Below are 72,089 nucleotides of genomic sequence, written 5' to 3' on the forward strand. Positions count from 1 at the left end.
AGGGCCTATCTTTCCACCAGATCACCCGACAGGCCATCCAGGTCCATGGAGGCATGGAGATCGAGATGAGGATCAGGGATCCAAATCGGAGGAGCCAGAGGAGGGAGAGGGTCATGAGGAGGCAGGAGGTCCTGATCCGCTTATAGGAGATCAACCTAGTGCCGAGGAGGAGGAGGACGAGGATGACGAGGAGGAGGAGAGAGATGATGATGAGGAGAACGAGGATGCATATGAGGATAGAGATGATGAGGAGGAGTCAGATGCAGCTCCTCACCATTCAGGGGATGATACCATAGCCTTAGAACCTCCCGTTATTCCCCAAAAGGGGGAACACGAGGCACTACGGAGACCTGCACCTATCGCACACAGATCGCTCGAGCGTGGGGAGCCTAGTAGTTCCCAGCCACAGATGCTACGATATCATGATCCCTACTGGCGTGAGGGAGATCCAGGTATAGTAGGTTTATATTGATTGATTGATGTTTTGATGATATAAAACGGTACTAACACAAAATCTGTTCTACTGCTACAGCTAATGTGCAGGAGTGGCGCTCCTTGATCCAGCAAGTAGTGACAGATATCTCTACGACAGTGCAGATCCCTAGTTCCTCACAGGTTGCTTATAGACCTCAAGGGAACGCGGGTTGTCATGATGATTTGTTTTCCCCATTTCGAGTACAGGTAGAGATATGGAGGGAGAGAGAGTGGGCTCTATCAGAGGACCTTCAGCGAGCACAGTGTGATCTAGCAGCAGCTCAGGCCGAGGCTACCTCGTATCGCGCTATCCTTATGGATAGGGATCGTAGGAGTTCCTCTCGGAGCCATTCACGATCTATATCACGGTATACCCCCATGGGTCCACCTGCACGGCCGGATCAGGAGGGAGCATCTAGTCGTCACTCTCTGGCCACCAGCCCTAGGGATAGAAGATGATTTTATGATGTAGGGTAGGTCATATTTTGGGTGTATAGGGACCTACCTTTGTATATTGATCCACATATATATATATATATATATACATGCTTCTTTGTTTCAAACGTGTTATCTTTAATGCCTAAACAATGTGTATTGTGATTAAAGTTAATACATTTGGTAGATGTACATGTATGTTCTGAATTTAATTTCCATGTGATTGATTTCTCAATGCTCCATGATTAAATTGATACATGTGTGACTTAATTAAAATATTTGATCAAGTACTATATTGATGATAAGGAAGAAAGTATGTATTCAGCCTACGAATCATATAACCAATGTGATTTAATTTGAATTTAAACACGACATGACATGATTCAACTTAACACATAAAAACATTGTATAATATGTCAACATAATGAAAATGTAAATCTTTTGTAATTTACATAAATGAATTCAAGACAAACCATAAAGTAAAGACACATGCTTGTCAGGAACAAAGCAATATAGATTAAACAAAACATCATTTAATTCTATTTGCTCTAATCAAAGATATGTTAAGATATTATCCAATTTTGAAGAAGTGAGAAAGGAAATAGATAAATGATAAGGAATGAGGCATTAAGCATAGTATCTACGCAAGTGCATAGCGTTTATAGGGTCTTTAAGAGGCGTACCGTCTACATCCGCTATTTTGTAAGCACCTGATCCATAATCTTCAATAACGATATACGGTCCAAGCCAATTAGGACTGAATTTTCCCTTTTCTTTAGGTAAGGCATTCACATTGCACTGATTCTCATAGAGCACTAAGTCACCCACTGAGAAGGAATGTTGAATAACCTTATCATTATAGCTTCGTTGTAGAGTTTTGTGATACGCTTGAATATGCTCAAGAGCATTTATACGCTGTTCATCAAGCATCTCAAGCTATTGAAGTCTTTGTTCTCTATAGGAGTCATCATCTATTATACCTTTGAGAGAAACTCTAAGTGATGGAATCTCTAATTCTAAAGGCATAATAGCATCAGCACCATAAACAAGATTATAAGGAGTAGTTCCCGTGGCAATTCATACACTCGTTCGGTAGGCCCAAAGAGCATAGATTAGCTGAGTACTCCAATCCTTACCATGCTTATTCACGGTTTTGCGAAGAATTTGTTCGATTATTTTATTGGATGATTCGGCTTGACCATTTGATTGAGGATAGTATGGTGTAGAAAATCGATGTTTGATATGATATTTCTCGAGGAATTGCTTCATGTCTTTATTCTTAAATGATGTCCCATTATCAGAGATTATAGTGGAAGGTATCCCAAATCGAGAAATAATGTTTTCTAGAAGAAATCGACAAATCACTTTAGCTGTAGTGGAGCGAAGAGGAACAACTTCTACCCACTTTGTAAAGTAATCTGTTGCGGTTATAATGAAAACATGTCCTTGAGATGAAGGAGGAGAGATTTTACCGATGAGATCCAACCCCCATGCAGAGAAAGGCCAAGAAGCTACCTGAGAACGGAGTTCTTGGGCAGGAGCATGAATCAAATTATTGTGTTGTTGGCATTGGTGACATTTCTTAACAAATGAAAAAGAATCCTGCTGCATAGTTTGCCAATAATATCCCATATGAAGTAATCTTTGAACCAAGGATTTACCTCCAAAATGCCCCCCACAGGCACCTGAATGCGCCTCTTCAAGAGCAATAGGGATTTCTGATTTGTTAAGACAGCGAAGGAGAAGACCGTTATAACCCCTTCGGTAAAGAACATTAGAAAGAATGATATACCTAGCAGACAACTTGCGAACTCTAGCCCTGGTGTTCCTATTGGCAGAATCAGGAAAGGTACCATCAGTCAAGTATCTTACGATATGCGAGTACCATTCATCTGAGTCTATGAAGTCGCAACATGTCACCAAGCTGGAATCATCTACAATAGCTCGAGAAGTAAGGTTGTGAATAACAAATTTAAGATCAACCACAGGGTCCTCTAAAGATACAAGAGAAGCCACACATGCCATTGCGTCCGCATGTCGATTATCTTTTCGAGGAACAGGTTCTATGGTGTAAGAATCAAATTTTTGTAACAAAGAGATAGCAAGGTCTTTATATTGTGATAACTTGTCTTGTTTTGCTTGATACAGTCCTGTTACTTGTCTTATAATCAGTTGAGAATCTCCAAAAATATGTATGTGTTTTATATTCAGAGCTAAGGCTGCCTTTATTCCTGCTATAAGAGCCTCATACTCAGCAATGTTATTGGTACATAGGAAATTGAGATGATAAGATAAGGGAATAGACTTCTTTGTAGGAGACATCAGAACAACACCTGCCCTCGATCCCGTACGACACTTAGAGCCATCAAAATATAACTCCCAAGTTTCATCTTTCTCTATACAAAGAATGAAGTCGTCAGGAAAAGACTCAGGGTTAGGGAAGGAGAAAGGTGAAGGGGCCTCAACTAAGTGATCGGTCAACGCTTGCCCTTTAATTGCCCTTTGTGAAACAAATTTAAGGTCAAATTCAGTTAACATCATAACCCACTTAGCTAGGCGTCCTGATAAATCAGTTTTAGAGAAAAGATGTTTCAACGGATCAAACTTTACCATGACGTGGACTTCTGAGTTTAAGAGATAATGTCTCAATTTCTGAGTCGCAAACACCAAGACCAAGCATTGTCTTTCTATCGCAGAATATCGGGTCTCATAATCGAGTAAGGTATGACTTATATAATAAACCAGACACTCCTTACCATCTTTATCATGTTGTGCCAATAATGCTGCAAGAGCATGAGAGGACGTAGCCGTATAAAGAAGGAAGGGTTTAGAAGGTTTAGCCGGTCGAAGGATAGGAGGATTAGCCAAATACATTTTTAAATCTTCAAATGCTTGCTGACAATCCTCATTCCATTGAAAAGTGATATTCTTTTTGAGAAGTTGAGTGAAAGGAAAAATACGATCCGCAAGTTGAGATACAAACCTACGAATAGCTTGAATCTTTCCTTGTAAGCTTTTGAGTTGAGACACATTTCTAGGAGGTGGCATGTTGACAATAGCATCTATTTTCTTAGTATCCACCGCAATCCCACGATGCGAAACTATGAATCCTAATAGTTTTCCACTATCCACACCAAAAACACATTTTTAGGGATTCAAGCGCATGTGATATTTACAAATCCTTTCAAAGATTTGACGAAGGATCTTAATATGATCTATGCGAAGAATGGATTTGGCTAAAACATCATCAACATAGTCTTCTAAAATCTTATGCATGTAATCGTGAAAGATAAGGGTCATCGCTCGTTGATAAGTTGCACCAGCGTTTTTAAGTCCGAAAGGCATCATTATCCAACAAAACGTACCCCAAGGAGTGGTGAAAGCGGTTTTGAATTGATCTTGAGGGTTAATGAAAATTTGATTGTATCCTGAAAAACCATCCATGAAGGATAACAAGGCATGTCCTGCCGTAGAATCAACTATCATGTCAATGTTCGGAAGAGGGAAATAATCTTTTAAAGAAGCCTTATTTAAATCTCAGAAATCGGTACACATTCTTATTTTATTATCTGGTTTAGCCACATCGACAATATTTGAAATCCATGGGGAATAATCAATAGGGCGGATAAATCCAGCCTCCAATAATTTTTCAATCTCAGCCTTAACAAGCAGAGCCACCTTAGGATTCATTTTTTGAATCTTTTGTTTCACAGGCTTAGCATCAGGAACTAAGACAATGTTATGAGTAACAATATTAGGATCTATACCAGGCATGTCAGAGTATTTCCAAGCAAAGATCTCGGGGAATTCATGCAATAAATCTTCATATTGTTTTTGTTCCTCTTCATCCAAACATTTTCCAATTTTAATAACTTTTTCTTCATTGCAAGGATCCATCTTAACATTAGTGGTGTCACTTATGAGAAGATTACTTTGTTGAGGAGTATCCTTTAACTGAGGGAATTCTTTCACAATCTCATCATTATCAATCTCTTTTCCAAAATAGGCTTCAGTGTTCAAACAATAAGGGAGTCCCCTATTGTGATGATAATGAGGAAGAGTATCATATGCTCCTAAAAACTCAGCTAAAGCATCATCGGTAGGAAAAACATCCAAAGCACAAGCACACGAAGGATCCTCATCAATGTACTCAGGGTGTTGTATTGATAGAAATGTAGAAATAGTATTAACACTAATACATGGTCTCTTAGAAGCTTTAGTGCGCTTACAGGGATTATAGCCAAGTCCAAAGGCATGGTTGTGAAGATTATTCTCTAGAGGAACCTTTATTCCTTGTTCGTGAGCGCCACAACCATTTCCATGGTACCCATGCTTAGCAAAAATGCGAAAACCACGACCATAACGATCAGCCATTTCAGAAAGAGAAGGCGGTTTTTCATAAGACAAAGAATCAAACTCTTCAGAATTAGAGGTGCGGGGAGAAGAAGTTTGAGAAGTGGCCACAAAATTATTACTCATAGGTTCAGGTAATGTTGATTGATTTTTAGCTTCTTCCTTCTTTTCAGCTTTAAGCTCTCTAGAAGGAACCTTATATTCACCTACAAAGGTGGGATTAAAATCAAGGGATCCCCAATCGTCGTCTGCGAGAACCTTCTCAGGATCAAAATCCTTCTTATGTGTAGTTTCAAGTCGAGAAGAGTCTTCTTCAGGAGCTCCAGACTCATCCAAAGAATTTTGATCATCAGAGAGCAAGGAATCATCGATAGGTATCTTGTTTAAAGAGTCATCACTAGATGAGGACGGCTTAGAAGAACCCCCCTTGGAAGTAGATGTTTGCAAACAAGCTTGAAAATTAGTATCACCTATCAAGGTATATGTCTTATTGTTATAGGTAAACTTAACTTGTCTGTGCAATGTAGAGGGGACAGCTTGCATACTGTGAATCCAAGGTCTCCCTAATAACAAGTTGTATGTTAGATTTCCCGACATAACATGGATAGGAGTAGGCAAAGTAACAGGCCCCACTATGATGGGTAAGGTGATAGTACCTAATGAAGTTTTAGCCACATTATCAAAGCCTCGAATAGGACGAGAGTCTGGCTCAATTAGAGATGTATCCACATTCATCTTATGCAAAAGATTAATGCTACACACATTGAGACCAGAGCCATTATCTACTAGTGTTCGTCTTATAGCAGTGTCTTTCATGATAACCACAATCATCAAGGGATCATATTGATGTTGAATTTCACTAGTAGGCAATTCATCTTGGGTAAACACAATTTGGGCTTTAGGATTCATCACAGAGTTAACCTAAGATGCTATATTACTAGATGTATTCGGTGGAGGAACATTCAAATCTTTCAAGGCATCTTGTAACATTCCATGATGAGCGGAAGAAGTTTGAATCAAATCCCAAAGGGATATCTTAGCAGGGGTAACTTTAAGTTGTTCTATGAGATCATATTCCTTACTAAGAACTTGTGAAATACGTGGAGCTTGCGGAAGAATTGGTTGAGGATTCGGAAGAGAAGCTGGAATAACAGGAGGAGGACTAGGCTGCCTATTATTTCTGGTATGATAAGTATGGGCAACCGCATGATAACTCTCTCTAGTTATTTGCTTGGCATAACTATAAGGACTTATAGGTTTTCTTCCTTGCACAGTGATGATTGGTTTATTCGGAGTACGAAAGGAATCATGATCATACCCTCCTTGGACAGTAAGGAGAGGTGATTTAGGAACTTGAAAGGTGGGAGAAGGATAAGCACCTTGGACCTCAAAGAGAGGCTTTTTATGCTCATTCAAGTTTATCATGTTAACCAATTTAGAAGTCTTGTTCTTGTTTAGAGATTTTGATAAAGCCACAAAGTCATCAAGAGCATCATCCAACAAAGCATGATCATATCTATTAAAAGGTTTATCTTTTGATTCAAAAGGAGACATCTCCTCATAGAGGGGATTGTTGAAAACAACCATGTTACTAGATTTAGTAGAAGAGTTGATAGGAATGTACCCTTGAGAGGACTCATTCAACTTATCTTTCTCATCACAACGAAATGGCATAGTAACAAGGTTTATGAGTTTTTGGTAAAATGAAGGTTTGGCATCCTTAGGGTTCAAAAACTCATCTAAAGCTTCATCTAATTCATCTTGGCTATACTCATAATAATCATCATAAGCATGAACATTTTGCAAATAAAAGTCTGACATTTTGAAATAAAAGTTGCATGAAATTTAAACACACAATGCAAAGAAACACACTCTTTTTTTTTTTTTTCTTTTTAATGAAAATGAAATGAAAACACACTAAATCTAGATCTAGATCTAACAAATGCAATGCAAGAAGAAGCAATGATAGATTCACGTCGGGTTCACCAAAATGTGTGAGGGAAAAAGCGAGACTAGGTTATCATGTCCTAATCCTACCTCTTGTCACACATTACGGAATACGAAAGAGCCTAGAGGTATCACACAATTGGCTACTTCTTTTTGTGAAAGAGAGAGCCACGGGCTACCTATTAGGGTTTCTATTCCTTTGTTGTAATTGAAAGGTAAGATTATGCAAGTCCAATTCCTAACCCTAAAATGCAAGTATGAACTAATAACAAGATTGCAGAATTGAACTTAAACAATGGAAAGCTGTAAATACCAAGATAAAACAAGAATGCAAATGCGTACCCGGAGTCAAAATCTGAGTGGAAATGTTCGGGACGGGGGCGCAGGTGCCACTATCCTGATTCTGCACTTGAAACTGCACCTGAAACCGCTGTTTTGCACTCTGGAAAACTGTCTGAAATGCTGTCTGTCAGGAGGACCAGGGTGCCCAGCGCCTCTGTCCCAGGGACCAGGGTGCCCAGCACCCCTGTCCTGACAGGACCAGGGCGCCCCATGCCCCTGTCCTGGTATTCTGCTCTGCAATTTGGTGTGGGGTGCTGTCTCGACCTGCTTTTTTCAGATCTGCAACCTGCGGCGTCGTCCGAGTCTCGAAACCTGCACTTATATATGAAAAGGGTGTTTGGGCGGCTATATAGGGTTTTGCCTTAGTCAAACCCCCGCTTCGGTGATTTCCACCTCCACGAATAGCCAAGTTGTATTGTAAAAGTAATGTGTGTGCAGACCTTGTGTGTGTGCAAGATCTAAAATGCAAGTAAGCAAACTAGAGCAACCTAGAAAGTAAACCCTAATTGCTTGTTAATGATAATGTAAATGCTCTAAATCAAGATGCAAAGTGATCTAAAGCATGAATAAATGAGATATTGAAGCTTATGCAAAGACATGAAAATAACATGAAATCATACCCAACCCTCAAGGGAGGAGTACAAGCCAATCTTCAGTCGGTAATCTCCTATTGTTCTTCAATGTCTTCCAAGCCCTAAATGGATGAATGGAATTGATAAATGCTTGATAGAGGGATGTTGAATGTTGTTGAAGTCTTCAAAGATCTGCTCTTTCGCTGCATATGAGGTTCCTGAAAACAAAATTCGGATCCCTTCAAATGAAGAAAGAGAGCTCTTATGTATGAAACCCTAGGTCTTAATTCCAACTTTTGGCCGACCTAGAGATTGAATATCCCGCCAATTTCTGGGGGTTAAGCTTTATTTTATGATTGGATCGCGCTCCTAAAATTTCGGGAAAAATGTCCGGGACCGTGTGCACTCCGAGCGCCACGGTCCTGACAACTTTTCACCAAATTTTCAGGGCCGTCAGATATGATGATTTTAGAGAGAATCCCAAAGTTACAAGTGATTTTGAGATGTTTTGACCCCCGAAATCAAGCCCCCAAGCTCAGAATAGGGCCTAATTAGGGTTTTTGATTAAGTGATGTATTGGAGGAATAAAATGAAAGGGGCACACTTTAATGAAAGGGCCTCACTTTATGATGTGGAAAATGATGAAATAGAACCTTTAGACCTAATTAATTTGATTAATTAAGTGCTAAAGGGGAAATGTAATGCAAAATGCAACTGCGCCAAGGTGGGTGCTAAACTAGGTGTTAAATTGTACTGCTTTAGCAAGTGCGTACAATTTATGACGTTACACCTTGTAATCAATGTATTAAAAGAAAAAAAAAGTGTATTACTTCCTTTAGTTAGTTTGTTCAATAACATGTAAAAATAGTTAAAGATGTACTTCTGTTTTCAGTTGTATTTCTATGTTGAAGGAAAGAAATAAAATATTCAAAGATTTCTTTTATCAAAATAAAAGGAAGCATTCAAATACCATTTCCTATTTGCTATTGTAAAGTTTTGTTGTGGTTGTTGGATTATTTATTAATCTAAAAATAGTTGTAGATTATTCTTGCAAAAGTGAAAAGAAATGTATGAACCCTTATGTTTCTGTGTACAAAATGAGAGGGTAGTTCATTCATTAACTTTTGTTTTCATTACTTGTATTACTTAAAGGGAGATGGTATTTAGGTTGTTGTTTGTTTATTTTGTTCAATGGTTGTAGAAAGTCAAACAAACTTCATTCCATAAAGCAATTATTTAAACAAATAGAAATGTACGTGTGTATATGTATAAAAATAAATAAATATACATATAAGTGAAAATGAACCATCATATAAATCCTACTGGTTATTGAAATCCTATTAGAACTGCATATTTAAAACATGTTTTTGTACACACACACACAGACAGACACACACATGTGGTTGATAAGACTAATCCTGCTATAAATAAAATAACTTGGAAGAAAAAAAAAAGACATTATGTTTACACAATAAGTATATTTTCATAAAAATGCACACACACACACACACACACACACACACACACACACACACACACACATATATATTCATTATACATCTAATGGAATAAATGTGCTGATAAATAAACTTGTTCTAGAAAAACACAGTGAGCTTATCCTTGTATATATATATTATATGATAAAATAAATGTTTCTGATAAATAAAATAATCTAGAAAACACACAGTGAGTATATATATTTAAATAAACACACACACACAACACATAGATATATATATAATATTAAAAAAAATGTATAACAACATTTTTATTTATTTTTTGTTTAAATAAAACAATGGCAAAAAAATATACGACTACATGAGTTCAGAAGGGTAGCGAACTGTGGGGGTCGTGGCCACCTACAGCCATAGGGGTTTACCCCTGCGACTGTGGGGAGGCCACCCCACAATCATAGGACCGCGGCTTTGTGGCTATGGGGGGGGGGCATCCCCACAGCTGTAGGGGCAAGCCCTACGCTATGGATGGTGGCCGCCATGACGGTTCACCTCCCCACATACCTCCTTCCTTACTCTGCCACCCCTTCAAACACTCGCCCACCATTTCTTCAACACCGTATGTCGTGTAACATGGTCGCTGGTACCTGCAAGAAAAGGGGTTTGACTGCCATGGAGATCTGGAGACCCTGCACAAACAAAACTCCACCATGAGACATTTTCAAGGAGAAACCCTAAATCCTACTTAAGGTTTGGTAGTTATAAAAAGAAAATATAAGGTAAAAATAACCTATGAGGGTTAAGAAACCCTAAAAGGGGTTTATTTAAAAAATATTATAGATTAGGTCAACTATTTTTAAATAGGAGAGGAATAATTTTAAAAGAAAGGTTTGGGGGGGAAGGTCCCAAATTTAATATTAAGGGAGATTTGTTTGGCCACTTTAATATAAATGAAATAAGTTATTTAAGAAATAAATGGGCTTTAAAATCATGGATTTAAAATTAGTCCAATTAGGAAACTATTTTAATGATTTAATATTATAATCACGTTTGGAACCTATAATTACTGCTGCTCTGCTAAATGGACAAGGTTAGCAAATGACAAACAACACAAGACACAAGAAAATCGTTAGTGTTAATCAATCAAAAACTAATCTAAACAGGCATATCAAAAGAGACACTAAAAACATGCTAATATATCTAACTAATGAAATAAAGATAATGAGGCATCTCCAAATGCCTCTTAGCATGCTCTTAGTTCCTTCTCCCTTGTTCCTCTCCTCTCCAAGTTCCAAAATAGTGTAGCTCTCAGCAGCTTTTTGCACTATGGATGCTTATGGAGGATTGAGATTGAAGTATTTGCTCTAAATATGCATAAAAAGCTAATACTATACTATTGATATTAAAATGATTGATTTTATCCAAAATGACAAGATATTAGTTAATTATGCTAAAATGCTCTCTTAAAATGCCTATAGCTTCAATGCATACAAGTTTTCAGGATCTGGATTATGAAGAAATGGGCTCTATTTATAGGGAAAATGGAGCAATGGATTGTTGAGATTGAGTAATCTCAACAAGGGTTAGGATTGAATGATTTCAAATCCATCTGATGGCTTTTAACCCAATCCCAGGATGACAAGTGTCAATGTGAGATAGGTTGAGAGGAGAGGGAATAAGCATTAAATGCTTGATATGACCTTGGGAGTTAAAGTCAAAGTTAGTTGAATGAGTAAACTCTTTATTCAAAGAATAAAGCTTTTATCCAATGGATAAACTCTTGTGCAAATGTGAAAAGGATGAATATGGTCAAAACAATAAATGTTTGGGGAGACAAGTTTGAAATAACCATAAATGGTTATGTAAGAGCCATAAATGGTCATGTAAGAGCCATTAGTGGTCTTGGAAGACTTTGGGGGTTAATTTGTTGAACACACAAAGCATTAAATGCTTTTCAAAGACTTTTGAAGTCTTTGAGAAGTGACTCCATTTTGCTTAGGAATGTGACAATAATTAGGGGATGGATTAGGCTAATTAGGAAGGGTTTAGAAGAATCTAGAAGGGGATTAGATTTTGCAAGTGGATTTGGTGGGTGAGGGAAAATAGGATTTTTATTAAAATAAAATTAGTTTATTTCAATAAATGTGTGCAAGTTGCATTTGTAAGAAAATGCAAGTGGGGGGGGTAATGATTTAAATAAATATTTTTATTTAATTTATTTAAAAGAGGAATAGGGGATTTAATTAAATAAATAGATTTTATTTATTTAATTGATTGGAATTTGATTTAATGAATTAATTAAAATAAATTGAATAATTTATTTAATTAATAGAAGAATGTTTGGGGATAAATTAATTAAATATTAATTTAATTAACTGATGGCTAGTGGATTTTTAATCAAATAAATAGCGTTTATTTATTTAATTAAGCTGGACAAATTTGTGTGACTACAATTACAATTGTCCATTTAGTTAATATTAATATATTGGATTTGGATTAATGTTAATATAGGGGTTTATAGAATTGTTTAAATAAAATAAGGAAATTATAGTAACGCTAATATAGTTAGAATTGAAGGTTTCAATTGGGCGATTTAACTAATATTAGTTGTTTTGTCATTATTGGAATATTTTAATCAACTTTAATTAACAATGGGAATTATTAGTAAATTAAAAGAAATTGAAATATAATTTATTAAGAATTATATTTAAGATAAATTGAATGGTTTTCAACACTTGGATTAAGATTTAAATAATTTAATTATTAGATTGCTTATGGACTTGGGAGAAGTTCTAAAGTCCCCCTTTTGTTAAGAGATGAATAGATATTTTATCGCTCACATTAGAGACCCAATTAAGTTGACATTTAAGATATCTAATTAGTGGTTCACTAAGAGAACTAGCATATCTAACATTGTGTAAATCACGAGTAATTAAACGCTATTTAAAAAAATGTGTTGTTGTGTTTTTGCCCAAAAATTTGGGCACCACATAGGGCTCTTCCACTGTTGCCATTCATACCACCAGCCACGCCATGACCACGACCAGGAGCAGCAGTGACTACGGAGGGATCCTCCAGTAGGGTGCCTCTATAGGATCCAGACTGGCAGAGGCGCGATCTTGGTACGTACTTGTAGTTTTAGTTGATGTACTTTAGTCTTTTCCTTGTATATGCATAGATGCAGAGATTTTTTGGATATGATAGATACTGACATGACATGTTTTGTGGCTAAAAAGAGCATAGCTGAGTGGTTGATCTTCATCCGACGCTTGCAGAGGTCATCCCTGATGTGCAAACCCAGGGTCCTATGCTGGACAGCTACCGACCTATTTAGTCATCAGGGAGACGTGCAGTATTTTGAGCCTGTAGCATGACTATGGATAACATATGAGGAGGGTCGAGTGGAGATAGTGTAGGGAGCAACACAACTAGCCACTATGATGGGGTAGCAGGAGCAGGCCTTGCAGGAGGTCCGCATTGTTCTCGGAGAGAGAGACCAAGCAAGGATGCGAGCTGAGAGTACCGAGAGGGCATGTGACGCTCTGCAAAACCAGGTTAATGACCTCTGGTGACAGGTGGATGTTGCACAATAGGGTACCGCAGGTCACTTAGACCACCCCCCAAGTGTGCCAGCTGATGGTAGACCTTGAGGCATCGCACCAGCGAGAGATGGCAACACGAGAGGAGCTGATGACATAGCAGGAGACTACTGCCAACTTACGAGGAGAGTTGAGGGGACTGCGGTTGTGGAGTATCACTGTCATGAGGTCGCAGTCAACCTCAGTTAGACAACCGTCTCGTCGGGACTAGGATCCTCCAATGCCAGTGACCTCAAGGACTCGCCCACCAGGGCAGTCATGACACATTTTTTTTTCATTCCATGTACACCATTTTTTGGTATATATACACAGATGTATTCATGTATATTAGAGACACATATGACAACATCATGTGTTTTTGTAGTGATGCAATACATGTACATTGATATGATACATTGACACACATATATACATATATGATATTTGACATTGTGGTTCTATCTTGTGTTCTCATTGATGGATGTTTTTATTATTTTATATGCTGATATGATGTATGATTTAGAGTTAGATACTTATCATGATTTAATTTACATATGTTTGTATGCATGATTAAATCTTATGATGATCTATATATATGACACATGTACATGCACACACACATGTGGACGTAACAATGCATAGTCACTTAATAACACAAAGATGAATGTCATGTCAGTGAAGGATATGTGTTAGGACATGACCCCCCATATGCATCTAGGTGTCATGCACAAGACACATACTACACATCTTCTATGCATAGTATCTATGTAGGTGTGCGACATTGATCGACTCTTTAAGGGGAGTGCCATCTATGGAGGATAAACCATAGGCACCAAGACCATAAACATAGGTGACGATGTATGGACCTAACCAATTTGAGCTAAATTTCCCTCTTTGATCAAGCGATGCATTAACATTTATCTGGTTCTCATAAATAACTAGGTCACCTATCTTAAAGGTCTAAGGTAGCACACCTTGGTATATTATTTGGATAGAGACTTTTGATAAGCTTGAAGATATTGAAGGGCCTTTAAGCGACTCTCATCCAACAATTCAAGTTGATTTAAATGAAGAGTGTGATAGGAGTCATCATCAATAACCCCTTTCATGGAGACCCACAAAGAGGGAATCTCAAATTCAAGAGGCATAATAACATCGACACCATACATGAGGTTGTAGGGCGTCATTCCTATAGCCGTATGAACACTCGTGCGATAGGCCCATAACACGTATACTAACTACAAATGCCAATCTTTACCATGTTTAGTGACGGTCTTGCCTAAGATCTATTCAATGGTTTTGTTAGATGCTTCCTCTTGACTGTTAGATTATGGGTAGTAAGGTGTAGAAAAGCGGTGTTGAATATGAAATTTTTCAAGAAACTGCTTAACCTCCTTGTTCTTAAAAGGGTTACCATTATCATAAATAAGGGTAGCAAGCAAGCCAAATCGAGAAATGATGTTATTCATGATGAAGCCACAAATCATATCAGTGGTAGTCGATCTTACCGGCACTACCTCAAACCACTTTGTGAAGTAACTTGTAGTAGTAATAATGAAGATAATACCTTTAGATGAAGGGGGAGATATATTGCCAATGATGTCCAATCCCCAAGTCTGGAAAGGCCATGGAGAGACCTGGAGCTCTTGTGTAGGGGTTTGAATCAGGTTGTGATGTTGTTGACATTGAGGATACTTTTTAACAAAATCAAAATAATCTTGTTCCATCATTTTCCAATAGTATCCCATGTGGATCAGTTTGTGTACCAAAGACTTTCCTCAAAAATTCCCACCTCCATAGCTTGAATGGGCTTCCTGAAGGGCAAGGGAGATCTCAACTTTTGTTAGACATCACTAAAGAAGACCCTTGTATGATCTCCTATAAAGAACATTAGATAGGAGAATGTAACAGTTGGCCAGCTTCTGAATCCGCACGCACGAACTTTTGCTGGTGCCATCAGGAAAACTTACGGTTGTGAAATAATTGAAAATGTGTGTGAACCATTCTCCTGAATTGACATGGGCACACATAAGATCATCGAATTAAGTTTGATCAGATACGGTTGGAGAGCGGAGGACTTGTACCACAAAGCGGTATTTGTCTTGACCAAAATTGAGGCCTACAAGGGAAGCAACGCTTGCCATTTCTTCTGTATGATGATTTTCCCTTTGTGAGATGCTATCGATCATGTAAGTAGCAAATTTCTTCAGTATGGTCAATACCAAATCCTTATACTGAGATAAATTCAACTGCTTATCACTATAGGCACCCATCACTTGGTTTACAATAAATTCAGAATCTCTATGGATGTGGATGTTCTTTACTCCCATGGTAATCGTGACATGGATTCTTGCTATCAGGGCCTTATACTCGATGATGTTATTGGTATGATGGAATTATAAACGGAAAGAGAGAGGAACTTTCTTTCCTTCAGGTGAGGCGAGAGCCACACCTGTGCCTGAGTCAGTGTGACATATTGAACCATCTAAAAACATGTCCCATATGGAGTCCTGGTCAATGATCAGAATATCCTCATCGGGGAAGAGGTCTAAGGTGGGAAAATACTTGTCTAAGGGAGTGTCAACTAACTGATCAACAATGACCTACCCCTTGATTGACTTCTGAGTTATGAAGTGTTGGTCAAACTCAGAGAGCAACATCACCCACTTGACCATCCTTCCTGAGAGATCAAACTTTGCAAAGAGGTGCTTGAGGATATCATGTTTAGAAATGACCTATATTTTTGCATGGAGGATGTAGTGTCTCATCTTTTGAGTCATGAAGACAAGAGCTAAGCACTATTTTTTCATAGCATAATATTCGGTTTTGTATCCTATTAAAGTGCAACTGATGTAATAGACTACTCTTTCCCACCCTTCATCATCGCGTTGGTATTAACAATGCCTCTAAAGCATGAGATGAAGCTGAAACATACAGGAAGAAAGGTCTATCTGACATAGCTAGCATTAAGATAGGAGGATTAGCTAGGTAATCCTTGATGGAATCAAATGCCTTTTGACATTCTTTATTCCATTTGAAATGGGTATCTTTCTTCAGCAATCATGTAAAATGGAGGGTACAATTAGCCAATTGTGCCATGAACCGACAAATAACCTGGATCTTCCCTTGCAAGCTATGAAGCTGAGAGATATTCTTAGGTGGAGTCATGTTCACAATGGCATCAATCTTATCGGTGTCTATTTCGATTCCTCATCAAGAAACAATGAATCCTAGGAGCTTCCCGACATCAACATCGAAGACACACTTAAGAGGATTCAATCTCATTTTATACAACTGAATCCTTTCAAAGACCAGATGGATATTCTCAATATGCATTTCACACGCTAAGGATTTTACCAAGATATCATCGACATAATCTTCTAAGACCTTAGGGATGAAATCATGGAATATCAAGGTCATGGCTCATTGATAGGTTGGTCCTGCATTCTTCAACCCAAACAACATAGAAAAAGGTCCCCCAAGGGGTTGTGAAAGCGGTTTTATATTGATCTTATAGGTTAATACGGATCTGGTTTTAACCTGAGAAGCCATCCATGAATGAGAGTAAAGCATACCCCACGGTTGAATCCATGATCATATCGATATTTGGGAGAGGAAAGTCATCCTTGAGGGAGGCTTTGTTCACATCCTGAAAATCAATACAAATACGGATGTGACCATCGGGTTTGCTTATCGGGATAATTTTTGAGATCCAAGGTGAATAGTCAATGGGACAGACAAAGACAACTCTTAGGATTTTCTCTATCTTGACCTTGACTAATAAAGCCACCTTAGGATTCATCTTTCGAATCTTTTGCTTCAACGACTTAGCATTAGGAATAAGCACAATATTGTGTTACTACTTACTAAGATTGCCATTAGTCTTATGTTCAAAGTTATTCTATATATTCTAGTCGGTTACTTCTACCGAATCTTTCAATCGGTAAGCACAGAACAGTCGGTAAGCACAGTGCAGTCGGTTATAGAAGAAAGTAGTCTCAGAGCGTAGTATACACCGAACACTCTACTGAGTAACACTCTATGTCTACCAAGCAGCAAGAATGATATACCGAGTGAAAACACACCGAGTGAAACATGTTACCAGATTCACTGAACCTGGACATATATGGGAAACATGTTACAAAGATCGAGGAACAAGTAACCGTTATCACATTGGAAATTGCAATTAAAGATTGTGAATGATTTTGAGGTCATCTAACCAATGAAATATTTTGCATGGTTATTCATTCAAGAAATCATGTTTGTAAGATCGAAGCATGGACCAGATCACCGACATAAGAGATCTATTTATACAACATGAATTCAGGATTAGATATATGTGCAAGTATATATGTGCATGTGTGTGTGAAGCAAGATATATAAAAAAAGGAAAATCATGAGATATCACAGAGTGTTATGATTGTTACAGTTAACAGAGAAACACAGAGGTCACCGAGAAGGATTTTAGAGAACAGTTAAGGAACAGAGTAAACAAAAGGGTTTACCGAGTTAATATATTGATTACCGAGGTATGCTATAAGCAAGGTAATATCATTTTGAGCACATAGAATCTGCTATAACATTCCAGATGTAAAGTTGCAGATATTTGTAAAGATTTGATTGTAATATTTTGAGTTGTAAGAAAAACCTCTAACAAGGTAAAAGACTCTAACTAAGTCTATAAATTGTAAAGCCTCTAACCAGGTGTAACATTTAGAATAAGTGTTGTAAAATCCTTTAGCAAGGTAGATCTAACAGATCTTGATACTCATAATAGGGTAAGCTATTAGAAATAGCTAAACATGTAGCTCTAACCGAGAAACCTTTATTATTGCAGTAGTGAAGTTGTGGGTGTCAACCCCACCGCAGTTTTTCTCTCTAACCAAGAGTTTCTGTGAAACCAAAATATATGTGTTATGGAGTGAATCATGTATGATTGTTATTTATTTGTTTTAGCATTATATTATGTTACTACACTATTCAGTTTATGCTTAACAGTAAAGTTATTGTTGAAGAAAAGTTTTGAAGTACTGATTCACCCCTCCCCTCTCAGTACATTAGCTTTCCATATTGGGCCTAACAATTGGTATCAGAGCTTCAATCTTGGAAAAGGGTTTAACTGTCTAAAGAGAAAGATCTTATTAATGGAAGGCTATAAAAAATCTTGGAGAATTGTATATCTGCAAGAAGAGTTGGATCATGCTAATCAAGTGATTGCAGACATGCAAAGACAAATGCAAAAATCATTGAAAGTGAGAAGAAGATTATCTGATGATTTGCAGGACTCTCAAGAGTTAGTGGAACAAATTGAGACATCATCTGAGAATAGTATGTCTTAAGAGACTGAAGAAATGATTGAAGTGTTGAAAGAAAAGAACAAAGCACTGACTGATCAACTAAAAGCAATGAAAAGAGAACATGAGCATTTCAGCACACATATGACTGAAAATCTTGATGCATTGAGGACAACCCAGGATAAAGGAAGAGATCTAGAAAGAGAGAAACAACAACTTGAAGCATTAATATCTAAAAAGAATGATGAAATCATAAGATTGACTGGGATTCAACAAAATCTGTTAGATCAACTAGGATATGCACATCATGAAGCAAATCTGAAAGATGATGAGAATCAAGCATTGAAACTTGAAGTATCAAGGTTGATCGATGAACTTGAAATAGAGAAGAAATCCAAAGAAACACTGAAGAAGAGTTATGAAGCATCAAAGATGTTGGATGAGCAACTGAATACAAGAAGACCCAACAAAGATGCAGGACTTGGTTACAAAGGAAAAGACTCTACCGAGAAGGGAATTCATACTACCGAGAGAGGAGAATCATCAAAGCAAGCTGGAATCAAGAAGAACATCAAAAGAAAGAAGCCTATTTGCAACTACTATGGAAATCAAGGTCATACTGCCAACATGTGCCAAATAAGAAAAGGTAAGCAACCGAATGTCACTAAGTCCAATGATTATTGTTACAATTGCAATAAATATGGTCACACATTTAACCAATGTAGGACAAAGTCTACTAGCAATTATAAGAAGGCAAAATTCAAAAGGTTTTGTAAAAACTACAATACATATGGACACAGTATCAAGAAGTGTTGGTTTAAGCAAAAGAACTATATGTGGTCTACACACCGAGCAAATACTGGAAGCTACCGAACTCACAGAGAACTTAACCGACCATATGTTCAAGTACCATGGGATTACAATACAAGGATATGGTGTGAATGTTGTGGAAGATATGGACATATAAGTGCCAACTACTTTATAAGGTTTGGAATGAACAACCGAAGATCATGGAGAAATCTTGGTATGGCATGTTTTCATTGTCACAAAGTTGGACACTTGGTTGGAGATTGCAGAGATCAACCTAGAGGAGACATTGAAGAAATAAAAGGCAAATTACTGATGATTTGGAAAAAGAAGAAAATTGTGTCAAATGAAGAAAGAACCTTACCTACCGAGTTAGGTGTACCTATTCCAAATTAATCGGTAAAGGTATGAAGGGACTACACTCTCTCAAAGGTCAAATCTTAACAGTTCCTATTTTATTATGTACTTAAGTCAAAATGTGCATAGTTAAAGATGTATTAGTAAGTTTGAAATTCTATCAAAGTCTTTTGAAAGCACTATAAAGGAAACCTATCAAGTTGGTAACTACAAGAAGCCTATCTAGTCGGTAAATGAAGGAAATCTGGCTACTCAGTTAAAGCAAAAAAAAGAAGAGAGTAAATCGGTTTAGTGGAACCGAGTGCATTTAATGTTTTAACCTAACCTGCATGGAGCCCAATAAGGTATATTGTGTACTTCAAGCATTTACGCGGTCATTTTTCACTTACCAAGTTTTCAAGAGAGTAGAGAAAAGCGATTCCAAGGCGATCAAACCTCCTCCGAAGCGAAAGTCAAGGTATTTACATCAATCTCAATGCATTGTTAAGCCGGTTTATTGATCATATCTATTGAAGAATTCTGTTTCATATTTGTTAAGAGGAAAAGCATCTGTCGTTTGAAAGTTTTCAAACCCTAAGGATCTTTTGATAATTTCTATCTGAAATCTACAATGGCACCAAAGATCTAAGAACCCGTTGTTGTTAAGAATGTTGAAAAGCCCTCACTAAAATACTCTCTAACTCCCAAAGTAGCATCAGAACCGGAAGACAAAACTGCATTTTCACTCATCCCGAATAGAGTTTTACTAGTTGAGGATGTCAGATTCTTCACCAAATGTCGATTTGAAGAACTAGGTCATGTTGAAATCAAAGACACCTATGATGAATTGTTCACCGATGGGAAATTGGATAGCAAGTATGAGCACATTAAGATCAAGGGATTGACTGAAGCCCTAACCTATCCCCGTGTCTTCAAACCCCAGTGGGTCAAGTTTGTTCTGAGCAGAGTTCATGATGATTTCATGTGGTTAGAGGAGCAACCATTCAAAATCACCAAGGAAATCATTCATCTGATCACCGATTACCCTATTTATGATCATGCCCGAGCTCAGAAGATGATATCACAAAAGGAATTGATCACCTTAACTAGAGTAGAATCATATTGCAGAGGACTGAAACTAAATAATGTAATTGATGCAGAGCTAAATTTTTCTATTAGAGTGATAGGTTATTGTTTCTTCCAATCGGCAAGGGAAAACAGTGTACCCTGTGCAGCAGTCAACTTAGCATACAAAATTGTGAAAAAGGGAATGAAAATTGATCTTTGTGAAGTATTGCTGAAAAACCTGTTTGAGAATCTAAACACCATTAGGAAGCCGAAGAAGAACAACTCGGCCAATACACTAAAGTTTGGATCACTATTAATATGCATGTTTTTCTAGTTTGAAAAAATCTTTCCAACAGTCGGTAAAGTAGTTTGGGAGCTACACCGACCAGTCACCCATCAAATCAATGACTTTATCAAACGTCTAGGTGACAACTTCAATGATATTATGGATGATTATTTCAGCAAGTTTCAAGAGAAGATGCATAAAAGGTATAGAATTCCACCCCAGCTAGTGGAAAAATACAAAGGTGACATGTTTTGAAGTAGACACCAACTACTGCTATGTGAATGTTGTGTAACCAAGAACTCAATCTTTGCCACCTATGGGTTATGAGATTGACTTTGACATCACACAACAGTAGATAGATGCCTTTCTTACACTACCAAGGCATGCTACCGAGCTGAGGTATGGAACATATGAAGAAGTGAAAGAGAAAGTAAAGATGAACATTGTAGTACCAAAAGCTACAAGAAAAGCAACAAAGATGATCAAGACACTATCAGAGAAATTTGGAGAAGGTTCTTCCTCCACACCTGTCAAGGGAACACTAGTAATCACCAAGGAGGAATCAGAAGCCCAAGAGGCTGCTATTACACTAAGCACCGAGTTGCCTAAAGGGAAAGTTCTGAAGAGGAAGAAATAGGACACATCAAAGGCATCACCGAATCCCTCAGTAAAGCACCCAAACACAAGATCATCTGCAGTGTCACCAAGTAAAAAACCAAAGAGTGTTGTTGTTCCTAAGGTAACAAAGACCTATAAGAAATCTACTCGGAGACTCATTTTGACTAAAGAGTCTAGTGACACAGAGTCTGAAGATGCTAACAAATTTCAGATTGTTAAGAGTACAAAGGAAAATGTACATAGTGTTGCTAATTTTTGTACTAACTTGAAAAAATATGGTGGATTTGGAGGATTCAGATATGTTAAGTATGAAACCAGATCTGATGATGAGAAGAGACAAATAGAAGAAGCTGTCATCTACACACTTCTAAAATTCTGATTGGTCCCATTGGAAGTATCTAACTCTCTTCCAAAATAATTATACTTGCATATTGATAACAGGTGGAAATATGCAATGGACTTGGAGAAACAGATTAGAGAAAGAAGTATGGTACTTCTCTTTCCAGACATGTCGGTAGTTGAAATAAAAGAACATCTGACAACCTACAACACAAAGTTCCTCGTCAAACAAAGAGCCTTAAAACTGATGAATGGTCTATATATTGAAGTGGAAAATGAGACAAAAGAAAAGTGGTAGGAAATATTTCGTCTCAAGACTGCTGGTGAGCAAGGTGAAGTAGAAATAGTTGATGTCACCGAGAAAGATCCTAATGTCACCAAGCAAGACCCTGCTAACACCATACAAATTGATGAAGACATCATGGACACTGAGGTACCTAAACAGGAAATGATAGAAGGCAATGCCTATGCAAAACTAGTATCCAGTGAGTCAGTTTTGGAACAAGTTCAGCCTTATCCTCCGGTCACTCATTCTGCTGCAACCAAGGCCCCTCAAGATACTGAACAAGGTGCAGAGGTTCACAAGTCTACAGAAGGAGAAGCTACTCCTTAGGCCACCGGGGAACAGACCTCTCAGGATCCTCCCAACACTAAAAATGTTGCAACTAAGACCTCGAGCACTGAACCACCGAAGGAATCAGCAAAGGCTAAAGAAACCGACAAAAGTGTTGCCTCCACCGAGCAACCTACCGAGGATCCACAAGCCTCCCAAGCTATTGTATTGGTTCAACCGGCAAAATCTAAAGAAAAGAAGATGAAAAAGCATAGTTTCAAGGTAGATATATCGAAACCAATAGTGTTGCCCAATGTAGACATATCAAAATTAAAAGGGCAAGCACTCATTGAATTTGGTGAACTATGCAAAGCAAAGGCCGAACAGGAAAAACAAATGGCCATACAAAAGAAAAATAAAGTACTTCAGAAGGTAAAGACACTATTATCAGATATGCTACCCGCAGCTATAGTGTCAACATATGCCACCATCCATATTCAATTGGATGAACTCCTCAATCAGATAGAGACATCTGGAGTAGATGCATCTGAATATTTGAGCAAGTTAGAGGACAAAGAGCTCACTGCAAAAATGATTGAAGAGGTATAGAAAGCTATTGCTATTGGCAAAGTTATACTTATCAAATTTATTGCTGAGTTGTCCCCTCAACTCAAGCACATTATTTATTTATTTCAAAAACTCTGTACATTCTCTTTATTCATTAAGGATATCAAAAATAAAATAGAAGCAATTGAGAAAGAGATCACCGATCTCTCAAATAAGTTGACCACTGAGCCCAATTTTGTTCAGAATTTTTATACAAAGTTACAACAGCTCATGGCTCAATAGTTGGAACTCAGGAATGAAGAGCACACAATAAGGATGGACATTATGACTCTTCAAACCTTATTCATTCCACACTTGTCCTCCATTCAAGAACAGATCAACCGAGCCACTTACCTATCTACTACACAAGAGGGAAGCACATTAGATGGCTTAATTTCTCTATTGGCTGACATTCGAGCACAGGATTATTTAATAGACAGTGTCAAGGATGCACTCTTTGTCGCCCTCACCGAAGCAAGGAAAAAGTATAAATCCATTTTTGACCAGTTTCCTCCACCAAATGGTAACTAAATTTTGATGTTTGTCAAAAAGGGAGAGTATAGTATCAAAGTATACAGGGGGAGTTGGTGTAGGAGCACCTAGCTTCATTTTCATCTCAGGTTTGATTTTTGTTGTTTTAAGTTGGAAAGTGGTTTAGGATGTTTTTGAAGTTTTTCTAGTTTGTTTTGATGAGTTTTGAACTCATTATGGGGTTTTGGTTTCTTGTTTTCATCTTTTTGCTCAAAGTTGCCAGTTTGGTGTTGCCTGGCAAAATGATGGAAAAATGAGTTTTTTTTGTGGTTTTTGTTTTGAAAAGGTTTTAGACATGTTTTATGCTTGGGTTTAAGGTATGAGAAGTATTTTTAGGTGAGGGTTAGTTTTGGAGGTCAATCTTGCATTTTCTAGTCACCAAAAGTTGTCATTTAGGCATCAAAATGTCAAAATTAAGTGCCCTTGGACATGTACCTATCCATACAGGAGGCTAACCAACTTGAAGAGGTATTTAATCTCCTATTTTAACTATTGTAAGGGTTGATCATTCGAAGTTAAGAAGCATTTTGCAAACTTACACTAGTTTTTTGGGTTTTTCTCTAGTTTTTGGCTCCATGTGAATAGCAGTCCGTACACCAACTGTACTTGGCTGTACTATTATTGAATTTTCAGTTTCTAATATGTTTCCTTAAACTTTTCCCTTTGGTGGCATTTGATTTTATTAAAGTTTTGAGTTTGTGGCAAAATTAGTTTGATTTGACAGTTTCACTGCCTTGTCTAGGAATTGGCAAGGATGCTTGACCAACTTGGTTTCTTGGAGTCCTAAAATGCTCATGGCTTCCCAAGAACTAGTTTTTCAACTTGTAGACTATGTAAATACATGTTTTGTTTTCAAGAATGTAGGTGTAAGGAGTTTTTGTGGCCATTAAGCCCTAGGTAAGTGTGCCATTTGGCTAGGGTCTTGAAGGAATTTAATGCTTTGCTTTACTATAGAAAGTGCATTTAAAAGTTGAACAAACTTGCCTTGATGAATAATTTTGTATGCCAAGGCAAAGAGGCTTTCTAAGCCATGAGGAGATTGTTTGCAAGTTTACTTTGTGAAAATAATGTAAAAAATAGTGAGTCATTGTTTTAGAGTCAATTTTTTAGCATTAGCCTACTCTGCATCATGCATTGGAGCTTGTAAGGTTGTTATACCTCCTTCCAATTGCTTGTGAACAAGCACAAGGAGTGTTCTTGATGTTAACTAAGGGTTTGAAGTTTCCAAGATCAATCAATGATCTTTGAGGCAAGACTTGAAATGCAAACTTGCTGTCACAATCAATTAGGACTGAGTTTTTACTTTTTCCTTGAAGTTATACATGTATTCTTCTCCTTCCAAATGATAGGTATGAATGACAATAAGTCAACAAAGATTGAGCCTTGTTAAGGAGCACTAAACAGACTTTTTGTGAGGAGTTCTAATAGTGAAAGTGCATGTCACAGTGAACTACAAAAAAACAATGAAAGACAAAGGGCAGCAACAGTCAACTTGACAGTGAATTAATTCCATTTTGTAATTGCCTAATGCTTGTATGCAGGGCTAACATGAATCTTCTTTGCTTCTATATGGTAGACATGTTCACATGTTCAATGTAATTGGTTTTGTTTGCAAATGATGTGTTTGTAAGGGGCAATATTGGAAAAGTTGTAAAATGTTGCATTTTCCTTCTAAGCAACTTTTTGTAAAAACTTGTTTTTCAAACTTTGAAGTGTAAATCTTCTTATTTGTGGCCTAAATAGTCAGTAGTAGGGCGGCACTAAGGTCTCTTGTCAATATTGGAGGTTTATAGTTTGGATCTTGGTTTTTCACCATCAAAACCCTCCTTTTTCACCCATTTTTGGGACAGTCATGGAGAAGGCTTGAGAGACCTTGAAACTTTATGAATCTTCAAGTATTCCCAAAAGGGTATCCAAAAATGTAAATCTTCTATTCTGGAAGTCCACTGGTTGAACAAGGCGAGCATAAAACCCCTAATGGAGGGCTAATTGCCTAGTAGCCCATTTTAGGCCTAAAACCAAGTTTTTGTCAAATTGGGTAAGCAAGTGAAGGTTGCAAAGCATGAAATCCAACAAAACAAGTTGAAATAGGTCAATCTAGCATGAATTCAACCTATTTGGTGAGTTTGGCTTCATAGATGGTTTTGGAGCCCTTGGAAGGATGTCATCAAACTAGGGAGTTGGAGCTTTTGAGTAGCCAAGAAGAGTTTGACATAGGGAGGTGGAGCAAGGTGAGTTGTTAGACTACCTTTGATCTATTTGCACTCTGACCTTGGTGTTTACACCTTGAAAACAGTAAGGAACTTTTGCCAAGCAAACATACTAGTCACCTAACAACCACCCAGCACTTTCCTTCCCTATCAGGAGTGTAGTATACAGGGGGAGTATACCGAGCAGTGAACAGAGCAGTAAGCAAAGAACAAGAGTAGCACATAGAAAATTGATCATTGAGCATGCAAAATCAAAGTTATGTACAGTATATTGATAAGGGGAGTATATCTGAATATACTATTTCATTGACAAATGTATATATTGTCAGTTTAGTCAAATTTTGCAAGTATATAGATTTTTGAGTTATAACTTTGAAAGTAGTTTTTGTCAAACATCTCAACTAATGTCAAAAGGGGATATTGTTACTACTTACTAAGATTTCCATTAGTCTTATGTTCAAAGTTATTCTATATATTCTAGTCGGTTACTTCTACCTAATCTTTCAATCGGTAAGCACAGAATAGTCAGTAAGCACAGTGCAGTCGGTTATAGAAGAAAGTAGTCTTAGAGCGTAGTATACACCAAAAACTCTATCGAGTAACACTCTATGTCTACCGAGCAGCAAGAATGATATACTGAGTGAACACACACTGCGTGAAACGTGTTACCAGATTCACTGAACCTAGACATATATGGGAAACGTGTTACAAAGATCGAGGAACAAGTAATCGTTATCACATTAGAAATTGCACTTAAAGATTGTGAATGATTTTGAGGTCATCTAACCAATGAAATATTTTGCATGGTTATTCATTCGAGAAATCATGTTTGTAAGATCGAAGCATGGACCAGATCACCGACATAAGAGATCTATTTATACAACATGAATTCAGGATTAGATATATGTGCAAATATATATGTGCATGTGTGTGTGAAGCAAGATATATATAAAAAGGAAAATCATGAGATATCACAGAGTGTTATGATTGTTACAGTTAATAGAGAAACACAGAGGTCACCGAGAAGGATTTCAAAGAACAGTTAAGGAATAGAGTAAACAGAAGGGTTTACCAAGTTAATATATGAATTACCGAGGTATGCTATAAGCAAGGTAATATCATTTTGAGCACATAGAATCTGCTATAAAATTCTAGATGTAAAGTTGCAGATATTTGTAAAGATTTGATTGTAATATTTTGAGTTGTAAGAAAAACCTCTAAAAAGGTAAAAGACTCTAACTAAGTCTATAAATTGTAAGCCTCTAACCAGGTGCAGCATTTAGAATAAGTGTTGTAAAATCCTTTAGCAAGGTAGATCTAACAAATCTTGATACTCCTAACAGGGTAAGCTATCAGAAATAGCTAAACATGTAGTTCTAACCAAGTAACCTTTATTATTGCAGTAGTGAAGTTGTGGGTGTCATCCCCACCATAGTTTTTCTCTCTAACCAAGAGTTTCTACGTAACCAAAATATATGTGTTATGGAGTGAATCATGTATGATTGTTATTTATTTGTTTTAGCATTATATTATGTTAATGCACTATTTAGTTTATGCTTAGCAGTAAAGTTATTGTTGAAGAAAATTTTTGAAGTACTGATTCACCCCTCCCCTCTTAGTACATTAGCTTTCCATATTGGGCCTAACATATTGTGTACCACAATAGACTCATCAATGCCAGACATCTCCTTGTAAGACCAAGTGAATATGTCAGGGGATTTATGTAGAAAGTTGGAATATTCTTTGAATTCTTCAGAGGATAAGCATTTTCTTACTTTTATGACCTTGTTGGGAGTCTTATTACTCAAGATGATGTCAGTAGTTTCTCCACTAAGGAGCATACTATGGTCTTTTGGATGAGGAATAGACATTTATTCCCCATTGTGAGATAGAGGTGCCCCCTGTGGAACAAATTCCCCAAAGTATGCTTGAGCATTCAAGCAATATGAGAATCAACATTTATGATGGTAAGAAGGCAGCCCATTGTATGCACCCAAAAATTCCTTCAAATATTCTTCTGAAGGGAAAATATCCAAGGGAATCTCATTAGCTGATACACTAGCATCGATGAGTTCTAGATGAACAAGCTTTAAAGGAAGGGGATCGACCGAAATCATGTTTACAGTTAACCATGGTTTCTCCTTTCGACCCATATGATGGTATCCTAGTCTAGTGTTGTGGTGACGAGGTTTGGGCTCCAAAGGAATCTGAATACCTTGTTCATTAGGTCCACAACCCTTTCCATCATACCTAAGTTGAGATATAAGCTTTTATCCAAAACCATTGATGCTTTGTAATTATTTGAATGATGGTGGTTTCGTATAGAAAAGGTGATCGACATGCTAAGCATTACCTATCTTTATAGATGCGTAATAATCTTTTGTAGCTAAGGTGAATGAAATCTTAGGAAAGCTTAGATGAATGGGGTCTACTTTGTACTCGCCAACATGAGAGTTGGTAAAATAAAAAGAACCCCAATCATCACCTAAACATGCATTCACTTTTGATAGAGAAGGTGATTTAGCCAAGAAAGGTTTTTCAGGTGTAGACTCCAGTGTTTTCACCTTAGGAGTGTCTACCTTTGGGAATTTTCCTTTCGAAGAATCCTACTTCCTAGCTGATTTCTCCTTTTTTAAAAATTTCTTAGGGACTTCTTCCTTCTTGTGCTTTTCCTTTTTAGGGGATGAGACAGAAGAAAAAGTTACGATCAAAGAAGACAAGATGCGTACATAATTTTGAAATGAAGGTGTAACAAAAGCTTGACCGACTGTGGCTATTTGACATAACTACATAGCCTTAGGATCAGCCTTAACTGTGACAACCTGATTATTAGCCACAAACTTCATGGATCCATGAAGTGTAGATGAAACAACTCCCAAATAATGTAGCCATGGTCTGCCTAAAATAAGATTGTATGATAAACAACTTGACATAACTTGCACAAGGGTTGGAATAGTGACTAGTCCAGCTTTCAAGGATAGTATGACAGTCCCTACAGTGGTCTTACCACTATTATCAAAACCTCAGATGAACAAGGAGGCTATCAAATAATTTGAGTCCACCTTGATCTTTGGTAACAAGTCTAAGCCACAAACATTCAGTGCCAAATTTGTATCGATAAGCATTCGTCTAATACCAACGTCATTCACATGAACAATGATCATTAACAGATCTACTAAATTCCTCACTTCAAGGGGTGGGAGTTAATGCAGATAAAAGGAGGTAGGAGTTCATGTGGATAAAAAGTGATATTCGATAAATCTACACGAATATGATCCATCGGTGCATTCACATCAATCGGTCTCGCAGAGGAAGGTAGAAATTTTTTTTGCAAAGCTTCCTATAGTATGCCTTGATACATCAAGGTTGTTTGAAGCAAATCCCAAAGTGAAATATTAGCCGGAGTAACCTTAAGTTTCTTGATAAGATCATAATCAATTGGTTGTTTGTCTGCCAACAAAGGTGCCTTAGGAAGGATAGGTTGAGAAGGAGGTAAAGAAGTTCAGGGTGGTTCAGGAACTTGTTTGTTATTTTGAGTGTTACACATATGAGAAATAGTATTATAAGATGATTTTTTGGATTGCATGAATCTAGTATATAAATTAGAAGCTTCTCCCTTGAAAGGTTTTCCATTAATGGTCTTAACTTTCTTAGGAGAAGGACTTTCCATTGTCACATGGATGTAAGGTCTCTTAGGCCTTTGTGGGGCCATAGAGACAACAATGACATTCACAGACCCTTCATTTTTGCATGAGGATGTCGTGGAGGATGAATCACCCTTTATATCTCTTTTAGGAAAAGGTGCTTCAAGGAAGTCATCCAAGACTTCATCCAGCATATAAAAATCATCCTTCGAGAACACTTTATCAAAGGTGTCGAAGTCTAAGAGGAAAAGGTTTGACATTAAGCATTCACATCGGGTTCACCAAAATATAGGGGAGGCGATTTTCCCCCTCCAAGATGATGAATATTAGAAGGCAAACTAGTCCGCCACTACCTCTTCGAACATGCGCTGAGATGAGCTAGGGGATAATAAATAACTACATTAATTATGCTATAAAATATAAATAACCAAATTATGATGTAGAAGTAGTAAATACATAGAAACCAAATTTTTAGAACGATGCAATACTAAAAACAAGTTGCTCTTGGGTTTAGGATGCTAGCGCGATGTACTTTAGTCCGTATGTCTCACAGATAGGGAAAAGTCCAGAAAGAAGCCTGCAAGTGATTTCCTGCGCATGGAACCTGTACGTCACTTGCACACACTAAGACAGGGAAAACTGTTAGGGTTGTATAGGGGCCTACCTCAGTTAGACCCCCATTTAGGTGTTTCCACTGCCACAGACAACCAAATAGATAGATTGGAAACTTGGTAAATTGGAAAACTTGGAAATATGCAAATAGAAACTATGCTACACTTAATGGAAGCAAACCCCTATTGCATGCTTTAAATATTAGAAATATTGAACATGTAAGAGATAATGAATGCACCTAGATGATAGATACAATCAACAATGGAAATGAATCATTGCATGTAAGTAAAATAGATAAAAAAGAAGACAAGGCATGAATCCAAATCCGTCTTTGTTGAAGATATAAGCGTGACTAAGCCCGCGATAGTGTTTGTTGGTAGGAACCACCACAAGATGGTTATAGATTGATGTTAGTAGAGTGTATGTCCAAGAGCATGAAGAGAGCAGTGAGAGTGCAACCAAAGTCTAAGAGCCAAGAACCCAAATTGGGAACCCTTCAAAACGATCTAGGAAGGGTTCTTAAACTCAAAAGAGGCGTAGAGAGACATTACAGCGAAACGCGAGCCAAAGGACATGCGTCTGTTGGTATTTGCATGAATATTTCATTGATGAACTATTATATTGTCATTGATGTCAATTATAACTGGTAATGATGTTGTTTTGTAACTAGTAGGTGAGCTAGTGAAGGAAACTGGTATTACTTGAGAAGCAGTGAGATCAACCGGTAACCCTACCTATTGATATGCCAAACCCTAACTGATGGAGCTTGGTGAATCAGTTGTATTGGTTTTTGATCAAATGATGAATGATAATGATTATGCCACATATGCATGTTGTATGTGAAGAGTTTCAAATGGTTTTTGGCACGTAGAGATAATGGTTTTATCTTGGGAATGTGCGAGTACATTGCATGAAGTGGAAACCGCATGATGAGTTATAGGAATCGATGAAGCGATGATCAAGGAGCAGTCGAGGTTGTCTTGAACAATGTACAATGATTTCTATATAATCTAACAATCATACTTGAACCGATTTGTTTGTAATCTCTATGAGATCTTAGGTTTGTGATGTGTTATCGATCTGTTGTTTTGCTTATAAGGTCGATGAGTTGTTTTGTTGTAGTGTTGGTAATTTTGGTTAAGTGTAAGTGTGATTGGGTGCTGAACCAGAACGTGTGTCTGCAGTATGTGCGAAGGTAGATAGGAGTGATGGTATGATGAAAGAAAAAGTATCCGATCAACTACTGAGAGGGGGGGTGAATCAGTAGATAGAAAAAATTCACCAATCAATCTCTCAAAGTAAACTAAGAATAATAACTCTATCAAGATAAAAAATCATAAGATAAACTGGTTGTCTGTTACAACAAATTAATAGTAAACAACTTCTTCATATCTTAATGCTTCTATTTATCATGACTTATAAAAAATAGTTAATTAGTTAAGTAAATCAACCATGAAAATATAACCATAAAAACATTCACCACTTGACACAAATATTTTTGACGTGGAAACCCAAATAGGTAAAAACCATGGTGAGATGAGACTCACAAGATAACTATCTAAACTCTTCTGAAGTCGGCCCTGATAGGAGCCTAGCCTATTAAAGCTTTACAAAAAGTCCTATTAAGAACTGATCCTGTTAGGAATCGCCCAGTTAAGGGATTGACTACAAATTCCTTGTTAGAAGCAATACCCTATAAGGAGTAACCTCGGTAGAGGATTTTAAAATCCAATCTAATGGACCACCTTGTTAGAGGATTTGAATAGCACCAAGCTTGTTAGAGCTTACCCGATTAGGGGATTTCAATTTTGTTGTAATTGTTAGAAAACAACAAGAGTTTGCTAATTTGTCTGAATAGCACTACACTCTCTTGATCAGATCCATTTCATTCTCCTATCTGCCTTTACTTAAACTACAGATACATCATTTGGTTTGACAACCACACACTCAACTAAATTGTGTCTATCTCTTTGCCAACTCTCTTAAAACTAAACAACTTCATCAATGTTAAATAAAAATCAATCTGGTCAGTAACACAACAAAAACCTAACTCTCATCGAGATTACAAAAAAATTCAGTTCTTGTATGACTGTTGGATTGCATAGCAATCTCTGCACATCAATCAAGAAAACCTTGATTGCTCCTTGATCACCGCTTCATTGAACTTAGTAACTCATCACGTGATTTTTATTAGATGCAATACATTTTCTCATTCCCTAGACAAAAACTATTACAACAACTCACCAAAATCTATTGGAATTGCCTTCATACAATAATCATGCGTGTCATCATCATTACCGCTCATCATCAGATCATAAACCAATATAACCAATTCACCAAACTTAATCAGTTAGGGATTATCAAAAACAACAAGTAGGGTTTATTGGTTACAACAATAGATAAGGTTTACACTGGTTATCGATTCACTCCACAAATTCTTCCTACCGGTTACAGTGACAATATTATAACAATATCATTACCGGTTTAATTGACATCAATGACAACATAACATATCATTAATGCAATCTTCATGAAAATGCCAACAATCTCCCCTTTTGGTATTGGTGGCAATACAAATATCAATACCATTGATTGTTGCATGATTGTGAATGGGAATCCTGGTTTACATTACCAAGTATTCACCATGCTCACTATGTCTTCAGCTTTTCATTGGTTCTCCTTCCCATAATCACATAATTAATCTCCCCCTTTGACAACAATGCCAAATTGAAAGTAAAACATGTAATGTCAAATATCATTGTGCATCATCAACAATCTGCAACTTGATGCTCCCCCTGTAGAATACATCCACTTTTACACCAATCCTCCTGTAAAATTTTGCAAGTGGCTCTAGGACTGATGTAATCTACATCATACTTAACTGACTTGATGAAGAGGGACAACCCCTAACTGACTTCTAAGATACTCAAAAGTAGTCTTAGGCAGAGGTTTAGTAAAAATATCTGCAAGCTACTCCTAGGTAGAAACATGCTCCAAGATAACATCTTTACACTGAACTTTTTCCCTCAAGAAATGATACTTCAATTCAATATGCTTGGTTTGTGCGTGCAAAATAGGGTTCTTGGAAATATTTATGGCACTTGTATTATCATATAAAATATTTATAAGTTCTGAAATCTTCATCTTCAAACCTTCCAAAATGTGCCTCATCCATATAGCCTGCATGCAATTCATGTAAGCTGCAACATACTCAGCTTCAATAGTAGATTGTGAAGTACAACTTTGCTTCTTACTACGCCATGAAACAAGCCTTCCTCCAAGAAAAAATGCTCCACCGGTTGTTCTTTTTTGGTCGTCAAAATTTCCTGGCCAATCTACATCTGTGTACACCTTCAAGTCAAAATTTCCTCCATATGGATACCATAACCCATAATCAACAATACCTTTCAAGTATCTAAAAATTCTTTTGGTTGGTATCAGATGTGTTTCCTTAGGATTCTTCTAAAATATAGCAACTATGCCAACTGCATGAGCTATGTTCGGTCTGTTGTGAACAACATAGTGCAATTTTCCAATCATTGACCTATATTCCTTCTCATCGACAGATTTGGACTCATCTTCCTTAAACAACTTACAACCTATAACCATAGGTGTCCCAATTGGTTTACAGTCACTCATGCCAAATTTCTTCAAGACCTCTTTCACATACTTAGATTGTGTGATGAAAATACCATTCTTCATTTGTTGTATTTGCAAGATTTTTATTTCCCCTACTAAAGACATTTCAAACTCATTTTTCATTTCATCTGCAAAACTATTGCTCATGTCATCATTACCTCCAAATATGATATCATCAACAAATACTTTGTTGACTAGTATTTTATCTCCTTCAGATTTGAGATATATGTTACTATCATCACTGGTTCTTAGAAATCCTATCTTCATCAAATGTGTATGAAGCATTTCATACCATTCTCTAGGTGCCTACTTTAATCCATATAAATCTTTATGCAATCTGCATACCACGTCTTTCTTATCAGTCAAAGCATAACCATCTGGCTGCTCAATGTATACTTCTTCTTCAAGTATCTCATTCAAAAATGTTGACTTAACATCCATCTGGTATACCTTGAATTTCTTGTGTGGTGCAAATGCAAGTAAAGATCTGACACCTTCTAGTCTTTCCACTAGTGCAAAAGTCTCACCATAGTCTTCTCCTTCCTCTTGTGCATAACCTTTGCAAACCAACCTAGCTTTATTACGAACTACAACACCACCTTCATTCAACTTGTTCCTGAAAACCCACTTAGTTCCTATCACATATTTATTTATCGGTTGAGGTACCAGGGTCCATATGTTGTTCTTCTCAATTTGATCTAATTCCTCCTCCATAGCTTTAACCCAATGATAATCACCAAATGCTTCCTTAGCAGTTCTTGGTTCAATAGTGGAGATCATGCAAGAATTTTATCTAATTCTTCTTTTGGTTATTACTCCAACATCCTTATCCCCAATAATTTGTTTAGGATTGTGATTCAGTCTCACATATCTTGGAATAACATGATCATTATCTTCAGGTTCAACTTCTTAATTATCATCATCTTCTTCTGAATTTATCTATTCTGACTAGACTAGTACATCAATATTTGCTTTGCCAGTTTTAAATTTCACAGTTTCCGGTTCCAAAAACAAAATGCAAGGATCTTCATCCTTTTTATCTAAACTAGTTTCCTCTGAGACTTTAGGAAATTCATCCACTCGAACATTAGCACTCTCAACAATTCTCTGTGTCGAGTTGTTAAAACACTTGTAGGCCTTGCTCTTGGTGGAATAGCCAAGAAATATAACTTCATCACTTTTAGCCTCAAATTTGCTAACTCTCTTAATAAAACATTTGCTTTCGAATATTCTGAAATAACTAACATCAGGTGATCTACCATACCAATATTCATAAGGAGTCTTGTCCTTACCTCTCTGTACCAGAATCTGGTTCATAGTGTAGACAGATGTGCTAACAACTTCTCTCCAGAAAGTTTTCGCTACACCTCCTTGTATCAACATTGTCCTAGTAGCTTCAACAACTAACCGGTTGTTTCTCTCTATGATACCATTCTGTTGTGGTGTCCTTGGTGCAGGAAGTTGCTGCTTGATACCATTTCCTTCACAATACCTAGTGAATTCCTTAGAAGTAAATCCACCGCCCTAATATGTCCTCAGACACTTTATCTTCTTACCACTCTCTTTCTCAGCTAAGGCCCTGAATGCCTTGAACTTACCAAAAGATTTAGTCTTATCCTTCAAGAATGTGACCCACATCGTCCTTGAGAAATCATCAGTGAAGATCATGAAATATCTGTCACTTTGAATACTTTTTGTTCTTATTGGTCCACAAAGATCTATATGAACCAAATCTAACAAATGTTCCGTTGAAAAAGATTTTCTCTTGAAAGTTGAGGATGCCATCTTTCCCAACTGACATTCTTTGCACAGAGCATTAACTGGTTTGTCTAACTGAGGCACACATCTCACTGTCTTGGACTTACTCACTTTAACAATTTTATCAAAGTTTATATGACAAAATCTCCTATGCCAAAGCCAACTATCATCTATCTTTGCAATTAAACAATTTCTAACTTTAGGATTAAGATGAAACAAGTTACCTTTAGTTTTCTTCCCGGTTGTAATCAGTTCACCTTTATTGTCAAAGATATTGCATATACCATTTTTAAATTCCAATGGATATCCTCTGTCATTGAGCTGTGCCACACTCAAAAGATTGTGCTTTAGACCTTCAACCCAGTAGACATCATCTGCACTACTCTTTCCATTTAGAGAAATAGTTCCCTTACCTTTAACCATGTAGGGCGAGTCATTACCAAATCTTACAACTTCACCATCAAATTCCTTCAGAGAAATAAATTTGCTCTGATCACCGATCATGTGATGTGAACAACCACTATCAATGATCCAATCATCAGATTTATCCATCCTAGATACTAATGCCTTCTGGCCTGACATCTCTTCTTTAATGGCTACAAACACAATGTCTTCATTAGCATCACCACCAGATTCCTCATCAGTGATACCACCATCAACAGTAATAAGACAATCTCTTTTGCCTTTACCCTTGTACTTCTTGAATTTCTCTCGTTTGTGCACATTATCAACATTAGGACACTTAGTAGCAATGTGTCCAATCTTGTTGCATTCAAAACATTTAATTTACCTCTATATTTACATGTACCTCTAGGCAACCGATTGGCCAACAATGCTTCAAGCTCAACTAAACTATCTTCATCATCAACTTCTCTGTTGGATCTGGATTCATAACTATGATTGGCATCTCTACTTTTCCTCACAGATGGGTTAGAAATAGAAGCTCTAAATGTAGACATAGATTTCTGTACACTACCATCATAACCATTTAATTAAAAAGTAGTAAGCTTGCCAATGATGGAGTCAAGAGTTACCTTAGTTTTGTCAATAGACTTCAGCTCCTGAATAGCTACAACTCAGATAGCGTAGACCGGTAGCAGGGTTCTCGGTACCTTACTGATCACTTTAGAATCTTCCACTTTACCTCCTACACTCTTAATTTCACCGACTATCTCTTTTATTCTTTGACCATACTGCTAGATATTCTCACCTTCAGCCATCCGCATGTCATGAAACTTTCCTCTTAGACTCTCCTCTTTAGCAATCTTAACATGTTCATCACCGCTATAAATCTCTTCAAGTTTTTTCCATACCTCATATGCAGTTTCGAGACCATGAACATCTACATACTCTGCATCAAACAAAGAACTGATAATAGCCTCCAATGCTTGATGATTTTCTTGTTGCCCTTTCTTTTGATCATCAGCCAACATCTAAGTAGGTGTAACATACTTATTATCGACATGTTCCCAATACTGACTTCCTAGACTCTTGATATAAATTTTCATTTTGTCACTCCATATCCTATAGTTCTCTCTATTAAACTTTGGACCTTCCTTCTTCATCATGATCAACAGATCTTTACCTCAAGCTGTTAGGCTTAGACCTTAGAGGACGTGAATCGCTCTGATACCAATTTATGGTATGATGAAAGAATAAGTGTCTGGTCAACTACTAAGAGGGGAGGTGAATCAGTAGATAGAAAAACTTCACCAATCAATCTTTTAAAGTAAACTAAGAATAATAACTCCATCAAGATAAAAACTCATAAGATAAACCGGTTGTCGGTTACAACAAATTAACAGTAAATGACTTCTTCATATCTCAATGCTTCCAGTTATCATGACTTATAAAAAATAGTTAAGTAGTTAAGTAAATCAACCATGAAAACATAACCACAAAAACATTCACCACTTGACACAAATATTTTTGACGTGGAAACCCAAATAGGTAAAAACCACGATGAGATGAGACTCACAAGATAACTATCTGAAATCTTCTGAAGTTCACCCTCTTAGGAGCCAAGCTTGTTAAAGCTTTACAAAAAGTCTTGTTAGGAACTGATCCTGTTAGGAATAATCCAGTTAAGGGATTAACTACAAATGCCTTGTTAGAAGCAATACCTTGTAAGGAGTAACCTCGGTAGAGGATTTGAAAATCCAATCTAATGGACCACCTTGTTAGAGGATTTGAATAACACAAATCTTGTTAGAGCTTACCCAGTTAGGGGATTTCAATTCTACTGTAATTGTTAAAAAACAACAGGAGTTTATTGATCTATCTGAATAACACTACACTTGCTTGATCAGATCCATTTCATGCTCCTATCTTCCTTTACTCAAACTACAGATACATCATCTAGTTTGGCAACCACACACTTAATTGAACTGTGTCTATCTCTTTTCCAACTCTCTTAAAACTAAACAACTTCATCAACCTTAAATACAAATCAATTAGGTCGGTAACACAACAAAAACCTAACTCTCATCGAGATTACAAACAAATTTAGTTCAAGTATGACCATTGGATTGCATAGAAATCTCTACACATCAATCAAGAAAACCTTGATCGCTCCTTGATCACCACTTCATTGAACTTAGTAACTCATCACGTGATTTGCATTAGATGCAATACATTTTCTCATTCCCTAGACAAAAACTATTACAACAACTCGCCAAAATCTCTTGGAATTGTCTTCATACAATAATTATGCGTGTCATCATCATTACTGCTCATCATCAGATCATAAACCAATATAACCAATTCACCAAACTTAATCGATTAGGGTTTATCAAAAACAATAGGTAGGGTTTACTAGTTACAAGAATAGATAAGGTTTACACTAGTTACCGATTCACTCCACAAATTGTTCCTACCGGTTATAGTAACAATATTACAACAATATCATTACTGGTTTAATTGACATCAATGACAACATAACATATCATTAATGCAAATTTCATGCAAATGCCAACAAGGAGCATGAAAAGGATTTGATCAAGCAGAGTAGTGCTAGTCACTAGATCAACAAACCCCTATTGCTCTCTAACAATTACAACAGTCAAATCCCTTAATAGGGTAAGCTCTAACAGGCTTAGTGCTATCTAAATCCTCTAGCCAGGTGATCTATTAGCTTGGATTTCAAATCCACTATTGAGGTTACTCCTAACAGGGTATTGATTCTAATAGGGCATTATAGTCAATCCCTTAACCAGGTGGTCCCTAACAGGATTTGTTCTTAACAAGAATTTTTGTAAAAGCTTTAACAAGTTTGGCTCCTAACAGGGCGAACTTCAAAAGAGTTAAGAACACTTGTGGGTATTCATCCCCACCTTGGTTTTTCCCATTCGAGTTTCCATGTCAAAATCATTGTGTCAAGTGGTGAATGGTTTTTGTGGTTATGTTTGCTATGGTTAATTTTCTTAACTGTTAAATCCACTTAGATATGATAAGATGACCGACAGTAATCTGAAATGTGCTTTTACTTTTATCTATAAAGTATTTGGATGTTTTGGTTAAATGGTTTGGGAGTTTAAGAGTTTTAATACTGTTATTTTGATATGCCAGTCAAACCAGTATACTGTCAGTGATATTGAAGTTTGTAGTTCAGTGTTTGAACTAGTCAGCTCTGAGTTTGACTTGAGAGATTATTTTTGAGATTTGTGCAAGTTTAGTCATTTTTCCATCTACTGATTCACGCCCCCTCTTAGTAGTTGTCTGGATCCTTATTGATTCATCATACCATCAATTGATATCAGAGCATTTCAGGTCCTCTATCAATAGTCTAGGAAGTCAATACTGGGAATATTTTGTTACTCAATATGTTGCACCTAGTGGGACTATATCTGATGATCAAAAGAAAGAGCAACAAGAAAATAATCAAGCATTGGAGGCCATTATCAGTTCTTTGTCTGATTCAAAGTATGTTCATGTCCATGGTCTTGAGACTGCTTATGATGTGTGGAAGAAACTTGAGGAAATATATAGCAGTGATGAGCATGTAAAGATTGCCAAAGAAGAGAGTCTGAGAGGTAAATTTGATGACATGAGGATGGATGAAGGTGAGAATATTCAACAATATGGTTAGAGGATCAAGGAGATAGTTGGTGAGATCAAGAGTGCTAGTGGTAAAGTGGAGGATGCCACAGTGGTTAGTGTGTGTGTCAAAAAGTGGTCTGTAAGCTACAAGCACAACACTTCAATTAAGTCATTATATGCATGGTTAATAATCAATAATCAATAGGTAATAAACCATAACAAAGCGTCTAATTTCCTTATAAAAGATGCGAGTATAAGATTGCTCTCAGATTTTTTTAAGCAATACTAGTGACTAGACTACACCAAGACGAATAATTTAATCTATATGATATTAACTATATGGATGCAAGATGGATGAATAATTCAAGCAAATACTCAATTCAAGCAATAATGGATTCAAGCAATGATGAATGAGTAAAATGGATGCAAATAATCTAAAAAGCACAATAATCTTCAATGACTCCAGAGCAAAATTAGCATGATAATAATCTCCAAGCGTGTTCTCAAAAATCTCTAGGGTAAAATGGAATGTGAGCTGAAGACTGAATTTATAGAGAATTACCAAGAGAAAAGCTCAATTTAGGATTAATTAAAAATAATTGAGAAATCAGGTTAAGTTAACCTTGAGATAGATTCCAATTATAGTTTAATTGAAATGCATTCAAATTAGAAGTCCAAGTTGCATTGGAAATAATAATAAATTAATTCCATGCATTTGTGATAAAAATAGATAATTCTTTTATTTATTCAAGAAAAGAGTCTTTTCAATGCAACTGAACTTCTTTTTCTGAAAAGCTTTGAGTTCCAATTTTAGAGAATAATTCAATAATTCAATTTAATTGCTTTTATGATTTCAAGTTCTAAATTTAGAAAAAGAAATAATATCTCAAGTTTGATTTCTCTCTCAATTCAATTCTTTTTGTTTAATTTCAATTCAACTCTTGTTTTGTAATTAATTCCTCTTTTATAATAAATTAATTCCTTTTGCATGATTAAATGGCAATTTATTAATTAATTAAATATGCAAGGATATTTAATAAATTAAAATGGGATAATTGATCAAAAATGATATTCTTGGAAATGATTCAATTAATATTGAGTAATTGATTTGCCATGTGATATTTGATGATTAAAGAATTAATAATGTGCTCAAGATTGATTTAATTGTCTTTGGTTAGGACCTTGGTGATGTTGTCGAGATTAGGAGCCCATGGTTTAGATGACCATTTTTAGGGTATTACATTTGCCCCTCTTTAAATTAATGTGCGAGCAATGCATTGGTTCAAAGAATGTGTGATGCCTAGGAGATACCAGTTCTGAACTTGAATGATCACGAACTAGATGAAAGCAAGGTGTTTAGCTTGATTCAAAGCGACAAAGTTGGATGAAGTCTAATCAAAGTGATACCGTTCCCAAACTTGATTGAACTGAGGAACGATAGAAACAAAAGATACCAAACTTGAATTTGATTGATCAAGAAGTGGATCTTACTGATCTAGAACTTGATTGAACTTAGATGTAGTGAGTGATGATAAAAATCGATCTTGAACTTGATTGATCAAGACACGATGAGTGAAGATAAACTGTTCATCTTGATCAAGAAACAAATACTAAACACCTGCTTAGATTGAGTGTGATCAAAGATACTCTTTTAACTTTTGATTGAGTTTAAACGAATAATCAGTTTGATTTGAAGCGATGAAACTGATTAACGTTAAGAGATTGATTCAGATGAAGGACAAATATCAGCTTGATTTGAAGTGATGAAACTAATATGCCCCTAGCGATTGATTCGATTCAGATAATCGAGAGATCTCAACTTAATGTGAAGCGATGAAGCTGAGATGCCCCTTTAGCAATAAGAATTGATTTTCTTTAGTTAAAAAAGATTTTTCTAGACTTTTGATGAAGATTTGAAAAATTTCTCAACTTGTGAGATGTGAGGTCATAAGGTCGTGAGTATGCCCCCTCTAGAGCGAAATTAAAAGATAACGAGGGATTGGTGATTATAGGAAATTTTTGGTGATGATAAGTTATTTGAGCACAAATTGATTCTGAAGAATATTTGAAAAATTCGACGTTGATTGATAAGAAATTGAGCGCAATTGGAAGAAAAATGAACATTTGATGAAAAGAGCACTAAGTGGTCAAAATTGTGAAATTGACTAGCAAAATGATCTCGAATTTCGATTTCGATCTCGAAAATGGAATCAGAGTGGGCAAATTAGTTACAGGTACAATTTTCATGTCCATCGGAGCAAGTTGAAAAATTAGGTTTTTGGCTATATATGGGACAAAAGTGTCATTTTCAAATCATTTTAACCCTCCAAGTTTGAAAATTCAAAAAGCCTTCCACGAAGAAAAATGGTGGCCCCTACTCGTACGCATCGATTTGAGCACCAGAGATGTCATAATCGACCCTGAAACTATGAGCCAACGGTAAGTGATCGATCTTAAGCCTCTTTATGTTTTCAATTTTGAATTTTTTTTGGCTCATTTTTCAAGTTTTTTCGCATGTGTGGGGTCGGGTTTCACGTTTTATCATGCGAGACAGGATTCAGTCTCGTACGAGTAGCTGGTAAATTTTCTTTTGTCATTTAGGGTTATTAGAATTATCGTTCGGGATGCACCCTTGTATCGTACGACAGGTCTGTAAAAAGAACATTTTGTTGTGCGAAAGCCAATAATTTGTCATTTGGGGTTATTTTATCATACGACAACTATTCTTGACTCATACAAGATTCTGCTTCTCTGTGTTTTGTCATTCGAGAGACAATGAGAATTTTTGAAGATCTAAACATGAAATTTTGATTTTGCATTTGACTTAGTTGGATTTGCATGATATTTTACTTCTCTTGTAGGCTCATTTGGAATGTTTTCTAATGCTTCGTTGTTGGGTTTTTGCAGGTTCGATTACCTCCTGTACTATTTAGATGCATTTATCCTCCTAGTATGGTGTTAGTTTGACATTTATCTGAGGTTGAGTAGGCTCATATTGACTTGTGCGGCTTGACTCATCTATTGAGATTACCTGATATCCGTGTGAACCACAGAATGTTCACGGCATTGGTAGAGCGTTTCCATTCAAAGTATAACACGTTTCATTTTCCGGTGGGGGAGTTGACTATCACTCCCAAGGATGTATATAGGATCCTCTATATCCCTTTTGCTGGGGATAAGGTGGATTATGATTAAAGGCACCTTCCAGGATTACAGGCAGTGAGGCATGTCTTCAGTGATCCTAACATTTTGACTCGTTACATTAGTTGGGACATATTGATGAGCAAGTACAATGAGGAGTTTCCTCTGGCATGTGTTCTAGCAAGATTCATTGGTTGTTTTCTAATGCCAGATAGAGGGCAATAGGGTTTCCAGTGCGGATGGGGTCAGATGCTAGAGAGATTGATAGAGACCCCTTAGAGACTTGGTTGGGGTTCGTGTTTATTGGCCCACATGTATCGAGAGATGCATGAGCTTGTGTATAGAGATGGGCAGAGCATGGCCGCTGGTGTATATATTTTGCAGGTGTGGGCTTGGGAGTACCTTCCTATTTGTCGGCCCATAGTAGATGATAGTAGAGAGCCTGGGCAGCCAATTATATACAAGTATGCCAGATACATTACGTAGCCCCATCTGGGCAAGACAAATATTTGGAGACAGCAGCTAGATGACCTGATAGTCATTGTATGGAGACCGTACAGAGGTTTGGAGCCTTGAGATGACTAGCAGCTAGTCTGCAGGGACCTTTTTGTCACGCGTCCTCTTATTGGGAGATCGTAGACCATTGTGGAGCGGTTAGTTGTATCATGGGTGATGAGGTAGTATGGCCGACCTCAGGGGATCTCGCAGGAGTTTACAGCATGTGTGCATTACGCAGATGAGGAGAGATAGGGATGGTCTCCATGGTTGTCCTATGCTTTGGCGATGCAGGAGATGACTGGTTTACATTGCCTGAGGTGGGATTATATGGATGATGTGGCAGATGCGGGGGTATTGCCCCAGTATAGAGATTGGTTTCAGCAGCATCCATTCCCTCGATTCACAAATCTAGCAGAGTAAGCTCTTCATATTGAGGATGTTGAGGATGATACCCTCGCACCGGCATAGGGACAGGGAATGAGCCACAAGCAGGGACAGGCACAAAGAGTTGAGGCTCCATGGTGGAGTGGTGGTGATCCTGGTGCTAGCAGCAGCTGGGTGCCAGTTGATGTTGGATAGCAGAGGGGTGAGAGCGGATCCCTAGGGCATGTAGGAGTGATATTGGGTGGGACTAAGGAGGAGTGAATAGCTCCAAGATAGGTCTGGTAGTGGCGGGATGAGCAGGGTGGAGCTACAGGTGGAGATGGGGGTGGGGAGCATGTGAGAGAGCAGGGGACTGAAGTAGGGTGGTCGATGAGAGCACGTCTTGCAGAGCTATAGTCATAGTTGACAGTGGCTCAGACTCAGCTAGCGGAGCGAGACCGATAGCTTGCCAAGGTGAGGGACGAGCATGATTGCCAGATTGCATCATTGAGGGCAGAGTCTAGAGAAGAGATAGAGGCTTTACAACAGGAGGTCCTTCTCCAGAGTAGTAGGGTAGCCTACTATGTGGCAGAATATAGTGTTGCAGTTCCTATTGCATAGTAGGTGATACCCTACTCGCAATATATGGCATGATCAAAGGGAGCTCAGGCACCTCGTCAGGATCCCAGGCATCAGTCTCCTCTTCCTCCACCAGAAGATGAGGGAGAGGGTGCTAGCTAGATTATTTCTTTTTGTAGCTCAGATATTTTTTGTAGATACACCCATTTTTTTGTAGCCTATACGATTCTTACTCCGATGGGAGTTTGTATATGTCATTCGACATCATTTTGTACCTTTAGACTTGACATGATATATATACACGAGATCCGATTTGACTTCATCGTACTTGTGTTGATTCGCTTATGAGATGTCTTTTATATGCTTTATTCTATATGTATGCATTTCTTTTCAATATGAATGTATGTAATGCAAATGATTATGGGTGTCTATTTTTGTTTCTTTTCATATGCAAATGAATGAATGTGTAATCAGTAATGAGTAATGTAATGTTTTCATTTTCCTACGCAATAAGATGAATGCATATGAGTAAATAATGAAATGTATGAATCTACATTAAATGTTATGTATGCAGCTAAACATCTCAAAACACAAGTACTCAATCGAAGAAATGATGATGCTTTCAGCTCTCATTCAGAAGATAAAGAGATTATTATCATACCGAAATCACTCTAAAGTCACAAAAATGCAGAATGATATGCAAAATGATATACAAAATGATATGCAAAATGCATCCTAAACCTAGTCACTGGATTTAAAATACTTAAGATTCATCACTGAGCATAATGAACACAACAAGCAAGTTAGTGTTCCTTTCTTTCTCAAATGTGCAATATTTATTATCTTGTCCACAATGACCCTTTTTTTGTTCATATCCTTGGACAGATTTCGCAGGGACTCGAATTGCATCATAAAGAAATTCCCTCAAAACAGACAAAGAAATGATATGGACCTCCCTGCAGCATACAAATAAGCGGAGTCGAGGTATGTGAGGTGATTTCACCTTGTTGTGAAGGCTCTTATCATAGACACCCAGCTAATTTATATGTTTCTAGATCATTGGGATCATTCCTACAAGCAGAAAACAAAGAAAATATTATGCCCCCAATCCTTGCTCCTCTTAGTCACAATAGACTTCCTCGAGTTACTTAGAGGGATAATAATCAAAAACCAATATAAAAGACAACACACAAAGAAAATTTTCATTCATAGCGCAAACTGTTTAGTGATTGTTTTCCATTATGTTGTTTTGCTTGTTTACTCAATGATAAAAAACTCTTTGGTAGTTAGGAGACAGGTGACTGAATTAGAGTGGACGACTAGGTTTCACTGACGGAAAGATGACTTGGCTGACATTGCTTAGGATATGTAAATTGCTTTGTTGAGTAACCTAAGACTAGGATGCTGATCAGTTTCAAGTCATGAGGGTTCCAACAAACCAGGATGTCATGAAAGTGACTGAAAAATATGTACAAGTGAAAGTAAAAGATGCATGAAAGTAGGACATGCCAACGTTGCGTTGATAGATGGAGTGCTTGAGTACAAGAGGCGCTTGTTTGCCAGGTTTTCGCCTGCTTGGTAGAGATTCATTTTTTTTTACTAGCGTGCCTATTTACCAGGTTTTCACAAGGGCATTTTCTTTCTTTTTATTTTTTTTTCTTTTGATGATTTTTTTTTTTTTTGTATTTTTTGATTTTTTTGATTATTTTTAGGACTTTTTCTAGCTGTACAAGTTGGTGGCATAGAGAATACTAAGCGAAGAATTTCTTCAAGTGGATGGTGTTAATCGGTTCACAGAGTTGTTCTCCTTCTGAGTTTGAGAGTTGATAGGCACCAAAATCGAATACTACAGTAACAATGTAGGGACCTAGCCAATTGGGCTCAAACTTCCCTTTATTGTTGCGAAACTGTTGATTTTTTGGATTTTCTCTCAGATTTAGGTCACCAACCTGAAATTATCTTTGTCAAACTTTCTTATTATATCCTCTGGACATTCTCTTCTGATACACTCTGAGATGATCAAATGCCACTTGCCGATGCTCATCTAGCAATTTGAGTTCTTGCAATCTAGATATTCTATGATCTTCATCAGTAACAAGACCTTGCAAAGAAACTCTTAGAGATGGTATTTCTACTTCAATAGGTAATACTGCTTCGGACCCATACACCAAAGAGAAAAGTGTAGCCCCAATAAGTGTTCTGATATTTGTTCTATAAGCCCATAGTGCAGGATTGAGCTGCAAATGCCAATCCTTCCCAGACTTGTTCATTGTTCTGTGCAAGATAGTCAGTAGGTTTTTGTTAGACACCTCAGCTTGTCCATTACCTTGAGGGTAATATACCAATGACCAATGTTGCTTTATTTTGAATTTCTCACAAAGCTCGTCCAGATATTTATTCTTAAACTATCCTCCATTATCATTCACGAAGGACGAAGGTATCCCATACTTGCAGATGATATAGTTCATCATGAACAAGGTGACCTATTTACCGATTGCTTTAATGAGCGGAACTGCTTCTACCCACTTGGTGAAATACTCAATGGAAATTATGATGAATTTATGTCTGTTGGATGAAGCAGGATATATCTAACCAATGAGATCAAAAGCCCATTGCTGAAAAGGCCAGTGTGTTATAAATGGTATGAGGTCCCTTGCCGGGGCATGTATGAGATTTCCATGAAGCTAACATTTCTCACAAGTCTTAGAAAATTTTATGGCATCTTTTTCCATGTCTGGCCAGTAGTAGCCAACCTGTAATAGTTTTCAAGCTAAATTAAGACCATTTGAATGAGATCCACAAATACCTTCATGGACTTTCGATAATGCAGATTTAGATTCTTCAATTTCTAGACATCTAAGCAATGTACCGTCCAAACCTCATCTAAATAAATCATTAGCTATGATAACATACCACGAAGCATTTTGAGTGAGGTTTCTTTTCTCATTTTGGGTAATATTTCCTGGGATAATTTGGTTGCATAGATAGGAATAGATGTGGCTGTATCGGGATGAGTTGTGTCTAATAATAGAATAGACTATTTGGGTCTTAGGAGAATCATAAGCGGGGTAATATAACTCTTCCACCAGGAAATCAAAGCAAAAATTGGACTCATGTAACTCAGGTATAGATGCCAAGGTAGCCATAGCATCTGCTTCTCTGTTTGCAGATCTAGGAATCTATTGGAATGATACAAAAGAAAAATACTTCTTAAGATCATCAACCATCTTCTTGTAAGGCATCAATTTCTCATCTTGAGTCTGATATGTATCATTGATTTGATTAACCACCAGCTGAGAATCTCCATAGATATACAATTCTGCAACCTTCCATTCAATAGCTAGTTTTATCCCATTCACCAAAGCTTCATATTCTACAATAATGTTTGTGCAAGGGAATATAATCTTATAAGACTTTAAGATTGAATACATCTGAGGAGTAATGAATAATATGCCAGCACCTGAACCATTTTGATTAAAGGACCCATCAAATAACATTTTCCAAGGTTGTTGAGTAAGGTGCATTATAGATTCATCTGGAAACTCTATGTGTAGCGGTTGAGTGTCCTCAAGTTGATCAGCAATTACCTGTCCTTTTATGGATTTGCATTCCACATATTCAATGTCAAACTCTATAAGAATCATGACCCATTTCGCTAATATTCCTATAAGTGTTGCCTTATTGAGAAGATATTTGAGTGGATCAATTTTGGCCACTAGCTTGACTGAATGTGCTAGCATGTAGTGTCTCAGTTTTTGTGATGCAAAGACTAACGCCAAGCATGCTTTTTCTATTATAGTGTAGTTCATTTCATAAGACACCAATGTCCTGTTGATGTAATAAATTCCTTTTTGTTGACATCCTGTTGCGCCAGAAGTGCCCCCAGTGATGAATCAGTTGCTGATATATAAAAGATTAGTGGTTTACCCTGAATCGGTGGCATCAATATTAGTGGATTTGACAAGTACTATTTTATCTGTTGAAGATATTGTTCGCACTGCTGATCCCAGTTGTATATTACTCCTTTTCTCAATACCTTTTGTGAAAGGTTGATCTTTGTCTGCTAGCTGAGAAATGAATCATCTGATGGATTGGAGATGTCCCTGTAGACTTCTCATTTGACTGATGTTTTTCAGAGGTGGCATTTCCATTATAGCTTGAACCTTCTCAGGATCAACCTCGATTCCCTTCTTTGAAATGATGTAGCTAAGTAGTTTACTAGATGTCACTTCAAATGCACACTTCTTTGTATTTAATTGGAGTTTGAACTTTTCCATTTTGTCGAGTATAAGACCTAACTCTTGAATATGCGTTGATCTTTTCATAATCTTCACTAAGGTGTCATCAACATAATCTTCCATATTCTTATGCATCATGCCATGAAAAATGGTTGTAACTGCTCTTTGATAGGTTGCTCCTGCGTTCTTTAGCCCAAATGGCATGACGTTCCATCAAAAGGTTCCCCATGCATAGGTGAGAGTTATCTTTTCTTGATCTCCAGGAGCTATTTTGATTTGATTGTATCCAGAGAATCCGTCCATCAGTGAGTACATCTCATATTCGACAGTCATGTCGACTATCATATCAATATTTGGTAATGGAAAGTCATCCTTCGGACATGCTTTGTTAAGATCTCTGAAGTCAGTACAAACTCTGATAAACTTGTCTGCCTTTGACACAGGTACTATGTTTGAAATCCATTCGGTATAATCTATAGCTCTAATGAATCCAAATTTGAGCAATTTTTGTAGTTCAACCTTGACTAATAGTGCTACATGCGGGTGCATCTTACGGAGTTTTTTCTTAAACTGGTTTTACTCCCGGTGTAATTGAAAGATGGTGCATAATGAGATCAGGATCCAAGCCTAGCATATCAGAGTACATCCATGCAAAGTTTATTTTCTTTTCTAAGAATAACTGAGTGAACTCCTTCAATTCTTCTATTGATAGTGATAGAGCTACATGAATGATGTGTGGTGTCTCTTGACTCCCAGTGTTCACTGGCTGAGTTGGCTTGATCAATATGGAGGACCTTTCTTGGAAATGACTTGGAAGTATATCAAGTATCTCACCTTCAGACGCCTCAAAGAGGTTTTCACCTTTAGGTACGTCCTTTATTTTCTCTTTTTTAGATTCTGACACAGCCACAATGTGGTTTTCGCCATCAGATCTTTTATTTTTATTTTTCTTGTTTTTGTGACTAAGATACTTGATATCTGCTTCAGTCATGTTTTCACTCTGTTCACTGGTGGAAGAGTCTATAGGTTCGACTGCATTGAGATAATAGGCTAATGTATAGTCATTGGCAAAAGTAGGTATATTCATGGGCTGGTTTTGTAAAGTACAATCAATCAATTCAGGATGTACTAAGGATAAATCTTGGATAGGTTCAAGAGCATTCACGGTATTGTTATCACAGCAGCAGATAGAAAAGTTGAGTTCCAGAAGAATACCTTGCATAAGTGTCTTGAGACCAGGAAGAGTCAGATCATGATTATTAAAGTTCACATTAATATTTAATCGATCTAATCTGATAGACATACTTGTAACATTGTTCACTATGCTAGACTAGACGTCATATCGTGGTTTAACAGTGATAAGATCAATAGATAGATTTTCATTGTTTGTATCAGCTGATTCAGAATTTGAGGCTGAGTAGATATCGTCTTGAATAAGACTATCATCAGAGTCATCAGAGTCATCGGATGAAGTTTCTAGGTCTTCTTCAGGTGATTTAGTAAGCATATGTATGGTATCAATACCAACATCTTTAATGTTGCAAGTTCCTTCATGTTGTGGTTCATTTGTCACTTGTATCTGAGACACCTGTTGACATGATCTTGATGTTTATGTAATTTGTTGTCATCTACTCCATTCAGCTTCTTCTAGACTGATAACTGGTTCTTGTTCTGTAGCTTCCAACTCTTCTTGTGTAGTGCTATACCTGATTTGTTTTGTTTTAGGATAAGGGCACATAGATGAGAATCTTTCTAGTAATCTCCCTTCTTTCAGTCCTTGTTCATAATTTGCTTGTCTCTTTTGTCTAATTTCCTCTATTTCTTTCTCTAGTTTTATGCGCATCAGCTCTTGAGTATTATCTATGACACCGCTAGACTCTTCTAGAGTTTCTAAAGTGGATGTGCCTGAGAGGTGGTCAAGACCCCATTCATACTCATTTGAGTCAGTCTCTGAACCATCTACTTGTTGCCTGCCAGTATATGTGACTAGAACTTTTAGTGGTGCAAACAATTCTCTAATTCTTACTACTTCATCTCTTATATCCTCAGGGACTTCAACTTCCTGTATTATTGTAGCTGATACCATCGAAGCTTGAGCACTGACTGTTTCTTCTTTCTTGACTGCTAATTCCTCTTTCTCTTTTCTACACTCTTCTTTTGTTTGTTGAGTGTCTACTTCCTATAATGTTAAAGGCGATATTCTTTTTTGCCACTTAGACTTAGAAACATGTTTTTGATCTGATGTCTTTTTTGGATCGTAACCCAGTCCAACCTTATCATTTGTGGATTTGGTTTGTAGCTGAGTTAGTTCAATAATACCTTCCTTTTGTTTTCCCAAAGGACCAGTACCTGAGTACCCCATGCATTGGATCATTTTGTAGCTAGGACCATATTGGTTTGAGGAAATCTGACAATGTCGTACCTCCTCATTTTGACTATCTTCCTTAAAGAGCCAGTTAAGAACAACATCTTCTTCTATTTCATCCACCAAGGAGGTAGAAGACTGTACAAAGAGACCATCATATATGGTATTTGGAGCTAAAGTTTGTGTTCTCATAGCCTCTGATGGCTTACCCAACTGTTTTGGTGATGGAGGGAGAGAAACTAATGAAAGTACCGACTCTATCTTGTAGCCATCCATGCCGGTATTTGTAATCTTCAATCTCTTTTCTAAGTCTTTCATTAGTGCTTTTGGATCTACATTTGGAGAGGCTGCCCTATTATGAGGCACAAAAGTATCTGCACCTTTTTTTGATGCATTACAGGCGACATTTGTATCAGCAGGAATACTGACTTCAGCTTCGTTATAAGGAAACTTTTAGCATTGATGGTATGTTGATGGTACTGCCTTCATTTCATGAATCCACGACCTGCCCAGTAATATATTATATGACAATGGAATATCAAGAACTTGGAAAAGAACATCTCTCTCTATCGGTCCCACTCTGATTGGTAATGACGCCAGACCTTTAGAAGTCCTTTCTTCTTCATCATAGGCTTTTATTGTTATTTTCTTGCCAGTATCAATGACATTTTCAGAGAATCCTAGTTGTGTAAGCAGACTGTAAGTACAGATATTCAACCCCATGCCTCCATCTATCAAAACACGTTTGACTCTATGTTTGTGGATCATGGCTTCAATATGCAATGGCTGGTTATGTGGATGATTTAGTGAGTTGTCATCTTCTTCTGAGAAGGTCATATTGTGAGGTGAAGTCAGATGACCCACCATAGACTAAAACTGATCAATGTCTAAATATTTTGGAATATTGGTGGTGAGCAATGCTTTGTCTAGGATCTCTTTGTGAGCAGATGAGAGTTTTAGCAATTCAAAGATTGAGATTTGAGCATTTGTCCTTTTCAATTGTTCAACAACACTATATCTAGAAGATGATGATGAAGTTAACCTTTTAAATTTGTCCAAGGTTGATTCTTTTTGTTTGTTTGGCAAGGCTGGTGGGTTTGATGTTGCTTGAGTTGGGTCAGAAGAACTAGCTCCTTGGAGGGTGACTTTCTGCTGAGAACGGGTGAGAGCTCTTGCATATCGTGATTCATTTGGTTTATCTTGAACTATAATCACATTGCAATATTCTGAGTGGGAAGGCTCAATCATGTTGATAACGTTGTCCTAATTGGCATAAGTATAATTTACCTTGGCACCTCCTTTGGTCTTTGAAGAATCACCTTGTTCATAAACAGACAAAGGGTCTTTAAATGATTTATGGTCGGCATTGGTCAGGTGATTCCCAACAATGACTTTACCAGCATTTATGAGATCTTGAATCTCATGTTTTAGCTTCATACAATTGTTTATGTTATGACCTTTATTTTGATGGAAGTTACAATATTTATTTTCTCTCCACCATCTCGGTTTCACTTCTGGATCATATGGTCTGGAGTTATCTGGTAGTGTTATCAAGTTGTTTGCCAATAGAGTTTTGAAAGCAGATTCATATGATTCTTTGAGAGGAGTAAAATCATGCTTAGGTTTGGAAAGCCAAGGCTTTTCTTTGAACCATTCCTTTGTTTTCTTTGGTGGATTTTCTGCTGTAGCCTCAGCAGCTTTAAGTGCTTGTGTACCACTATCCAAGTTGAATATTGTGGATTTTGAGTTGGCTTTGACAGTGTCTACTACTCCATCATTAACAACATTCTTGTTATTGTCTTTGCCAAACTTCCAATACTTGTTCTTCTCTTTAGAGCTAGATCCTAGTTGTGTTTCTTTCCAAGGTGTGATATCCCCCTTCTTTATGAGCACTCCTTCCATTCAAATGGTATTATCTACCATTTTGTTAAATGATGGGTGTACTTGCATTTGTATTCTATATTTTAGTTTGGGGACCAAGTTATTGACAAATATATCCATTTTCTCAGAGTCTGGGATAGGTCGTGGATACCTAGAGAACATCTTTCTCCAGCGTTGGAGGAAAGTAAGAAGAGGTTCCCCTATTTTCTATTGAGTCTTACAAAGATCAATCATAGCACAGGATGTCAAATGTTGTACGAATATTATTGTAAGAATAGTTGGATTATTTCTTCAAACGTTTTTATTCCTTTGGGTAGACTTGAGAACCATTCCATTGCTTGACCCCCTAAACTTCTTGGGAAGAGGCACATGAGGTACGTTTGATTGTGCATGAACTCCATACAAGTAGCACAAATTTCCCTGACATGATCTTGAGGATCTGAGGTACCATCATATTTGTCAAATTTTGGGATCTCCACTCGCGAAGGAAATGGAGGCATGTATAAATTCTTGTCAAATGGAAAGGGACATATTATTTTTAGAGAATATTGTTTTGGGGACTTTTCCTTATTCTTCAATTCTGTGACTTCCATTCGTAAGGCTAGTAATTGTTTGTGTACCATGGAGTATAGGTGAGTCTTCCTTTTTATTAATGAGTGTCTAGACATCATATCCAGTAGGAAGTTTGGCATCTTGTTTTGCTAGTTATAAGTGTAGCTTAGGAAATCGGGAATCATCACAAGCAAATCAATATTAGTCATAGCTCAATCACAAAAGCTCAAATACAATGATCAATCCTAATTACATCCAATAGAGATATGAAAACAAGATATTCAAGATCGAAAACTTAAGCAAACCAAATGCAAACTTGAATGTCTCCTTCATGTGGCTCCATTGTCCTTCTTTCTTCTTCAAATAGCTTTGTTGTGGATCTCACCTACTAGTGCATACACATGAGATGAAAGCAAGTAGACAAGATAGTAGCGCAAGAATACTCGAAGCGTGATTGATTCGACAAAGTGATTATTAGATCAGGATTGAAGAAATTCATCCAATTTATAGACAAATTGGAGAGATGATCAAATTAGCATGAAGAGATTCAAATGGAAATTGCAAATCAAAAATGTCAATTATGACAAATTATGACAAATTTACACTTTCTATGCAAAATTGATTGATTGATAATTTATGACAAAATTATGACAAATTTCTATGTCAAAATTGATTGATTGTCAATTATGACAAATTATGACAAATTGAAATGTCATTCCCATGAAATTAGGAGAAAAATAGGAGGAAATTGAATTAGAAATTAGGAAAATTAGAAAATTGGAAAATAGGAATTAGGAAATTATAAAATGAGGAAATTAAGAATTTAGTGAATTAATTAATAATTTTTCATTTATTAATTAATTCACAAAGAGGAAATTTAGAAATTGATGAAAAATTAGGAAATTAGGAATGATGTGAAATTAGGTAAATTAATTAATAATTTGTCATTTATTAATTAATTCACAAAAAGAGGAATAATTAATTAGCCAATTAAATTAAACATTTAATTGTGACTCGAAGACTTAGGATAAATAAATACTTTATTTAACCTAGAGGGAGAAATGACAAACAGGGTTAAATGAATAAAATCATGAAACCCTAAAAGATGAATTAGAAATGCAAGGATGACAATTAGGTCTTGACAAAGGATAATTGATATCGATTCGATTTGATCATGATTCTGACTTGATAAATGATTTGATTGATGAATGCGCCAATTGATGAGGAATAATGACTAATTGATCCAGATTGACACAATTGAGAAAGATGACGATCGATGACAAACCGATCGCAAAATGACAAAATTGAGAAAGACGAACAACGATCGATGACAAATTGATTACCAGATGACAAGATTGAAAATGACAATGATCGATGACAAATCAATCGCAAGATGACAAGATCGATAGGAGGACAAAACCCTAATTAGGATTGATGATGTCCAAAATAATGACAAATGAATACGCACATTGATGCGACAAGATAAGACTGACCAAAATCATGACAAATATTGTTATCGACAAGACCAAATTCGAGAGCGAGATAAATGAAGAATGCAGAAGAAGGACTCGATGCTCGCAAATGACAAAGACCAAGTGCAAATCATAGGAGAAATGTTAATGCGATGCAAAAACCTAAAATAAGGCAATGTGCAAATGTTAAAGTATGATTCCGCAAGCGTTGACCATTTTTAGGTGTCTACACTAAGAAATAGTCTTCCTTCTCTCGAGTCATGATAGCTTTCATCATTTTTCTAAAGTCTTTGTCCTTTTGACAGTCAAGAATTTCTTTTTCTGAAGGTTCAATGTCTTCTTCAATCTCATTTGATGATGAGGAATCATTATCATTTCTGGGAATGTTATTATCGTCCTTGTTTCCATCATTGTATTCCATCTCATGCATAGTGGGAGATTCAGGCTCATCAAAAATTGGTCCGCATGATGACGGTGGTATGTCAGTGAGTGGATCCTTCACGTAGAATGGATTATCTTGATATTTGAAGGGTTGTTCTTTTCCTTTGGATTTTTTCTTACGAGAACTCCTGGTTTGAATAGGCATTTTTATGGATTAGTGTGACCTAAAGTTGTTTGTGATGCAGAGGTCAAGATCAATTTCAGAGCTCGTTGTTCTGTTTAGAGTATTGTTTGGGAAAAACAACTGAGATTTAGTCTGGTTTTAGGAATGATCTATCCTGTATAAGACATTTATCTAAGTTGATTCTAAGCGTAGTGTAAGATTCAGTCTGGTTTCAAGAACAATCTATCATGTATAAGATGTTATCTAAGTGACTAAAATTTGATAGGTAGTTGATTGAACTAGCTGAAAGATGATCAACCAAATCGTGCAACACAAATGGCAAAGGTACATTGTCTTGATCTGTTTATGCTCAGGAAAATTGATAACCAGTATTATGTTCGTTGTAAGCTATTTTTAGGCAAGTTTGACTGTTCCTGTTCTGACAAAACCAGAGACTCGTACGACGGGATTTTCTAAACCGGATGAGAATTTAGCAGCTACAGGATGACAAAAGTTTTGTTTCATACGAGTTGTTGTCTCTTATCGTATGACAAATGGGTATGTGTAGGATGACAAAAGACTTAGAGCAATTCTATTTCATACGCCATAGGATACAAAACCAGACGACAGATTAAAATGACTCATATGACACAGGATTAGATCTAGGATGACAAATCAGAAGACTCGTACGACACAAGATCAGATGTAGCATGATAAATTATCAGACTCGTACGACTATTCATAGGGTAGAGACTTAAAATTATGAGTTTTTTGGATTGCTAAGTATGATCACTGAGTATGACCAATTCTGAAATGGACTGATTTTTTACCAGGATAGACTAGTTTTGGACATAATTCCAACTTAGGCTGAACTAGTTTCTGACACGGACAGAGTTTTGACATAGGATGAACAAGTTTCTGACACAGACAGAGTTTTGACTTAAGATGGACAATTTTCTGAAGTGGACAGAGTTTCAACTTAGGATGGACTAGTTTCTGACATGGACAGAGTTTCGACTTAGGATGGACAAGTTTCTGACACAGACAGAGTTTTGACTTAGGATGGACTAGTTTCTAACACGGACAGAGTTTCAAATCACTGAGTTGTTTATTGTCCTCTCCAATTTTGGTATTTCAATTTTTGTTTCAGGGATGATAACATAGAAAACAAGTAGTATGTATAGTGACTCCAATCACAACATGTAAACCCTAAGGAATTTGGTGAGGAAAGAAAACCTTTGCTTGTAGACTCAGGTACAAACCCAATAGCTAATCAGAATACGACTGCTGAGTCTCACGCAATGAATTCTCAATGCCTTATTATTTGACTCCAAACGCTAATGGGGGCACGAAATGACAAGTATCTTGGGAGAGTTACTATCTCTCTTGCACAAAGATTATCCCCCTTTCGGAGATGAACCGGGTAGCTTCTAATTTTAATTGGAACTAGTCAGGGATCCGTTCGGCGCATTGAGGTATAAACTCAATTAAGAGGTTTCCCAGCCTTGAAAACCAAGGTTTAATATACCCGAAGGTATAAAGGAGAGCTATTCCTGAGCACTGTCGTTGACTTGATTTTCATCAAATCACGTTTATTTTATAGTGGGTTGGAGTACTTGGCATCTATTCGTTCCCACTTAGGTCATTCCCCTCACATCGGCCGTAATGGCTTTAAGAGTTTTTCAACCCCTCGGGAGGGCAGGCCTGCTAAAGATGTACAAATCTCAAACAAAGAAAAAGCCTCAAGGGTCTGGGTTTCTAATTGTCTAGAAAAAGACAAGAGCATACTCTCCTACCTCTCAAAATCTTCTAAAAACACAAAAGATAGATTCGCTCTTTAACTAGATAGCAAGTTAGGTTCCTAAAAAATGAATTTAAAGAATACACGATGTTTAGTCGATTCTCCTTAGGCAACCTTCAAAGACAATGAATCAGTAGTCATATTGTCTTTGTGTGACAAACATATTCTTTGACAAGCATTCTGTAAAAACTGATTAGGTTGTGAAAAATTCTGAGATAGACAAATAAATAGTTAGGGTCAGTCGTCATAATAATAAAAAAATCATGAAAATTTGCCTCTCTTTTTTTAAATTTTTTTTACCAGAAAATACAAAGTCATATGACTATATGAAAACTCGTACGATACAAGATCAAAACTTGTACGAGACAGGATTCCAGTTCGTACGACACCTACAATTTGTCGTTTCAACCTGTGGGAATTGTTGTACGAGATGTACAGACAAAAATCGAAAAATCTGAAATCTGGAAAATAACAAAAAAAAAAAAAAGAAGTCAGTCTTGGAGGCCGAAAAATGTAGTCTTCTCGCCCCACGGTGGGCGCCAAAGAGATGTTGTTAAAAAGTGTTCTGTAAGCTGCAAGCACGACACTTCAATTAAGTCATTATATGCATGGTTAATAATCAATAATCAATAAGTAATAAACCATAACAAAGCGACTAATTGCCTTCTAAAAGATGCAAGTATAAGATTGCTCTTGGATTTTTATAAGCAATACTAGTGACTAGACTACACCTAGACGAAGGATTTAATCTATATGATATTAACTATATGGATGCAAGATGGATGAATAATTCAAGCAAATAATCAATTCAAACAATAATGGATTCAAGCAATGATGAGCGAGTAAAATGGATGCAAATAATCTAAAAAAGCACCATAATCTTCAATGACTCCAGAGCGAAATTAGCATGATAATAATCTCCAAGCATGTTCTCAAAAATCTCTGGGGTAAAATGGAATGTGAGCTGAAGACTGAATTTATAGAGAATTACCAAGAGAAAAGCTCAATTTAGGATTAATTGAAAATAATTGAGAAATCAGGTTAAGTTAACCTTGAGATAGATTCCAATTATAGTTTAATTGAAATGCATTCAAATTAGAAGTCCAAGTTGCATTGGAAATAATAATAAATTAATTCCATGCATTTGTGATAAAAATAGATAATTCTTTTATTTATTCAAGAAAGAGTCTTTTCAATGCAACTGAACTTCTTTTTCTGAAAAGCTTTGAGTTCCAATTTTAGAGAATAATTCAATAATTCAATTTAATTGCTTTTATGATTTCAAGTTCTAAATTTAGAAAAAGAAATAATATCTCAAGTTTGATTTCTCTCTTAATTAAATTCTTTTTGTTTAATTTCAATTCAACTCTTGTTTTGTAATTAATTCCTCTTTTATAATAAATTAATTCCTTTTGCATGATTAAATGGCAATTTATTAATTAATTAAATATGCAAGGATATTTAACAAATTAAAACAAGATAATTGATCAAAAATGATATTCTTGGAAATGATTCAATTAATTAAATGAATATTTAATTAATATTGAGTAATTGATTTGCCATGTGATATTTGATGATTAAAGAATTAATAATGTGCTCAAGATTGATTTAATTGCCTTTGGTTAGCACCTTGGTGATGTTGTCGAGATTAGGGGTCCATGGTTTAGATGATCATTTTTTAGGGTATTATAGTTAGTAAGGTGTTGAGAACCCTTCTACCGATCTACGCTATTTGAGATGCAGCCATTTAGGAGCTAAAGTCTATTGATAAAACTAAGATAACTCTTGACTCCATCATTGGTAAAATTACTACATTTGAATTAAATGGTTATGATGGTAGTGCTCAGAAATCCGAATTTGCATTTAGAGCTTCAGTTTCTAACCCACCTATGAGGAAAAGCAGAGATGTTAGTCACAGTTATGAGTCTAGATCGAATAAAGAAGTTGATGATGAAGACAATCTGATTGAGCTTGAAGCATTGTTGTCCAAGTGGTTTCCCAGAGGTACTAGTAAGTACAGAGGTAAATTACCTTTGAAATATTTTGCATGTAACAAGATTGGACACATTGCAGCTAACTATCCTAATGGTGACAATGAGAATAAACGTGAGAAGTACAAGAAGTACAAGGGAAAAGGCAAATGCCAAAGGAGATGCTAATGAAGACATTGTCTTTGTTTCCATTAAAGAGGAGACATTTGATCAGATGGCATTAGTTTCTTGCATGGATAGTTCTAATGATTGGATCATAGATAGTGGTTGTTCATGCCATATGACCGATGATCAGAGTAAATTTCTTACTTTGAAGGAATTTGATGGAGGAGTTGTGAGATTTGGAAATGACTCACCCTACATGGTAAAAGGAAAGGGAACCATTTCTCTTAATGGAAAGAACAGTGGAAATGATGTCTATTGGGTTGAAGGATTAAAGCACAATCTTTTGAGTGTAGCTCAACTCAATGACAGAGGTTATCCATTGGGATTTAAGAATGGAATGTACAAAATCTATGGGAGAAAAGGTGAACTAATTGCAATCAGCAAGCAGACAAAAGGTAACCTGTTTCACCTAAATCCTAAAGTCAACAACTATTTAATTGCTAAAGTAGATGATAGTTGGCTTTGGTATCAAAGATTTGTCATATAAATTTTGATAACATTGTCAAAGTCAGTAAGTCCAAGTCGGTAAGAGGTTTTCCTCAATTAGACAAACCAGTGAATGCTCTGTGTAAGGAATGTCAGTTAGGAAAGATGACATCCTCAACTTTTAAGAGCAAATCTTTCTCAGCAGAACATTTGTTAGATTTGGTTCATACAAATCTTTGTGGACCAATAAGCACTAAAAGTATTCGAGGTGATAGATATTTTATGATCTTCATTTATGATTGCTCAAGAATGATGTGGGACACATTCTTGAAGGACAAAACAAAAGCTTTCAATAAGTTCAAGGCATTAAGGGCCTTAGCTGAAAAGGAAAGTGGTAAGAAGATAAAATATCTATGGATTGACCAAGGTGGTGAATTTACTTAAGAGGAATTCACTAGATATTGCGAAGACAATGGAATTAAGACGCAACTTTCTGCACCAAGGACACCATAGTAGAATGGTATTGTAGAGAGGAACAACCGGTCAATTGTTGAAGCTACTAGAACGGTGCTAATACAAGGAGGTGTAGCAAAAACTTTATGGAGCATAGTTGTCTACACTATGAACTGGATATTGGTAAAAAGAGGTAAGGATAAAACTCCTTATGAATACTGGTATGGTAGATCACCTAATGTCAATTATTTTAAGATTTTTGGCAATAAATGTTTTATCAAGAGAGGTGACTATGTTAGTAAGTTTGAGGCTAAGAGTAATGAAGGCATATTTCTTGGTTACTCCACCAAGAGTAAGGCCTACAAATGTTACAACAACCGGACACAAAGAATCATTGAGAGTGTTGATGTCCGAGTGGATGAATGTCCTAAAGTTTCAGGAGAAACCAGTAACGAAAAGAAGGAAGATGAACCTTACATTCTGATTTTGGAACCATAGCTGGTGAAGCCAGAAGCTAGTGAAGTGAATGTTGTAGTACTAGTTCAACTGGAACAGGTAGATTCTAAAGAAGATGAGGATAGTGAGGAAGAAGAACCTGAAGATAAAGATGCTAGAGTGTTAACTAGAAGAAGAATTAGAGAGAATTCTTTCATGATCTCCACTATTGAGCCTAGAATTGCTAAGGAAGCATTTGGAGATGAGCACTGGATCAAATCTACGGAAGAGGAGCTTGACTAGATTGAGAAGAACAATACATGGACCCTCGTACCCAGACCGGTGAATAAAAATGTGATAGGCACTAAATGGGTATTCAGGAATAAACTGAATGAAGATGGAGTAGTAGTCAGAAACAAAGCTAGATTGGTATGCAAAGGTTATGCATAGGAAGAAGTAGAAGACTATGGTGAGATATTTATACTAGTTGATAGATTGGAAGGTGTTAGGACTCTACTTGCATTTGCAGCATATAAGGGATTCAAATTATATCAGATGGATGTGAAGTCAGCATTTCTAAATGGAATACTTGAAGAGGAAGTATACATTGAGCAACCAGATGGTTATGCTTTGACTGATGCAAAGGATATGGTGTGTAAACTTCACAAGGCAATATATGGTTTGAAGCAAGCACCAAGAGCATGATATGAAAGGCTACATTCACACCTGATGAAGATAGGTTTTCAGAGAACTAGTGAAGACAACAATATATATCTCAAATTTGAAGGAGATAAGATAGTGGTTAGTGAAGTGTTTGTGGATGATATCATATTTGGAGGCAATGATGACATGAGTGATGACTTGTCAAATGAGATGAAAAGTGAATTTGAAATGTCTCTAGTAGGAGGGATAAAAAAATTCATAGGTTTGCAAATTCAGCAGATGAAGAGTGGTATTTTTATCACATAGTCTAAGTATGTGAAAGAGGTATTAAAGAGATTTGGAGTGAGTGACTGTAAACTAGTTGGGACACCAATGGTTATAGGTTGTAAACTGTTTAAGGAGGATGATGTCACATCTATTGATGAAAAGGAGTACAGATCAATGATAGGGAAATTTTATTATGTTGTTCACAACAAACCAGATATTTCTCATGCAGTTGGTTTAGTTGTTGTATTTCAGAAGAATCCAAAGGAGAGACACTTGATAGCAACTAAAAGGATATTCATATATTTGAAAGGTACTATTGACTATGGATTATGGTATCCATATACAAGTAACTTTGATTTTAAGGTTTATACAAATGTAGACTGGGTAGGTAATGTTGATGATAGGAAGAGCACAACTAGTGGTGCATTCTTTCTTGGAGGAAGAATTGTATCTTGGAGCAGCAAGAAGCAGAGTTGTATATCACAGTCCACTGTTGAAGCTGAATATGTTGCAGCGTATATGAGTTGTACCCAGGCAATCTGGATGAAATACATCCTGGAAAGATTCAAGCTGAAGATTACAGAACCAGTAAAGATTTTATGTGACAACACCAGTGCAATAAATATTTCAAAGAACCTGGTGTTCCATGCTAGAACCAAACATATTGAGCTGAAATATCATTTCTTGAGAGAGAAAGTGCAAAGTAAAGATGTGTTATTGGAGCATGTATCTACTAAGGAGTAGCTAGCAGACATCTTTACTAAACCTCTGCCTAAGAGTACTTTTGAGTATCTTAGAGGTTAGCTAGGGGTTGTGCCCCTACATGAGGTCAATTGAGAAGATGTGGAATACATCAGTCCCAAAGCTAATTGAAGAATCTTGTAGTAGGATTGGTGTAGAGTGGAGTAATTCCATAGGGGGAGCGTCAAGTTGCAAATTGTTGATGGAGAACAATGAAGTATGACACTACATGTTTTACTTTCACTTTGACATTGTTGTCAAGAAGAACTATATGAATATGGAGAGAAGAATTGTATGATTGATAGAGAATAGATCTATAGCCAGTTACAAGTTAAATACATGGAGAGAGAATCAGTTGAAGGAGAGTACATGGTAAAATGTAAACCAAGATTCCTATACACAATCATCACAATCAAGGGTATTGATATTTGTATTGCCATCAATGCCAAAGGGGGATATTGTTGGCATTTGCATGAAGATTGCTTTGATGAACTATTATGTTGTCATTGATGTCAAATATAACCAGTAATGATGTTGTTATGATGTTATTTTGTAACCGATAGGTGAGCTAGTGAAGGAAACAAGTATTACTTGAGAAGCAGTGAGATCAACCTTTAACCCTACCTGTTGATGTGCTAAACCCTAATCGATGGAGCTTGGTGAATCGGTTGTATTAGTTTTTGATCAAATGATGAATGGTAATGATGATTCCACATATGCATGTTGTATGCGAAGAGTTTCAAATGGTTTTTGGCATGTAGAGATAACAGTTTTTCCTTGGGAATGTGCGAGTACATTGCATGAAGTGGAAACTGCGTGATTCAGAAATCGATGAAGTGGTGATCAAGGAGTGATCGAGGTTGTCTTGAACAATGTGCAATGATTTCTATGTAATCCAAAGGTCATACTTGAACCGATTTGTTTGTAATCTCTATGAGATCTTAGGTTTGTGATGTGTTACTGACCTATTGTTTTGCTTATAAGGTTGATGAGTTATTTTGTTGTAGTGTTGGAAAATTTGATTAAGTGTAAGTGTGATTGGTTGCCAAACCAGAAGGTGTATCTGTAGTATGTGTGAAGGCAGATAGGAGCATGAAAAGGATCTGATCAAGAAGAGTAGTGCTATTCACCAGATCAGAAAATCCCTATTGTTCTCTAACAATTACAACAATCAAATCCCTTAACAGGGTAACCTCTAACAGGCTTAGTGCTATCTAAATCCTGTAACCAGGTGATCCATTAGCTTGGATTTCAAATCCTCTCCTGAGGTTACTCCTAACAGGGTATTGCTTCTAGGACATTATAGTCAATCCCTTAACCGGGTGGTCCCTAACAGGATCTGTTCTTAACAAGACTTTTTGTAAAAGCTTTAACAGGCTTGGCCCCTAATAGGGCAAACTTCAGAAGAGTTTAAAATACTTGTGGGTATTCATCCCCACCATGGTTTTTCCCATTTGGGTTTCCTCATTTTGTCAAGTGGTGAATGGTTTTTGTGGTTATGTTTGCTATGGTTAATTTTCTTAACTGTTAAATCCACTTAGATATGATAAGATGACCGATAGTAATCTGGAATGTTCTTTTACTTTTATCTATAAAGTATTTGGATGTTTTGGTTAAATGGTTTGAGATTTTAAGAGTTGTTATACTATTATTTTGATATGCCACTCAAACTGGTATACTGTCAGTGATATTGAAGTTTGTAGTTCAGTGTTGGAACCAGTCAGTTCTGAGTTTGACTTGAGAGATTTTTTTTGAGATTTGTGAAAGTTTAGTCAGTTTTCCATCTACTAATTCATCCCCCCTCTTATTATTTGTCTGGATCCTTATTGATTCATCAAACCACCAGCATCGGCAAGCGTCCAACTCTCTGCCAGATTTGAGATTCCGCCAACTTTTTAGGACATTAGTGCGGCGCGCAGACGTCCCCGCATCACTCTTACATCCATCCAAAAGTAGGCCAAAAGGGGATTTGAAGGCATTTTGAGGCACTTTATCTTTTGAGCCCATGATGTCAAAATAATATGATTTTGATCATGGAATCATCATAAATGCACTAGGCATCATGCATCAGTGTCATAAATGCACTAGGTGCATTTTAGGACACTACAAGTATAAGAAGGATGATGATTTCTCTTTGAAAGCTTACATTAATATTGATTGGGCTGGATATGTTGATGAAAAATGAAGTACAAGTGTTGGTACATTTTTCTTGGAAGATAGATTAGTCTCTTGGTTGATAAAAAAGTAGGATCTCGTGTCATTATCTACAATGGAAGTAGAGTATATTGCAACAACATCCTATTGCACTCAAGTCATATGGATAAAGAAAAATCTCAGAGATATCAAGGTGATGTATGATGAGGCAATCCTTATTATGTGTAATAATATAAGTACAATTAATATTCAAAGAATTCGGTTATGCATTCAAGGACTAAACACATTTCTATCCGGTACCATTTCTTAAGAGATAAAGTTGGAGAGAAGACAAATAGATTGGAATATGTGCCTATAAAAGATCAAATTGCAAACATTCTTACCAAGGCATTTGTGAAGGATACTTTTAAGTATCTCTGATAGAAATTAGGGGTTATTGTCCCTCCTTAAAACTAGATGTATAAAAGTAGTGCACTTTTTGGGGGGATTAAAGTTTATATTTTATCTCCTAGATTGATGTGGTGGTTGCTCTCAAGGGGAGCAGTGGAGGTTGTGATTTCCTGATTGTAGAAAAATGTTTGTAGAAGAAATATATCCATGTTAGGGGGAATTTTGCAGTTACCAAGGTTACACCCAAAAGGGAAAGAGAGATTTTATGATTGGGGTAAAGATATTTGCCATTGAAGAAATACTTAGAGAGGTCAATTCACAAATGTATTGTCTGTAGCATTGTGCCCTTTGTCATTGATGTCAACGAGGGAGATACTTTATTAGAATGAGTTTATTGCTGGTTGGTTGTACAAGTGTTGCCATCAATGAAAAAGGGGGAGATTGTTGAAAACTTGAATTGTATTGTCATTGATGACAAACATGTGTTATGTTGTCATCAATGTTAAACTTATCTAGTGTTGTTACTAATGTCACAATGCATGTTAATGAAGAAGAAGTAAAGGGGAAGTTGGAGTTGTTCAATTATGCACATGTAGCATATAATCCAAAAATGAGTGTTCAGATGTTGTAATATTGTTTTGTGGTGTTTTTGAGTAATTTTGAGGTGTTTCTAGAAGGTAAAAATAGTGGAAGCTAAAATATATAGGAAAGAGTATCTAAAGTCCTTATGGAAGAATTCTTTACATTCCTCCAATTTTTTAAGATTGTGGCTTGTAGTTTTGGACATAATGTTTATACTCCATGGATGTTGCATTATCATGTTGTCAGTTACTCAGGTGATCAAATGGTGAAGTTTGGTTGTTATAATTTCTTGATAGTGAGGTTGTTTGTTAGGACTGGTCTGGGGAATGCTCTTTATTGCTTCACTATGTTGTTTGATTTGTTGCACATCTTAGAGGACATGTTTATATGGTTCATGTAGTGTTCCAATTCAGATTTCATGTGTTGATTTATATGCAAGTGAAGTTATGCTAGTTTGTGGTTTAACATGTTTAGTTGTGTTGGTATTTGGCTGACTTAGTTAGTTTATCTTATTTGTATCATCTTATTTTGGTTTAAATATGAGATGCAGGTTGAGATATAATTTTAATATGGGTATTATTGTATCATGTGTAGATCTACATTGAGTAATTTGGCTTGAAATATTATTTTTGGGTCATTTGTTTAGAAAGATTTATAGATTTTCTACACATTATATTTGATGTCGACTTTGGAGAATGCGTAAGTGTGTGCAAATCATTGGAATTGACTCTGGAAGACTTGTTGTGATGTATTTGGTTCTACCAAACATCTTGAAGTAAACCACATTGTGTATAATTTCTTGTGGTGATTGACTTTATTTAATTCATGCATATTTTATTTGTGACCGACCTAGTTGAGGGTTTTAATGATAACCTAGTATAAATATAAGTGTGAATGTGTGTAGTGATGTTTGGATTTCTATGAGTTGGATGTGAATGATATGAAAGAATATGTGAAGAAGTAGAAATGCAAATTTTAGTTTGTGATGAGCTTTGATGATCGTATGTTTAGTATGATAGTGTTTTGAGGCAATGAATGAAGTGAGATATGTTTGACATGGTATTGTTTTCTTGACATAGTGGTTCAAGGATAGTGTCATGCTCAGGCGATCTTGTTAATTTGAATTCATCATTTACTTGCAACCACTGAAAGATAGTGAGTCCTTTGGCAACTTGTGTACTCTTTGTATCTTGTCTTGGAGTAGCGCGCTTCAGTAATGCAAGTACTTTGTATCTTGCCTTGAGATTTTGTGTCTCATTAATGCAAGTCCCTTCTATCTTTCCCTGAGGTTGTGCACCTTAGTATTGCAAGTACATATTAGGAGAAGTGAGATACCTTGGCCTTGAGCCTCAAACACTGTAATCTGGTATTCATATTGTGAGTGCGATTCTAATTGTGGTTTTCCCCTTCTTAGGTTTTCCACATAAATTTGGTGTTCTTGTGTGTGTTATACTTTATGGTTTCATGTTTCATAATTGCACATATAAGTTAATTGTGATTTGAAGTTTAAAGGATGATAAATAAGTTAATTTAATGTCTAAATTGATTCACCCCCCCTCTTAATCTTATGGTGTATTCAACAATGTATTGACCTAATAGGGAAGGAACTAGAAGAAACACACTCTATAAGTTGGGCAACATGATTATCCAAAAAGGATAATGGTGTCTCAATATAGAATTTGGATTCAATAGTTTCTTTGAGAATGAATCTAATTTTATTCCATACATAGAATTATACTTTGGCTTCCCTAAAAATGTGTTGGTTTTTCTCCATCTAAATTTGCAAAAGAATAAAGGAGGGACCTATTTTGCAAGAAAACACTAAAAAGGATGTAAAAATTAGAGGAATACCCATACTCTATCTAAAGATGAGAAAAAGTGAACTACTCCGACATGTGGATAACAACCTCTCAAGGACTCACTATTTAGCCTCTCTACTTAGGATAAACACAAGGGTTGCCAAGTGCTAGTAGATAACATTGGATGAGTCACATAGATCTTCTAATGACCTTTGACAACTCTCTGCTCAAGGGCACATGTGTGGGTCATGGACGACAACGTGATTTACTGGCATCCCATACAAACAAAGTATGAAGTTTCATACAAAAAAATCAATGCAATAGGATGGTTGTTTTTAGATGAAATATATTTTTAATAGGAACTAAATTAACTGCAAAATGAGAAATAGAAAGACAATGAAGGGGAATAAAACTTGCAATGGGTCCACAATTGAAGTGTCTAGCATTTATTGATATTCTCAACAACCTACATAGAACAAAAAGGAAAATTTTGAGGCTATATTTTAGAGGTCTGCCATAGTCAAACCCCCATTTTAGTGTTTTTGCCTCTACAAAAGGTTAGGTAGATAGATAGATAAACCAATAGATGAGATGAAAAATGAAAAGAGACAATAGATACCCTATGGAGAGCTTTCTAGATGAGAAAAGGAATGATGAGTATAAGGATGAGAAGAGAAGAACTCCCCTTCCACACCAAAAAATGAAGAGCTTTCTAGATGAGAAAAGGAATATAGAATCCTTTGCAAAATAGTGAGAGTCTCAAGAATGAGGTATAATGATGAGAACCAAGAATATTTCCAAGATTGTTTTGAATGTTGAAGAGTATGGTCTCAATGTGTTCAATTGTGAGAGAGATAAATTAGAGTGTTGAAGAGAGCAAAAATGAAGCTAGAAGGGAATGATATGAAACTTGGAAATAAAATTAATGTTGGTGGACATGGCAATAGGTGTTTCAAACTCTTCCAATCGCAAACATAATTATTGAATGAACAACTTTAGATTGCATATTTGTAGGATGCTAGTGTGATGTATGGACGACTCTATCGCAAGAAAGCTTTCACAAGTCAAACAATTGGTAGAGTCGAGAAAAGGACAAATGTGAGGCTGACATGGAAAGCCAAGTGGAAAAATGGACAAAAAGGTGAAGGGGTTCTCCAATTGACATAAAGAAAAGGTGCTAATGTAGTGCAAAATTGCATGGGGTGCAATTTATAACATTACATTTTGTCCCCACTTTAGTGAGAATATCATTATCATGAGATGTGATCTAAAGTAGAAAAAGTTAAAAGATTTTATTGAGATATGAATGAGAAGAAAAATCCTCTAAACATGTGGAGCTGCCTTTAGGAAAGAGACCTTGACCTTCCTAAGATGATACTAGGTTGTTTCATCACAAACATGTTAGTTGTAGACAAACATATTAGATGAAAAAGCTAAAATATTGATAAAATGACGATTCAATGATACACAGATAATAAGATAGTTATCACTGAGAAATTTTTTTTTGTTGATATGGGTAGAAAGTTGTGTTATGCTAGATAGCCTCATGATAGGATGATTGTAGATTGATTAGATAGAGGTTTGACCCCCACAAAGGTGATAAAGATCAAGTGTTTTGGCCCCCACAAAGGCAATAAGGATCAAGTGGTTTGGCTCCCACAAGGGAAACAAATAATAAGATACAATTCAAGACAATTAGATAAATAGATACTAAGACAAAAAGACACAAATGTAGATATGAAAAGGTGCAAAGATATGATAACCCCCTTAGAATGGTATGCATTGTATGCATGTCATTCTAAGGAGAAGAGATGTCGTGTCATTCCAACATAATGAGATGTTTATGTTTAATGCCACCTTGTAACAAATGACACATAATACCCACAACAACAACAAAAACACCAAGAGATAGGGGATCTGTTGATTCGGTATTAGAAGAATTCATAGCAGGAAAAATAAATATTGTATGTATCTATGTACATGTTACTCATCATGGTCCTGAAGTTTGCATATTTGAGGAAGGCATGTGAAAGAGAGCCTAAATGCCCCCAATGCTTCACATTGTCATCAAATGTCAAAAATCAAGATACATCAAATGGAAGAAGAAAGATTAAAAAATAGAGGAAGGTCATGACAAAAAAAACCTTGATTCCGAGCACCTTCAAAGTGACTTGGGTCCTACAAAAGAGCACAAATATACATATAAAGACAATCACAATTCCCTATTTACAAGTACCTATGGAGTGACTTGGGTCATTAAGAGGGGAATAAAACATGTAAATCAAGTATAAGGGAACACATACAAACACATTATAATCTATAAGATAAGATGGGTATCATCCTAGTAGTCAACCATCATCAAATTATCATCCTTCCAATCTTGATCATATGGAGAGGGAGAAAGAGACTGAAGAGGGACAATTGCGAGGGCAACACTAGATGCTTCACCAACAACAAGAGATAGGGATGATGCAAATTCCACATACTTATCCTGGAGCTCATGAGAAGTGAGATTCAATGATCATGTGAAGATTGTTGATAGCACTAGGATATCCTCTAAAGATTCAAAAAATTTCCCTCAACAAAAGAGGTACGTGACTCAGCTCAAGGTGGCAAAATAGGACCTACATCGTTGAAATATAGAAGAGGGATGGAGACAAACTCCAGAGAAGGTGGAACCTCCTCAATAACAAAAATAGATGCAGGTAAAGAAACAAGCACTAAAATTGATATAGAATTGAAATAGAGATTCCTTGAGCTGGCTTTTGATGATAAAACCCGGGAATGGGCCATGCTCAAAATTTAATTTAGGTTTCTATGGAGGTGAAGGCCTCTAATAAATTGTAGTGGTTTTATGTGCCCCTGGTAAAATTTGATGAAGGTGAGGCTAAAAACTAGGATAGGAAGACAACACTACACTAGACACCACCTATGTATGCATCATTCAATAGGTTGAGAAAATGGAGGGATATTAGATAAGGAAGTGATGAAGGGTGGCTCGAAGGAGGGGGGAATGAAAACCTGTACTCTTTTGGGGTGAGGCTCATTGACAGTCCTTGGAGTGACAAGAAAAATGGAAGCTGATATGAACATATGCAATAAGAGAAACAAGAGTGAGAGCATGCACAAAAATAATAGGATTAGGAGTAAACACTGGTGACTTACACACAACCTTCAAGGTGGCCTTGTATTCCTAGGTCTTTGTCTACTAATGACACTTAGCCTCATGCGTAAGCTAGTTCTAACATAAATAGGGAATAGGAATAAAAGTTTGAGAAGGATCAACAACATCATGCTCCATGGGAGAGACCTCCTAAGCCATTGCTAGTAGAGGAGAAGGCCCAACTGATAAGGTAGGAGGTGCTACTAAAATAGGCTCTATAGGTGTATTCATAGACACTCTTTCTCATTTTATTTTAGGAGTATTCAGAGGAATAGGGGTAGCCTCAGAGGTTGTGATGTAGGAGTTAGAGGTGACAGATGAGCTCAAGGTGAATTCCTACCCTTAATGTCATGGGAAGTATGAGGGATATCATCAATGTTCAGAAGCTCAAAGGGAGGGTAGGTTGTGTACATAGACAATGCAAATGTATTTCCTTTTCCCGCACTAGGTGTAGACACAAGAATATAAGACATAATTGGGGGTTATGTAGTCCTAGGTGGGTGAGCAGGTCTACCCTAAGGAACAGGTCTATCCTTAGCCCTCAATGAAGAAGAGGTAGAAGACACAACTTGTTGCATTACAAAAGCAAACAATGAATGAGGAGAAAAAATTAATGCAATAGTAGATAGAGAAACCATAGTTTGGATTGACTTAGGAGCCAATTCCCCCATTTTATACTTATAGTAAGCCTTATATAACAAGTCTCCATGGGGAAACATAGGCTCAATTAGAACAAGCCAAAAATAATCCTATGCAAATCCCCCATGGTCAACTAGTGGCTAAAATATAGTGTCTTGGATAGCATGCATTATACCCTTGTGAGGGAACTTCAAGCACTTGTGAATAACTGAGGGGATTGCCTTCATGGTGATCAACTAGGGGATATATATCCAACTCAGGAATAACAACAAACATACTTGATATTGCCTTGGGCCACACAATGACCATAAAGGTGGTGTTACTTAGAAGAGGAACAAACAACTTGTCATGCGTGAGAGAAAAGGCATGAAACTCATCATATCTTGCCCTATGTAAACCATTTATAAATACGACCTCCTCCATAATGACATCTACTTAGCATGTAGAATCAACCATCACACTTGTAACAGTGTGACCATTTATCTTAGCCAAGATATATAACATAGAAGGCTCCCCACTGTAAGGATCATCTAGAGGTGTGAAAGATATTTCATTATTCTTTTTCCTCTGACAAGGGGGCAAGATGAGAGTAATAATGACCATGTTAACATATGGGCCACCACTCAGCTCAGGATTTAATGATTTAGAGATAAAGTTTGATGAAGGATATTGAAATAATGGTTAAAAAAAATTATAAAGTGTTCAAAACCAACTACATGTACACAAGACAATCCTTCACATTAGGTTTACCAAAATGTAGAGGGGGAAGAAGTCAACCACTCCAACAGGCGAATGACAACCTCTTGGGGACTCACTAATTAGCCTCTTGACTCAGGATAAGAAAAAAACACAAGGGGTGTCAAGTGCTAGTAGATAACATCAAATGTGGCATAAAGATCTTCTGATGACCTCCACCAAGTCTCTACCCGAGGACACATGTGTGACACATTAGCACCATTTATGGATAGAGTACAAAGTTTTATACAAAAAATTCAATGTGACAGGATGGGTGTTTTTAGATGAAATATATGCTAAATGGGAGCTAAATTAACTCTAATTGATAAATAGAAAGACAATGAAGGGGAAGAAAACACTCACAATGGTCCATGATTGAAGCCTCCAACAATGAGTGATCTTCTTAGAAACCTACACACAAAACATAAGGGAAAATGTTGGGGATGAGTTTTAGAGGTCTACTATAATCAGACCCTCGATTTGGTGTTTCTACCTCCATAGACAACCATGTAGATATATAGATAAACCAATAGACAAAATACAAAAAAAAGAGAGACT

The sequence above is a fragment of the Cryptomeria japonica genome, chromosome 10 (assembly GCF_030272615.1).
Source record: "Cryptomeria japonica chromosome 10, Sugi_1.0, whole genome shotgun sequence".
In the NCBI taxonomy this organism is placed as follows: domain Eukaryota; kingdom Viridiplantae; phylum Streptophyta; class Pinopsida; order Cupressales; family Cupressaceae; genus Cryptomeria; species Cryptomeria japonica.